Genomic DNA, 72089 nt, shown 5'->3' with positions numbered 1-72089 from the left:
CCTTGAAAACGATTTTTTTTGTTCATTTGGCTTCATTTGACTGTAAAGGAGGTTTTTCATTAACGGAACTTCGATATGAAAAGTGACTTGTCTCAAGGTAACTTAAAAAAATAAAAAAAATAGAAAAAATTTAAAAAAAGAGCTCTCAAATAGATTTCGAATATTTTTGATATTGAAGCTCCCTATGAGACCAGAACTAGTCTTTTTTATCGCCTTTAGTCTATTATGAGCACAAAATCGGTTCATTTTTGGCAAGAAATTTAAGTTTGAAATACTATTTTCATTGAAAATATCTTAATTTGAAGAAAAATAACAATAAAAGTGAACAAATATTCCGTGTTCACACAAAACTTCAATCCTCGATAACTCCTCGAAAAAAAATAAAAATCAAAAAATCTTTTTAATTTTTAATTCTGCGCTGGACCAGCTTTTTAATGATACCACTCACATTTCTCTGCGATGAATATATCGATCGGCCGTAATTGACTGAACAAAAAAACCCATTTGAGTATATAGTTCCTCCCCCCCCCCCCCCACACACACAAGTGGAGTCGGAACAATTAATATATATGGAACAATTTTGGCTTAATTTGTTATTTTTGTTAGCATTTTTAAGCTAGCAACAAATTAAACGCAAAAATATTCAACCGCTTTTTTTCTCTGCAAATTTACTTATGTATTTACATTACCGATATATATGTTGCGTGTATCTGGTTAAGTCACTGAGAGGGTCTAGCCCTCCTCAAATTCAGCGCAGTGGTTTAAAATGTATCATAGAATTTCGATGAGACTTCAAGAGAGTTATGTAACCGTGCTAGAAACACACACTTTGAAAGCTTCAAAATCTGTCAATTTTCAATAATATTATTTGATTTTGGAATGTGACACTGGAGAGATCTGACATTTCAAAACTTGTATGGAATTTTTAAGGGGTATATCCACTCGAAGATTATTACGATCCGTCTAGAAATTAAATAATTGGCTGCAAACAAAATTGCAAGTAGGGCATCTAGAAAAGGGAGTAAAACTTTTAAAAATGAAAAATCAAAATAGGGTATGTGAAATCTTAGAAAGATGCCAAACAGACAGCGCTATTTCTTACCGAGTTTTCTTCATTGCGATTAAAAAAAGTTGGATGAATATACCTTTTTTATATTTTTATAGTATGTTTTTAATCTTAGATATTGGACTTTTGATCGCATTTATGGCATTCTGCTCTATGCACGTGTGGCTTTAACCACGTCTTCTTTTTTATGCTTCATTAATAAATTCAAACACGCGTTTTTTGGGGACGGTAATTAGGATGATGTCTTTTAACGGGGGGTACCCGATACTATTAAACTGTTCGTGGGCCTAATCTGCTTGTCAGCGAAACGATGAAGCTTTGTTACCGAGTTATTCTGATCAGGATCAAAAGGAGCCATTGATTTGAGGACAGCCATCTCTAGAGCGTCTCTGGGAAACGCGAGATGAGAGTTGTTCAGTGCCTCACAAGCATCTGCAGCCTCTGCGTAAGTCATTTTTACTCTGGACACGTGAATACACATATTGTGTGCTGAAAGCATAAATTTAAAAACGTTAAAAACTGGTTTTCAACATATGCCTCAAGCATAAAAATAAATTTTAATTGAAATATTAAAAAATGGCATAAAAATTCCCCAGAATTTGAATGTTCGAAGGGTGTACATGGAGACGTTTTATCTACCAACTAAAATTCAGCTTACATAACCTTGCTTTGCCAAACGTAGATCTTACATAAATGCATTGTTTCTAATCGTTGATCTTTTATAAATTCAGCGCATTCATGCGTAGATCTTGCAAATTTTCATCGTTTCTTTGCGCTGACCTATAATTAATTTTAGAGTTTCCAAGAGCATATCTTACTTAAGTGTAGCGTTTCAAAGCCTTATACTTATTTATTTTGTGCGTTGCCAAGCGTACCTTACAAAAACTAGCTATTCCAAAGGTAGATCTTACATAAACTACATAAACTAAGCAATTCAAATCATGAAAATTACATAATTTATCGTCTTTATGCGTAGATATATAAACGTAGCACTTCTGAGTCTGAGCGTTGATTTTACAAATTTTGAGGGATCCAAGCTTATATATTACAGTTTTAGCGTAGATTCTATTTAAAAATCTCCTTATCTTAAAAACAGGTTTTCCAAAAGCGGACCTAGCAAAAATTTAGCGTTTCTATGCGTTCCCTGTACAATAATTAGAGTCTTCTAAGACAAGATCTTACAAAGTTTTAGCGTGTGGATGCGTAGATCTAATCTTTGATGCTTACTAATTTTAGTCTTTAGGCCTCAATCTCATAAAATTGTTTCCAAGCACTGATCTTACATATTTTAAATGTTTACAAGAGTGGATCTTTTATATAGATAGAGATTCTAAGCAAAGTTTTTTGAAATAATTTTAGAAGTTCTAAACAATGATGTTACATCTTTCCATCATTTCCATGCATCGTTTGACGTTTTTTGCTGCAATCTCATGTTATAGCTTTAAACTTTTTCTAAATCTTACATAAGTTTTCCAATTCCATTTGTCAAAAATTAATCATTTCAGCGCTTAACTTCAGTGCTGATTTTGCCAAAAACAGAATTGTATTTAAGTTAGCGTTGATCTTACGTAACTTCATTTATTATTTTCTGAAGTTGCATGAAGCGAATTGTTGGTTTCCAGAACTTGCTTTGATGTCAATTCCTGTCGCTCATAATCCTATCAGAGCCTTAAAAAAGTATTTTTTCGTTTCTAATTTTGAAGTATTATTTCTATGGTTCTGAGTGTGAACGGAATCGGCCTATCTGATCCTTATGTAACATAAATGTTCAAAATTGTACCTAAAAAAGTTTCCAGTAATTTAAAAGTTAAAAAGATGTGAGTCCTTTTCAGCATTGAGATCCAAGTCTCATAAAAAATTGTCGGTGAAGTCAACAGTCGGCCCTGGAAGAAGAAAAAAATTTGAGACAAATGTTGAGTTTAAGTTGTGTGAAAAGCAGGTTGTTTACAGTTTTCAGTCTGCAACTTATTTCCTCTTTGATCTTCTTTTATTTAATTTTTATAAAAGTTCTGCGTGCCTGACTTCATTTGCGCTAATTTGAAAAAGTTAAGGCTTTTTCAGCGTTCATCTGGCAAAACTTACCGCTAAAATTTTGCAGTAATCTTAGTTTTAGTATCATTCTACATAATTTATAATTAGAATGTTCACATAAGTACGCTCTCTTAACCAGAAAAACATAACTGGATCTTGACAGCGTCCAAGTGGCTAAGAAGGCAGCTGGGACGATTTGAAATTTTTGTCCTCTCCTCTACAGCAACCAACTAATTTTTTAAATGAAAATTGCGGCAATTCAACGGAATCAACGGATTGACCACCATTTAGGTACTTGATGCCCGAGTCCAATCTATAAAGACTACAGTTCTATGGGAACTTAACCAACAGCTGCAAAGTAATAGAAGAGGCGACAAGCAAGCAGGAAGTCTAAGAGTTACAACTCTGTAAATGAAAGCTTGAAAACGTTGAACTCATGTATGATCCACGTCTAGAGATGCTAACTTTATGCCAATTGTATGGTCGGAAACGCTAAAACTTTGTAATATCTCAAGTTAGAAACGCTATACTCATGTAAGGTCCACGTTTATAATTGCTAAATTTATGTAAGTTATACGCTTCGAACAAATTTTTGTATGATCTAAGGTTAGAAACGCTAATTTCATATCTTATCTGTCTTCTTACACGCTATGTTTATATAAGATATACTACTGGATCTACGCACAATTTACATCAAATCGAAACATAAAAAAACTTGAAATTATTGACTGCATTTATTGACTGAATTTTAAGATAAACGGTAACTAGCGTTGAGAACATTTGAGATAATTTTGTTCACTTTCTAACTTTTCAACGCTAATTACCGCTTTTCTTACATAATTGGGCCAAGTAACCAGACATTTTTACATCTAGAATTAATCGGTGTTAGAAACACGAAAACTCAGTTTCAAATTCTAATTTTTGCGTGTAGTATTTTAGTATCTTCTGGAAAGATCAATGAAAATCTTTTTAAAAGACGAAAACAGAAAGTATAGCTATAATGGTAAAGTATAGAGGTAAATTACAGGTAGAATGTAACCATTGTATGATAAATTATAGCTTTCTATGTACGAATGTAAATTGCTCCTTGATCCACTTTTCGTGTTCCAAGACTACTAAATTTTTGCATTTGTGAGATCAACGTCATCTACTGCCCTCAACAAATGACCCGTTTTGGTCCAGAATTTAAATTGTCGTGAACGTCGTATAAATAACTTTTTTATAAACTGCTCACCCTAGTCGAGACCGTATGGTTATCTTGCAGGAATCTGTCAGATTCTGACAGATAGATGGTTAGCTTCTGGCAGAAAAATGATCGTCTTGCAAGGTTCTGTCAAAAAAGGTTCATCTGGAAGAATCTGCCAGAAAATGATTCTCTGGCAGAATCTGCCAGAAGAATGGCCATCTTGTAAGCTTCTGACAGAAAAATGATTATCTTGCAAGATTCTGATAAAAAAGGAAAGAGTTGTTCCGGTTGAGCTGCATTTCAATTGGTTAATAACCCGCAATGACAACCTACTCAAAATATTTAATTATGATAGATTTTGTTAACTTTTGCATGATTTTCTAAACTTTTAATTCAACATTTCTCTGCTAGCTTCAATTGTTCGCCATTTCTCTCTGTATTTCTGAGTAATCGAAAAACAACTTTTTTAAGAGATTTTATTTAACAACGAAAATCACAGAATTCGAATTATAGCCAATCAGATTGCTCCGTTACAAATTTAGCTCTGTGTGCTCTGTGGCACATTTAAATCTGACGAATTTCCTTCTCTGACAAGTTTTACGGTTTTATCTACTCAACGCAACAAAGGTAATCTTTTATATATTTAACTATTGTGTTATTTGTGTCCACATTGAAAATTCGAGATTTGTTTTTGCCATTTCAGGGTCCAGACGTTCACAAGAAAACTCAACATTCTCTCATTCCAATCACCAACTACCACAACATCGTTCCAAAAAGTAATTAAATGTAATTAATTAAAACAAAAATAAAGCTAATTTAAAAAAGCACAGGTTTGTTTCAGAGCATACGATTCCTCTCAAAAACAACAACAACAACTGGATTACAGAAAACAAAGGTTATCAAAAAAAATAGAGCTGTACAATTATTAAACAAACTTAATTATTTAAATAAGTATAACTACATCATCCCCCCACTCCGAGTTTTTGATGCCCACAACTACAAATTATGTGTTACTATTTAGCAAATTGCTAACTATAAAAATAGCATGTGCGCTTGGAGGCCGTAATCGATATATGTCTACAAATCTGGGGGTGGAAACAAAAATTATCCAATTTTCTCAAAAGTTTTTTTGTTTATCATTTGGAGTGAGAGTTGAGTTGCGTGTTCATTTGAGTTTTGCGTTGAGTATTGAGTTGTGTGTTGAGTTGAGTTTTGAGTTGAGTATTGAGTTGAGTGTTGAGTTGAGTGTTGAGTTGAGTGTTGAGTTGAGTCTTGAGTTGAGAGTTGAGTTGAGTGTTGAGTTGAACATTGAGTTGAGTGTTGAGTTGAGTATTGAGTTGAGTACTGAGTTGAGGGTTGAGTTAAGTTTTGGGTCGTGTGATGAGTTGAGAGTTGAGTTGAGTTCCTTTTGAAAAAATTGCAAGGAAAAATGGTCTATGGAAAAATGATCTGGGACTTTTCCGTTTTCAGCTTAGACTTTGGAATGGTGATCACGAATTTTCCAAACAGAAATGCGGAAAAAGAGAAAGAAAGGAAAGAGCGGAAACAAAACGTTGGATACGTGAGAGGTAGCTAGTTTTGAAGCAATAGCGCGTAAAACTTTTATATGTTATTTTAATTAATTTTATTGAATTATAATTGACTGGCACTACGACTAATCTGCTCAAATAATTGTCTAAGAAAATTATTTCCAGTATAGTTGCCTTATTGATCTGATAAAAGAGCACGAAAATTGTTTTAAGAAACATTTAAAAATGCTTGATATAAAATTGCTTGGTATGATAGTTTACTGAGTTGCTTTTTCAAAATTTTTATTTGTTTACTTTATACGTAGAGTACATGACATACTTATTCTGCCTAAATGATATGCTAATAATTACAACAAACGCATTTTCTTATTTTATCGCTTTTTCAAATATTTTAATTCCTGCCAGATTCCTACAAGATAAACAAACATCCATTCTCGACTAGGACGATTAAACACTGAACTGCAGGTTCCACCGGATCTTTAACTTAAAATTTCAGTCACCAGCGCGTTTCATACCTCTAAAAACGGTCTAAAACATAGACATTTCTTATTCATAAAAATGGAGAAAAACTTTTATGCTTGTCAAAATACGTAAAATTTTTTTTCTATAATTAGCGATGAAAATCGAAAATTAAGACTTGCGAAAACTAAGATACGGCTGAGCTATGATTTGTATAGTTATGAAAGTATATGTAATGTTATAAAGTGTGTACCTGAGTTGATCATAGTGTCTCCGCAGTCTGCATGTGGTCTCTCCAGTCTGCGCAGTCTTCTGTCCAGTTTCTGCAGGAAATGCACCTCCCCATTCACAACATCCGCCACTAAACATCACACATTAACTGTGTTAACCCATCAATCAGTAGATTTTAAGGATCTATTCTGTTCCCGCACCCCCCCCCCCCAGCTTAGTGAGCATGCATTTTTATGACCCCCCGGCGCACGTGCTATTTTCTTACATAGTAACGTGCTATATTACAACATATAATTTGTAACTGAAGGTCATAAAAAACACTGGGGGGGGGGGGGGCGAAACAGAACAGATCCGATTTTAATGTGTAGAAAATAATTAATTATGCCCCCCCATCACCACCCCATTTTGGTATGTTTACCATGATTAGGGGATTTTTTGTTATATGACCACGAAGCTGGGGGGGGGGGGGGAAGGGGGAGTAATGGGAATGAAAAAAACCGGCAGTAGCGTTTTATTTTCTAATTAGTCTCATTTATCATTTATATAGTGATAACGTATTTTAATTGTTAAAAAATTAAATTTTAAAATTTTACTTTGTAAACTGCCCATTTCTGAAAATTATTTTTACCAACATTTCACAAAAAATTTTGGCATTATTTTCGGGAAAATCCAGTTAGCTTCGTCAGTTTTCCAAAAGCAAAGGTGAAACCTGTACAATTTACCGAAAAAACTCCAGAATTTACAAGGCACATATTTCTAATGATCAAGACTTGATGAATCTAAACAAATTTCACATTTGACTCAATCTATATACTCGTGCCTACGAGAAACGACAAAACTTCTAATTGGATTTCTTCATTAAACACTATCTATTCCAATTACGACGGTTATCTTGCATGAGCAAGCAAGGTTCGTGCCAATACCGCGGTTATCGTTCAAGATCTTGCTAAAATTGGTTATCGGGTGAGAACCTGCAGAAACGTGGTTCTCTTGTACGATAGCTACTTCTGCATAATAACAATCCTGTTGAGATGATAATTAACTTGGAAGGAATTCGACAAAATTTTATATATTTTTATCATTTTTCTTCATCAAACCCATCTGAGGGCCTTTACGTTGGCGGTCCTGTAAACGGTGTGTACTATGCTTATACTGAGCAAGCATCCACTTAAAAATTTCACTATACTGGAAAAAAAGCGGCTCATTTGTTGGTTAAAAAACTAACGGGAGCAGTAATTTTCGACATTTTTGATAATTCTTGCTTAATTTTTGATGCTATATCTTTTTTATTGATTTTTTTTACTTCATGTCCCTTGTCCTGTCAAGTTTAATCTCCTTGAAAATCTCGCGAAGATATTGTTTTTAACAAGCATGAAAAGAACTTGCAAATTCATACAGATCTTGATAAGATCTTCCCAAAATTATCTATGATTAAGTAACTTTCTGAACAAGGCTGTAACGTTTCATTTCATTTGGAACTTTCAAAAACAGAAAATTTACAATTAATTTTGCAATTTGTCTGAAGTGTATATAGGGTCTCATGAAGTTGAAGTTCAGGCAGTTAATCCCAAATTACCGCTGGCAGAGTCAAAATTCAAGTTTATAAAATAGCTCTGAAAGAAAACGATCTGATAAAGCCAGTCATATATGGTGGACAATCAATTAACAGCAATGATGCGCAGGTAATGCTCGGTGAGAGAAAACATGAAAAGATTTGAAAAAACGTTCGATACTGTTGATCATAAAATTTTGAATCAGAAATTAAAAGAGTACGGCTTCCGAGGTGTTTTCCTAAATTTTTAGAAAGAAAATAATTGACTGAGAGCCAGCAATACACAGAGACAAAATTCGATTGATCAAATTTAAAAGAAAATAAATGTGGCGCATCGCAGGATTCAGTTTTGGGCCCGCTACTATTCATGATATACTTCATGATTATATAAATTACCGCTGATTAAAAGAAATTGTTTTATTTTCCTGATGATATAACATTGTTTACGAGCTCAACGAACAAAAAGTAAATTTTTGGTGACAGTATTAAATCCTCTGAATAGTTGAGTTCCAACAGTGACTGTATATTACGACAAACGTAACCTGGTTTACTTTGGAAAGAACTGTCGCCCTGCACCTTTCTTTGATAACGGATTGATAAGGAAATCAACCAAGGTAAGTATACAGTTCTCATTCTAGATCAAAAATTGACAATTAAGCAGCACGACAATAAAGTTTGCGCTGAACTTTTACAGTTTTGTGGTGCTGTGTACCGATTTAGAATTTTTTTCGTCGAATCATCTCATTTTGTTCTATAATGCACCTGAAAATTCTGTAATTGTGTATGGTTTTTTAGTATATCTTAAAACACTTTAAATGAGATTTTGATGTGTCAAAGAAGAATAATAAGAGCTATTTTCTGCCTGTGACAGACCGATTCGGTGTCACTTCTCATGCGGGATCACGGAATATTAACCATTTTGAGCTTTTCATGAAGGAAATATTTATCAAAACTTTTGAACAAGTGTCAAATAAATCCGTTAACAAGCTACTTCATTCACATTGTCTAGAAAACAGGCGGCTAACTCGCAGCTCTAAACTCAAGTTTCTTCCGAGTATTCCATTTACGTCAAATTGGATCAGAAAATCACATAAACGGCAATCTAGTGATTCATATATTTTTCTTTGGTCAATCAGGCTTTTGCAGTTAAAACTAAAAGAGTTGGGAGCTTAAGATTTCTACAGTTTGGTTAAGCATTGTACGTCATCGTTAATTGCGAAATTTAAAGACCTTTTCGAACTTAGCATCACATTTCTCATTTACTCCAGCTTTTTTCTTTATGAGGTCTTGCTGGGTTTCCACTTGATGAGATGTATAACTCTTTGGTAATCCGTCCACGCACTTTTTTGCATAATTTCAGTTCAAATAAGAACGTGTTCTTCTGTGTCAACTCTAGTTGTGGGTTTAAAAAACTAATTAAGTAACGATTTCCTCAATAAAGTGAGGTGCCGAAGTAGATCATGCTGCACAAGCTCAACTCTTCTTGCGATTTATACAAAAAGCGGCTCGATTCATTTGTCACCTCATTAATACCATTGTATGCATATAGCAGATATTTTGAGCCATATAGCCCATATAGCCATTTGATGGGTTACAGACAAAAAAGTTATCAATTAGGGGGATTTTCCCCCTTTTAAAAACAATATCATTCGTCACTAGAAAATGACGACCAGAGAACCACAAATAAACAAAACAGCCGCCGTAAAAGCGTTCCCTCCTCTTACCCTCATCCTCCAAATCATTGTTTTGCCTCAAGGCGGCCACGGCAATTGAGAATATGATGAGCATGGCCAGTGCATTGATTATGATCCAAAGCAGGACCAGGTACCAGAAGTATTTAGCCACAACGGGAGGCAGTCTGTTCAGCAATGAGTCACCACCGCCTGGATCACGTCACAAGAAGGCATTTGAGAAAATCATTTTTTTTCCGAATTTTACTAATTAATTGGAAACGAGCTGGGAAAGGTAATAGAATTGAGGATTTTTTAAAGATTCACTTAATCTATGAGAAATACATAAATACCGCATTATTTTTATCAGCAAAAATTTCAGCATTTTTTCTGAATAAAACATCATCGTTTTCCAACTAAACATGAATATTTCTTCTGAAAACTTGGCAACCGCAACAGACCCCTTCCGAGTTGCTACTATCCAGTTGCAATGAAGTTTGAGGAACTTTTAAAGTTTTTTGTCAATTTTTTTCGCCTATTGATAGAATTGCTCTGGCCCGAAGCAGCGCCTTGAGGATTAAAGTTTGTCCGGCTCCTTTAAAACAAATATTTGTTCAGGCTAGTCGCACCAGTCACCCATTCTGTTCATTATAACCAATGGGTATGCCATTATGCCCACTGCCATTTTACACAACCTGCCATTTTACCCAATGCCTTTTTACCCAATGCCAACTTACCCATATTACGTTATTGTTAATATTATCAGAACAATTATTTAGCTGACTATATACTTAAATGGACCGTGGGACTTGATATGAAACTATTACAACCGAACGTGGGATTATATTTTCTACATAAACATTTTTAGACATCCTTGTAATAGCGACCGCTAAATTGGGTAAAATGGCATTGGGTATAATGGCATGGGCTAAAATGGAATTGGGTAAATCGTCATGTATCCGTTCAAGACCAAAGTCATTCTGGCCTACACATATCTAGGTTCGCAGACCTCATTTTGGGAGGAAGTACATCTGTGCACTGTTCTGTGTTTTTATGATTATTGTAAAAATCCCTAAATGACTAGGGCTAGAAATGAAAATTTAGAAACGCTTCAGCTCAAGCTACCTGAATATAACATAGCTCAACAACAGTCGTTTTTAAAAGAAATTTTCAAATTTTAAAATTTAAGCCATGAATCGTTAGTTTTTTTTAACCAATTTAATTCATCTAGAAATTTTTTATTCGTGTTTCGTTTTTATTCGTGTTTTGTTGAAAAAGGTATTTTTTCTATGTATTTTTGCAAAAAAAAAACATTTTTGAGGATTCGTATAAAAATAAGCAAAATTTTGCAAACAGGCAATACAAATTATTTGTACTTATATTATATTAAGTACAGTTGCTGTCATCAGAAAATTGTTTTTTTTCTCAAATTCCTTCCCCAAATTTCCGTATAATCCGTTATTGGCGGACACTCCGCCATCTCCACTTTCGCCCACCTGACGGCTCTGCCTAGTGGGCATGTCAAAGGTCACTTCTGCTTCTGACGTCATAATTGGTCACGGACGTCGTGGAAAGTTTTCCTTTACTTGTTTATCCGTTAGAAAGATTTTATAACGCTTTCTCTGATTATGAGTTTAATTTCGTCAGGCAATCAGAAAACGTAAATTAATTGTAACAACGGATTAACAAATAAGAAAAAAAACAATCGAGCAAAAATGACGACCAAAAGCTTAAAATAATTAATTTAGTGTGAATTCACACGAATTTGTCGCAATTTTTCCTCAAAGTAACCCGGAATTATAAAAGGAAAATTGGTAGATTAATTTTTATTAAAACCAACAGGCGGTTAGCAAAATGAGCTGCTGGGAAATTTCCAAGTAATTACAATGTAAACTGCCTGATAAAACTGTGTGAAATTGTTCTGTGCTTTATCTGAGCTAACTCTGATTAATTTTGAACCAAACCAATCTACCGCACCAACAAAAATGCTGCTGTAAGCTGTACCATAATATCTACCACAATTTAATTTGTCTTAAAGGTGGTATTGAAAACGTAAAAGACAAAAACGTGCTTTAGCAATGCTACGTGTGTTTTATACACGCGTTTTTGTTAAATTTTGAAGCATTTTCATTATTGTACATTAGAGCATCTATGCACGCTATTGAAAAAGTAAACGTGTTTGCAAAAGTAGCTCAAAAAATAATCAAAGCTGTTTTTTTATGTTTAACTTGGTCTTGTTTACTGTATAACAATGTTAGATTGTAAACTAAGATTTATACCATTATGAGTTAACAATGCAATCACGATAATTGAACTGTAAAAAATTAAATGACATGTTGAAAGGCTCATAACTTTAATATGGCTATTTTATCTTCCGAATTTAAAAAAAATGGTCAACCAAAAGCTTATCAAAAAACGTGAGTGAAGAAACGAATAACTTAACATCTAACGTTAAATTCACACAAAAAAAAAACAATTGACTTCTGTTAATAATATGCATTGTTCACATCATAACTTCATAATCTACGTTAAGATAATATGTGGCCAGCATATTTTTGCTAGCAAATACCGAGATTATAACATTAACATAAAGAAAAAGAATAAACAGATAGGCAATGAAGCAAATTGTTTGTTTATTTCAAAGAAGACGTCAAAGCTGAAAAAAAGTGATACAAGTTCAGCTACCAATTTCTTTGTGACACTTCGAAAATAGTCATAAAATAGGCCGCTACTTTTTTTCGGTTTATATCTCCACTGTGTGGATATTGTTTGCATAGACAAAACTCAAAGTGCAGCGTTCAAAGAAACTGCTTTTTCCTAACTGCTTTGTTTTCCTATTTTTTGTAACACTTGACAAAGAATCATATTCAAGGTGAAACGTTCCATCTGCCGCCCGACATACTAATAAAGTTTGTTATATGAAAGTTCGTTATATGATATTAATCTGGGTTGATTAAAAATTGCATTAATGAAGTGTTCCGATAATGACGAAAACATTTTGAATTATAAGTAATTTTTAGTCGCTTCATTTTTCTCATAAACAGTTCTCTTATTGAAATATTGAGATCATTTTGCAACGCTCAAACGAAATAAACTACTTCACATTTAAAAAAACTGTTATAAGTGATAAATCACTTCATCGAGTGTACAGAACTAATGAAAGCCAAATTGTTAAAGAATTTTATCAGCGCTTGAATAATAATAAAATATAATGTTTTCTGTGATAACCAAATCCACAGGTATGCAGCACTCACCTAAAAACATACGTCAAGGAGTACGGAGACACACACACACACACACACACACACACACACAAACACACACACACACACACAGAGAGAGAGAGAGAGAGAGAGAGAGAGAGAGAGAGAGAGCGATCAGCTTTGGGACATAGGCCCGTTGTCAGGTGCCTAAGAGAAAAAGATAAAAAGAACATTAATTCTTATGCGACAGTTATAATTCAATCAAGTGGGGGTAAAGAAAAACTGGTAAACACCTAATTAAATACTTATGATTTCTTCATTTCCATAAAACTTAATTGTCTAAAAAATTTGACGAAAAATGCGCTTGATGATAACTAAATTCTATTCTATTCTGCAAAACACTGAGATCAAACACAGTGAAAACTTTAAAACTAAGCTACACGTAAGCTAATAGAACATTTTTCAAATTTAATTTCAGTCGCTGCCATATTTTGCGGCAAACTTTCTGCAAAACTTTTTCCTCGACTTCACTTTATCTATAAAACTGGTGTAGAATTTTGTACTTTGCTTAGACTGACTAGCTGGGGACTGACTAGCGCCCAAAACTCAAACAAATTGAAAGGGGTGTTTTGATGGCTCTCGGACTTCTATTGGAGAGTTCTTTTGTCCTCAAGCTGCTCTTGTCGGCTGTAGGAATGTCTATTTGGAACAATGAGTTGATTCGAGTAATCAAATAACATCAAATGGATGAACAAGAAATGTAAAAGATCACAAAATTAAATCAATATTCACCCAGAGCTTTATTATGAAAGATGGTACACAAATTTAACTTTGTAAACAAATTCACAAACAAAGAGCTATTAATCTCTATCACAAGAGCGCACGAAGTTCTCCAAATAGATCTCAATTAGGCCGCTCGATCTAACTGCGGTTTTCCGGTGTTCTCTGGTGTTCTGAATTCCAATCGCGCAAACCGGTGTTCTGGTTTTATCAAGTCAATTCCACTCTCCCAACAACGTTTTTGTTATCACAACTTCTCTACAGGTCAATTCTTAAGATACAGCTCTGTTATGGTACTGTTCTGACAATATCGTGGTTTTACTCCTCAGTAACTAATCAAGCAACAACGTACTAGATTGATCAAATTAAAAGAATTTGTTAAATTATTATGGACCACATTAGTAGGGGTTTTTCCTATGTAAAGTTTGTTATGACTTCAAATGAACAATTGAATGAACTGAAAGCGTTCAATAAACACTGCTGACTTCTCAAACTATTCAAACTATAACAAAAGCAGTATCAGAGTTATGACGCTACCAATTAATCAATCGGTCAACCACTCAACTCAAGAAATTAGCACTATTTGGAAGTTTGTTCTCCCCCATGGTATCTATAAAAGAGACTCCCAAAAATGACAACAAAGAAACCTGCCCCACGGTATCAACTGACTTACTACCAAGTTTGAACACACTGAGTTAAATACCGGATGATAACTAACTTTTATAAATTCGGCCCTTCCTAGAAAATCAATATTGCCTCTGCTCAATTTCTACGTCCACCCGTTTTCGTTCCATAAATGTCTGGTTTGCCAAATGACCTTGAATTGCAAGCCAACAATCGTACTAACAATTTGTAGGAAAGCGACTTTCGAATTACAAATTCTATCACTTTCAATTGCGACTTTTTTGTGGTATAAGTAGGATTTCCCAAATTCAACAATTCGAATTGAAAAATGACAGACTTAATTATACATTTGTCTGAGAAGTTTTTTGATTTTTAATTTAGCCAGTCATCCTAAAAGTGACCTTTTGACCTGATTTATATTGTATTACTTCTCGATAGTCGCTAAGGCTAGCAAACTCAATTTTTAACAGAAGTATATTATTGATTTTGTTTATAACAAAATTGCCTTTCAATCCTTTGATACATTGATCACAACAGAATTTTGTACAATATGTAGACCATGTATTTTGTATGCTCTAATGACGTGATTGAATTTAGAAGTTTTTGTAACTTGTAAAACCTAGAGGACAAATTTTTCAACTAGTTTCACTAGCTCACTTTATTATCTACTATCAAACCCAAGTTTTTCTCTTGTATAATCTTTTTTAAGTCTCATTTTTGAACTTGTAGAAGACCATACAAAGATTATTTTTGATATGTTGTGCATTCTTTTTACGCTAAGTCGACTTGACGTGGTATCTAAATTGCTTAGATTGTTAGTGTCTGTGATCTGTTTTTGCTCAAGTTCCGACGGCTTTTTAACTTGCATAGGAACATAAAAAGCCTTTCTAACCCTCGTCTTCGACTATCTTTTTCCAAACACCCTTTCTTGTCAAATGTATATTGCATAAGTCGGTCTGAATAGGATGTTAGATCTTAACATGGATGACATTTGTACCCTGATTTCGCAGCTTTTTCCTCGCATTCAGACTTAATAAACTAAATTTGATGGTCTAACTTGTGAAAAGTTTCTTCGAGATCAAGGTGGTTGCATTTGATGACAAAATCGTGCTTTGAGACATCAATATTAAACTCATCAGTCAGCTTTGTAACAGCCAATTGTACCTCTTTTCTGCTGGAAACCAAATCGTTGATTTGACAGAACATTAAATTGTTCAAGGAAGCATGTTAATCTGATAAGAAATGTTAACTTGTAATTCGGAAATAATAAATAAAATTGACAACAAAGATTTTGGCCTGCTATCTGATGAATCGCTTCGCTTTTGTCCCGTTCTTTGTAAACTGGTAATCTTTTAGCAGTTTTGAGAAAATCGTTAGTTCATTGGCTGAAACGTGAAATGAGATCTGCTGTTTTTACGGAGCTCACTATTTTGATTTTTTTAAAAAAAAAATAAAGTTCAAATAGTAGAAGTGGTCACCAAAACTGTTTTTGGTCAGGTCATATTTTCTTCCACATAAATTTAGTTGTGACATCTGATTTTTTTTTAAATTGCGCTTGTTTTTTAGTAGTGTTTACTTACCACTCAGTTTCTAGTTTTTTAGATAATCTTCAATGTGTGGAAACAATTTCTGAAATCATCTGCATCAATATTTTTTTCCATTCTTCTCTCGAAAACTTTTTTTCCATGAGTTCATCGCAGAGCTCAAACTGTTTTTATTTTATGGGATTCTATTTCAAGCAATTTTGGAATGAGTTTTTGAATTTTTGAGCAATTGTTTAATTTTTCAACAATTTCTTTATTTGCTTCGAATGTTACATTCTTTTGGTTCCTTTGTTTTCATTTTAGTCGACATTTGCTTTCAGTTTTGTTTTCTAACTGTCGCAATTTTGAACATCGCTTTCAAACGAGCTCTTCTGAATTTTCCTTAAGTGTCTCTCTCTCACTCAGGTAAAGTTCAATGTTTGATCAAGTAACTTATGTAATTTCAGAAGCCAATCATTGTTATCCGGCGCATATTTTTCAGGTAATTTTGAAAATTTTTTTAGTAATTTTTTTGATAAGCCGAGACAATGCGCATGTAACTCTAGTCAATTGCTTGAGAATGTTACCTACAAAACAATTTACCCTGTAACTACAAGTAATGTATGTTTTTGAACGCTTGTTATGAGCATCAATCAATTTTCCAACAAAAACAGTAAAATGAAATTTTGTTGTATTCTAGTTTTGTCAGATAAAGGGCCAGCCTGCTAACACATAATACAATCATCCGTTGTTTTGATTTTAAACTTTTTGTATCAGATTTACGTTGAAATCACGGTAGAGTATGAGTTTGTCCTTCGGCCCCAAAATTAGAGTGTTTTTTAAAAAAAATGCGCTTGTTGTTTATAACTCTAGTTATTCGAAAGCTTTTCCCAGAGTGCAAGAATCCTGATATATGGAAAAACTCGATATGCAATTTATTTGTTGAAAAATCTTTAACTGTTATAATGTCGATTGAATTTGGTTTCTTACTCCTTTATTTTTCGTGTTTATAATCTTCTGTATTAAAAGTTATAACACCCCCTCTCTGGACCATATGGTTGATAAAATGTTTTTGCAGCCTAAACGTTCAAACACAATTTGTTTTTGATTTCATCTGAACAGGATGCAATCAAACAATAGGCTAGCACCTTGGCTGATAAATTTGAATTGAGAACTGGGAGATCATTTGCAAATATTCGCTTAGATATTTTTTCCCTTTCTTCCCTCAATATTTTTTCAAAATGTACTGAGGTTTTTTAAGCAATAGGTTATCTACTCCTCGTGTAGTGACAAAAAATCTGCAACACCATAACAAACTAAAAATCAATAATTGAGTTCGCATGTTGAAACACTTTGATCCGTTTGATTGTTAACCTTTTTTTGTACTGCCGATCAGCAATCGTGGACATTGTTTACTTTTTGCGTCTCTCCTTTTCACACTTCAATATAATTTATCCAGTTCGATTAGGTTGTTTACTTTGACTAGTTTGGTTTTATTGTCTCCTGTTTCAATGGAACCCGATATCATGCAATTGTGTTTCGATGCCTGCCATTTCGCGATTGATTGCTTAGTTGTTTATTTTTGTCTATTTTTCTGGTTGTCTGTTTTATTTTTGTCTAGCTCATTTATGTACAAAGATCGCCTATTTTTATGACTTCGGGTTTTTTAAATTTCCCGTCGTAGCCTAAAAATTGTGGCTTCTGCAAATTTGTAGATTTTTCAAAAAAAACTTATCAATGTTTTCTTGTATTTGGAACACTAAGCACATACAATAAATGTTCCAAAGATTTCTACGGTTCTAGCGTCACATGATTGCAATTGTTAGTGCCAAAAGTTGGATTGACAATTAGAATGCAATCTTTCCTCGTGTATGGTTCTTGTGCATCCATATATTCCCTAAATTTTACTGGAGTTGATTTAATGCCTTTTCAAAGTTTTGTTTAAGCGCTTTGCATTTTATAAAAGCTGCTACTTTCTTCAAATTACTTGCTATATATTTCACTATTTCATTTATTCCCAACCATGATGGATGGTAGATTCTTCATAAAATTTCCTTTCTTTCAGGAAGCACAGCAGTCAATAAATCCCAAAATTCAGTTTTTCATCAGAGCAGATTTTGTCCTAATCTGTAGTCTATTATGCGGCTTTGATGGAAAAATTGTACTTGAGAGAACATTTTTCGGTCTAGGATACTAAAACTTATCTTCGACTGTTTTGTTTTTTAAATAATTTTGCACAGAAAAGATACTTTGACTTTTTACATCTTCTGAAATGACACTGAGACGCGCAATTTTTTAAGTATCTGAAGTTAGAAAGGTGCAGTTAAAAAAAGACGATAAGGGTAGACTTCAATTTCTTGCTGACACCTATGTTAGCAGCTGATGACAAACAAATTTTTCCAATATTTTTGTAATTCAGTCTATTCGAAGTTTTTTCAAACTGTCTCAGTTAACAAAGTAAACTGCGCGAACGACGTTTAGTTTGATTAACCTAAAATGGTTAGATTATACACGAAAAATAAAACAAAAAAATACAACTGCTCCGGACAAATGATGGGCGAGTATGAAGCAGAGTCTTGAATTGCATCGGTCAGATAAGCTTCGAGTATACACATGGACAGAAAATAGGCAGAAAGATTGCAATTTACAACTCATAGGACCCTTTACAAAAAATCATTCTTTGTGAAATCTTATTATCTGCTTTGAAGCCGAATTGTGCTGTTTGACCTGGGGCAATCAAGACGGTTGGAGCGCAACGAACACAATTTTTCACCAGATAGATCATCTTTTATGCTCCCCGTCGATCATTTTAGCTTAGCGCCCACTTTTTGTTTTGTCATCCAAGAAGTACAAAACTTGGTCCAATAGAATTGTTGATCAGAGCTACCTAAAAAATGCAGGATACTAATGCATACATAAATAAGGCAATCTCATGAAGATTCTGACACTTGTGACACAAAAATGCAAAGTTTGAGTATCGATGCGCACTTTTCTACAAACCAGTGACAATATTGTTTTTCCCTGACACAGCTAACCAAAAAAAATGGAGGCAGGTGCTTGAAAAATTTGAGCAAAGCACCAAAATTAATGGATTTATTGAATTGAGATCAGAACACGATGCTTGAATAAACTCAAAGTCCATTTCCAGGTTCAAGCAAGCCGTGAGTGCTCGAAAGAAATTTTCTAATAACATTAAACAAACTAGACGAGAGATTTAAAAAATCGAGCTGCCTAGACTATCCACAATGTGCATTGGGTATTCTTTAATCTGAATCGTAAGTCCCCAATCTTACACAACACACTTGGTACTTTGATTACGGAATTATTGCCGGGTCAGAACAACAGCTTAACCCAAATCTTTAAATCTTTTTGGTGATGGGCCTGAAAGAGGTCTCTTTCTAAGGAAAGACAAAAATTTTTTTTCAGCCAAAATGGACGAGCTCCCAGTTAATTCTTCGCAGAAGTTTTACTGTAATCAATTGGTAGAGAACTGAGTTGGGGATGATTGTTCTGCCCAAACTAGTTACAGTGCTGAGCAAAAATGTCCCAATACGTCGTGTTGTTCCTAAAAAGATCCAATACAGATGCTTTCAATTGTTCAGCAAAACATTAAACAACTGCCTTCAGATCACAGATGTTCACTTGAACTTTCAAACTGGAAAAGACTGCAAACGAGAAAACACAGGAGAAGTCAAATAAGAATTGAAGAGCAAAAATCTTGAGCTTTTAGCTTAACTAAATTCTACAAATCTTCCTTAACGATACGCCTGAAAGGGCTCTCATTCTAAAGAAAGACCAAAGAAAAACAACAGCAACCATTCGACAATTTAACTGCCTAGACAATCCACAATTTGCCCTGGGTAGTTTTTGATTTTGTTTAGGAGAATAAAAAATTGATTATTCTCGTCGCATTCATACGTCAACAATTGAATTAGGTGAGATAATGAAACTTTTTGACAACTGCCAAAGAAAGACTTTATCAAATACATGGAATTGTTATTTAAGATCAAGCTTGGCAGAAGGCATGCCTCCCATTTAGTCTCACAATTTTTTCTGGGTTTTTATTCTTCACACAAAAAATCCCAGGAGACCTTTGATCTCTAAAAACCTTGTGACCTGAAGGAAGATTATACTACAGAGCAGGAAAAAGTAGACTTGAGTATCAGTCTCTTCCGCAATCAGGCGCATGGCTAGAGGCAGCACCCATACTTGCTCTAGGTCTGCATTTACACCCTAATCAATTTCAGTTGAGTGAAGAAAACAGACTTGATTTCAAAATTAACGACTTTGAAAGAAAAAGCCTCTCTTTCGCTGCGGGCACTCTGGATGTATTTGGCGAGTATGCCGTTGTAAATTACGGAAGTGGAGAGGCCATTACAAGACACGACAGAAGTCGAGACAGCCCAGCAAGAATTTGTTCAAGAGCTAGCTTATCTCCAATGTTAGAAAACGAAATATTATCACTGATTGCAATACCCGACCTTGAGATTTTTCTCTGCAATCATGGACTTTAGGCAGTTCTGCTGCTCTTAATGTTTTAGTGACTTTTACCTTGGCCAAACATTATCCAAAATGAGGCTGAGAAATCAGGTTACGCAATTGAAGCAGCTGAGAGTCGAACGTTTATTGTGAATGAGGTGAAATGATCTCAGCAAGGTATTACGTTTGCGATATGAGCAGTAGAACTATTAGGTGGTATGTCTCCCTTATTCAGGAAGACATTAAACTGAACAGCATTAGTTTCAGTCAGCAGGAGCGATCATTCGGATCTTCCACTGTTTTTGACATGCTCGCTCGTTCACTCACATAAGTTGTAATTCACGGGTCTTCGGTAATGTTGCTTGCCAGCGTTTCATGAGACTCTCGGATGTCTATGGAGAACTTTAGACTCACCTTAGTAAAGTGAAATTTTTCTTCGAACGCATCTAATTAGGGGATGTAACTATCACCTTCAATCACGAGTTTTTTCTCTTACCTGACCGAATTGGGGAGACTAGAAACATATTTTATGTTTGGAAAAATGAAATATACGGATGAAAATTGAGTCATTAAACTGTTGATCGGCTGTTTTAATAAACATAATCGTTGTAACCAAGTTAAATATTAATTCACTGACCTAGGTAGATACCTCAAAAGAAAAGGCATGCATGATTTTGACTACTGAAGCAATCAACGAATAATAGCATTGTCTGAGATGTTGATTTGCTGCGCCGCACCATGAAGCAGACAAGACAAAATAACAAATCAAAATAAAAAATCAGGAAAGGTTTTGACAAGTCCTAAATGTAAAAGTAATTTTTGTCGTTGTACGCTGGCAATGACTATGCCTTAGTGGTCCAGGTGTTTCGATATGAAGCCGTCAGAACAAGCGGATGATGAAATAATCCTTTTAGTAAAAATGAACTGTTATATTGTAATGTGATTATCGCAAAAATATCGAAGGGATTAAAAAGAATTTTCCTCATTGATATCTTGGTATTGCTCAATTTGTCACTTAAACACTTTTAAAAGTTCAGGCTCAAAAAAGATGTAACGTTGGACTCTGCCTAGCGCTATTTAGCTGACCTTGGACTTTGGTCAATTTTAATTGCATCTTTTCTGTTGCACCCCCCCCCCCCTTTTATGCCCCTAATTGCAACTTATTTTTTGTTATATAACGCGTTACTATGTACACTAAGCCTTTTTATTTTATGCCGAATTATTTGAAATCAAGATTTTTATCCATTTTGCATTTATGATGCATTTTCCGATGCAGTTCAAAAGACAAAAAGGGGCGTAACAGAACAACCAGTATACGATTGAGGTTTTTGGATCTTTTCTGTTTGTCCCATATCCCCCCCCCCCTCAGTACTTTATGCAACCCCAATTACAGAGCACGTGTCATTACATAGTAAATCATTAAGTTAAAATATGACACGTGCGTCTGGGGGCGCAAATAATGCGCACCCACTAAGCTGGGGGGGGGCACAAACGGAAAAGATCCGAGGTTTCCTTCAACCACCGTGCAAAGGATGTGTCAGTTTCGAAACACGAGGTCAATAGTAAACAAACAAGCACAAACAAAGACACAGTTCAAAAAGTAGACTGCTTGCCCAACTAGTGGGAGCTTCTTGACCAAAACATGTCACTCAACGATAAAGCTTGTCTGACAATCGCTCGGTCTTGCAAACTGAGCGGAGAGTTACGAGAATGGATCTAATAATTGCGAAACTGAAAAACTTAGGAAATTGAAAGGAAATAATCATGAACAAGAGACTATAACCTGAGATTTGAGGATTTCGCTGTGGGGGGAGTATGTTAGCTGCCCTTCGCTGTGGGGGGGAGTATGTTAGCAAACCTTGCAAAAAAGTATAAAGTTGTCTCCTTTCGTATGCAGATTTTACTTTCGCGTTCTATCAAATATACTCACAATTTGATTTCAGATACTTGCATGACTTGGATTTAGAAATCAGCTGTTCTGAAAAAAAAGCCGGCATATTGCCGGATAATAGCCGCGATAGACGCTGGTGGCCTACCATGGAATTGAAACAATTAAAGAAATAAGATAGCAGATTGACCAATTCTTTAATGGACATCCAGACTTTTGGGTTAGATTCGGATTGTCACTTTTATGAGATTCATATGCTCTATTGTGGTACGGTTGTACCCTAACTTAAAAAGTGTACTAAATTGTAAGTTGTCTTTGTGATAGTTTTGTTAAAAGATTATTCATATATGTATTCACACAGGAAAAACCTTACCTCCGACTGCAAAGTCAAGTTTTCAGTATGTTCACGCTTTCCCATTTTCATTACCTTTATTAAATTCCATCTCATAGCTTTATTTCTAAATTTCAGTCGTTCTCAATCTCTCTTGTTTTGATATTAGAATAGTCCACTAAGGATTCGAGATAGAATTCCACCTCAGTAGAATAGTGCTGCAATCGTAACACTATTGCTTGAAATAACGGCCAACATTGGAACCCCCGCTGAGAGGGGAACGTTGGAGAATAATCTTGAAGCTGGCCCTACTTACTAATGAGGGTATTTCGATCGATATCCCACGAGAACTACCATCCGATAAGGTTACCTTTTCTCCCGAACCTATCTACGAAGAAGATGTGGACAATAGCACTGCCCAGAGCGAAAGAGACCGCATAATTCGGAACGAACAACTCAACAAAACATGACTCAACAAGTGTCAGAAGATTGAAGCGGCGGGAATACTATGCGGTGATAGACCTTGGAAGTTCTGCGACTCGAAGCTGTCTCGCTCACCTATCTTAGTCTTAGCATGGAAGGTCGTCGGATGTTTAGCTCCCGACAACCGACTATTCAGATTCATCAAATTTCTTCAAAGGACCTTTGGGAGAGTTTGGATAACGTTTTCAATGAGCAGAGAAATAAAACTTTTGATCGTTGTACTTTTCTAACTCGAAAACAACTCAAAGGAGAACCCGTCGAAAAATTCTTTGTATGCCTCCAAGAGCTTTTCCTGAACTGTAGCCACGAAGAATCTATAATTCGAGATGTCTTCATTGCGAATATGCAGGACGATGAAATACAGAGAGAGCTACTGAAAAAAAGGAGATCGGCTAAAAAAGCGCTAGAAGTGGCGATGAAAATTGAGATGGGTATTTAAAATCAGTTGAAAATATCAAGAACAGTTCCTCATTCAACCTCAAAGCAGGCAGCGCATATGTCAATCAATAGCCTCCCAAATTCTTGGAACAGAGCCAGACCTTCGACGAATACTTTTGTCAAGCCGACAATTTGCCCTAACAGTGGTTATGGATGGTTAGCTAGTCATCGCCAAAACTGCGCTGCTCGTGGTAAAAACTGCAAAAACTGTGCAATGGCGAATCATTTTGCAAAAGTTTGCAGAAAAATAAAATTACAGACGAAACCAAAAACGAGAGTCAACAACATAGACGATACTACTTCTGAAGCATTAGCGATTGGTACTTCTGCCACGGCAGGAGAACAAGTAAATCAAATTGAGACGATAATTTAGAATTACAGTATTTACGAGGCTAATTACGATTCTGATTTTGATGAATTTGATAATAAATGTAGCTGTAATTTCTGATAGTGACAATATCAGAGAGGTGGAACCAGTCAATGTGAACATTCGCATCGGAAATACAGAGATGGAAGCATTAGTGGATTCGGGGAGCGTTTGCACCATCATTAACAGAATTCTTGCAAACGCAGTAGTATTGATATCTCAAGAAAGCTTTTGGGTACAGTCTCCGGAAAACCACGATCTAAAGTCTTTCTCCGATGAATTAATCGAGACTATAGTTGTAATTAATACATCAATGAAATGTAACGATTGTGCAGCTGTAAATTTCAATGTTACAGTCGTTGAAGACGGTCATAGACCAATAATTGGTCGAGATCTCGTCTTGCAGCTTCGCTCAAATATTGATCAAAATCAATGTTTAATCAAGAAAAAAATAGCTTTTATCTTCCCTGGTTTAATCTCTTGAATCGGTAAATCATTAAAACAGACAGTAAATTCTACATTTCACAAATATTTTACACCAACCCATCAAAAAGGACGCCGAGTTCCTATTAACCTTCAACCCTTAGTTAGCACAGAACTTAAAAAATTATTAGGTGAAGAACACATCATAAAATTAAATAGTTGTTTCGATAAAAGTTTTATATCCCCAATTGTCATAACTGTGAAAAGAGATTTAGACTCGAAGATTTTAAATAAATCTATGCACAAAAATAAATACCAAATGCCTAATATTGATCATCTAATTGCCACGACACAACACAATTTAAACACAAACGCATCTCATGAAGCAGCTTATTTCTCAATGCTGTATTTGAAATACGCGAACAGTCAACTAAAGTTAAACCCGGAAACCTCCAGGCATTGCAATTTTAAAATTTTCAACGGTGAGGGTACAGGTACATATCGGTTTATTACCGGATTTTATGGGTTAACTGATATGCCAGCCACGTTTCAAAACATAATAGATTACACATTAATTGGTCTAGACAATACCCACTGTTTTCTTGATGACATTATAGAAGTTAGTCGGGGGATTAAAAGATGGTCAATTAAAGTTAGTCTATAAATGTCTTGAAAAATTAGCCGAGGACAATTTGAGAATAACCTTACCTAAATGCCAATTCGCTAACAATGACATAGAATGGTTGGGTTAAAATTTTACACAATCTGGAATCACACCACTTGAGACTAAAACATCAGCAATCCTAAATTTGATAGACCTGAAAATTGAGAACAATTTTGATCACTTTTAGGATCTGCACATTACCTTGGTAAGTTCATCCCTAACCTTTCTCAATGGTGTCATCCAAATAGACCTTTACTTAAAAGAACACTAAATTCTTTTGGAATAATGAACTTAAAACACAGTTCCAAAATATTAAAATCAAAGTAGCAAACGCAACAGCAAATACAAACTACAATCCACACTTGGAAACCCGCATCAAACGCAACGCATCTAGAGCTGGATTAGGCGCTGCATTAGAACAACGATCACCAACAGCTTGGCATACAGTCGAATTCGCGTCTCGTTTCCTTAACTCAATTGACGAACGTTATAGCGTCAATGAGATGGAATTATCAGGAGTGGTATGGTCTTTTGAGTACTTCAAATATTTTTTGTTTGGGAAATCATTTGCAATCATTACAGATCAACGAGCCTTACTTTCAATCATGAAAGAACAAAGATCTAACAAATCTTAAAATAGTCGTTTAACCCGTTGGGTGGATCGATTGTTACCTTTTGAATTTAATATTGAAAACATACCAGGCGCGAAAATTGGGCTGGTAGATTACTTTTCTCACCAACCAATTCAAAAAGCAACAATTACAAACAAGTATGAGGAGGAAATTGCGGTTGCAATAATTACCCGCATTCGCGACGCAATTGCAGCAATTTATACAAATACCACATCACAAAACTGTCAATCACAGCACTTTAACAGCGCAAATCACCCACAATTCACACGTGCCTCATTAGCCCACCAAACAAACCATTCCAAATTGCTTTCTGCCTTAATTCTCCGCACAAATCAGTTGCTGCTTTCTCACTCAGCAAACGCAGCACAAATCCAGCATCTCTATAATTTAGATATGAGTACCTCAAATGCATCATCAAAAACTCCACCAACACCTGCAACCAGCAGAGTAACCTTTCAATCCTCTACACCCAATTCGACTGTCATTTCCACCCGATCTTCTAACGAGGGCCCAGCATCACCAAACTTGGAACTCTCAAAGGAGTAGGTCTTTGAGAACAATTTGACCCAGTTGTTCACGAAGGGATTTCTCGCAGTTCTCACAAGCAAGGATGCAGTATCGAAAGAAGTCAGGGATTGCATTCTCAGAGGTGAAGAGCAGAAATTTAAGGAGGTAAATCCCTATATCCACTCATACTGGAGAGACTTGCACGTTCGCTCGGGTTGTGTCTGTGTGAACGAACGCGTGGCCGTTCCACACTCTCTACAAGATGCGGTTCTCGAGTCGTTGCATCTTACTCATCCTTGCAGTTGTGGTATGATTACCCTGGGTCAAAATGCATTCTGGACCTATATGCATAGGGAAATTATCAATAGTGTCGCACAATGCAAAACCTGCACTGAGATTGGTAAGAATCTAAAACCAGTCATTCCAGCATCGAAATGGCACCCTTTACCAAATTGTTCAGAGACTAACGTTGAAACCCAGCTAGACTTTGGCGGACCAATTACCAGTGAAAAAAGTCAAGATATACAATTCCTTGCATGTATTAACCGTTTTTCTAAATATCCCAAGTAGAAGTTTTTTTATAAAACTAACGTACCTATTGTAATCAAGATTCTTGATGAATATTTACAAATACATGGAGTTCCCCGAAATTTTAGATTAGATGAAGCACGTCGTTTATTTGGACATAAAGCTCAAAATTTTTGTGAACAAAATAATATTAACATTAATAGCGCACCTGCTAACAATCACAGGGCCATTGGATTAGGAGAGCGTTTGATACAAACAATTAAAAGGCGACTAAACTGCATAAATTTAGCTAATAAAATTATAACATTCACACTTAGAGAATCAATAAAATCAATAGTGTATCAATTACGTATATTCAAAGACTACAAATGTAACACCTTTGCATGCACATTTTGGGAGGAAACCAAACACACCACTCAGTAAAATAAGTACAATACAAAAGTCATCTAATATGTCATATGAAAATATTCTCAATCACTATTTAGACGCTGCACAGTCCCAGTGGAAGATTACCTGGACGACAACGGTTAGGTAACTGGAGAGCGAAAAATTCAGGTGGACGCGGGTAGACGATATACTGGGGACAAAAAGAAGTTATTTTCAAGATTCACTCTACACCCCAAATTGAAAAACCCGATACCTCGAACGGAAAGATCACTAGAACTAAAGTTTGCCAGAAAAGTTTTAAATGTTTGAAGCGGTTTTCGAGGGTTCTTTGGGAGACATTAGCGCCCGGCAGTACGGTCGTCCGAACATCTACAACAACGGAAATCAAAGAGCGAGGCGTACTAGAGGTGAAAGTGCGCAATAGTGACATTGCCAAATTTAGAACACGGGCAGAGCGCAATAAGGAGCTGTGGCAATATGCCCAAAAAAGAGCACTTCCGTTTGACAAAACGACAGAGGAGAAAAGTGCACAGCACTCCAAAGAACTTAAGAAAAAGCACAGAGCGGATAAAAAAGATCAGGCATCGACAACCTCAAGCTAATAATGCCTCCAGTATTTCTTCAATGAATAGCAAAATTTCATAGGCTATGTCGTCTCAAAAACAAAAGAAACCTCAAAATGGAACGAGTCGGTCACGTAAGTCATCAGCTACCCCGAATACTTCAGCCGCCTCTTCGATAGCAGACTCTGCAGCAGCCTCTTCGATTGCCACCCCGACGACCTAAAAATCAAATAAGAACAGATTAGCTCCGGATTTCTTTGGATTTGGGAGCTCGGTTTGCTCTGTTAGTGATACCAAAACAATTCAGGCACCTAAACGTCAAAGACCGAATAAGCCGGTAATCAAGATGGTAATCCAGGAGGAGGCCATGCAACCACCAGCAGTTGAAACATCAATTGAATTACCGTTGTAACTCCACCAGATTCTTAACCACTCGGAACTTGGTCTCCAGAAGAATATGATTATGCTGACTATGAACGTAAAGTCAATATGAGCGTTTTCGCGATAAACAGTCATTTCACTTTGTCGCGATAAACAGTAATTTCAAATCTTTTCCAATTAAATTTTCAATTTCATTCTTAGTCTTAAACTTAATTTATCTGCTGATTGAATTCATTCTCGTTGTAAAAATATGTCGTGAATGAAATTAGTTTATGTTCATTCAAAATAATTGTTGGTTATTTTAAATGGCGTTACATTTGTGCCGCATTTGCCTCCTAAGTTGCATCATTTTTTAAAGTTCGTCGTAAACGTTAATGGTTTACATGATCTTTTCATTTCACTTGGAAAGCTTTTCCAATTATCTTGTTATTGTTACAACTCTAATTGCTAGTGTGCGTGTTAAAGTAATACTTATACTAACCAGCACATACGTTAATTATGTTATTAAACTTTAGTACCTGAGTTTTAAAATTTTTCAAAGCAACGGATATAAAGTACGGTTGTACCTCACTTTAAAAAGTGTACAAAAATGTTAGTTGTCCAGTTGTCCGTGTGATAGTTAAGTTAAAAGTTTTTCATATATGTATTCACACAGGAAAAACTTTACCTCCTACTGTAATGTCAAGTTTTCAGTATGTTCACGCTTTCCCATTTTCATTATCTAAATTAAATTCATTCTCATAGCTTTATTTCTAAAATTCAGTTGTTCTCAATCTCTCTTGTTTTGATATTAGAATAGTCCACTAAGGATTCGAGATATATTTCCACGTCAGTAGAATACTGCTGCTAGAGTAACACTATTGCCTGAAATAATTGAGAACTGTAAATTTTTTGAAGCTACAGTGTTACGGTTGCAGCACTATTCTACTGACCAAGGAATTATGTCTCGAATCCTTAGAGGACTATTCTAAAATCAAAACAAGAGAGACTGAGAACAACTGTATTTCAGAAATAAAGTTATGAGAATGAAGTTAATGTAAGTAATGAAACTGGGAAAACGTGAATATACCGAAAACTTGACTCTACAGTCAGAGGTAAAGTTTTACCTGTGTGAATACATATACGAAAAACTTTAACTTAACTATCACGCGGTCAACTAACAATTTTGTCCTTTTTTAAGTTAGGATAAAACCGTACCACACTTCACCAAATACAGTGGATTTGCACCTCGATTTCAAATTCTCTATATCATCGCGCATGCGTGGCTCAAATGCATATCTCTGTAGCAATAGATATCAAATCTATAATTAAAAAATCTAAAAGAGCTTTTTCGAAATTTATGAAAAATTAAAAACTCAAGACTAATACTCAAGTATAAGGGCTTATACGTTTGGCACTATTTAGATGCTCACTATTGATCCTTACTTAGTAAATTTTCATAAAAATTAGAGTTCTTTAAGTGAGTTCAGGTGTCATTTTTTACTGAGTTACGTCACGCAATTGACCTATAAGCTGTACAAATGAAATCATGTACAAATTTTAACTGCAAAGCGTTATAATTCACTGAAATTGAAAAAATCAATCGTCGCAAAAATCGTCGATGGAGATGACGAATTAAAACATAGCTGGGCAAGTCCTGAAGTACAATTCAAAGAATTTTCAGACGTTTTCCGTTTGTGCCCCCCAGCTTAGTGGGCGCATTTTATTAGCACCCCCCGACGCATGCGCTTTATATTTACATAATGATTTACAATGTAATGGCACGTGCTCTGTAACTGGGGGTGCATATCGTACCGGGGGCACTAACGGAAATGGTCCGAATTTTCATTGCCAAAAAAGACTAGACCTAGAACGGACTATGATTCAGTTGGGGAACCCTTTTCCAGAAAATGAGATGAAAAAGAGAAAATCGAAATTAAAACGCTGCATGTTAACCAAAAACCACTAGCGAGAAAGGAAAATTAGTTTCTAACAAAAAACATGGACTAGAAAAAACTAACATAACCTACTTATGTCGGGCAAACTGCTCTCAAAAGTCCGGTGAGCGGTTGACTTTGTCGGCAGCAAGCCACGGTTTAAAGAAGCTAACTATAGAATAATTGATTGTGCTTATGGTGATCGCATCGGGGCTGCGCCTCAGCGGGGTTTCGAAAGCGGTTAGGGGAGACTGATGTGGGGTTGGTGAGTGAGTGGGGTGTGCGATCAGTTTCTATGAACCGCCCTTCACATCATAAGTATAAGTCCCCGGAACAGTTCTTATTAATCGCATACTTGAAGGCTAGTGAGATGACAAGACTCAAAGAGAACTTAGTGCAAACTGGGTGCTACTTCTTTATCCTGTTTCTGAAAATGAAAGTCAATGGGTCAGACAATAAATCGGCCAAGCGAAAAATTGCATAAAAGAGACAAACGGGATTAAAATGTTTGCCGAAAAATGCTTTTGAGAGCAGTTAACAATGATTTCCTAAAGTTTGCCTGTTGAGTTATTTATGATAATAACAATATTACTATAACTCATTGTTAATGAGGATCAGAAATGATGACACATAACAGCAGCTGAGATGCGGCAACAACAAAGAAAGAGAGAGAGATATATAGAGTGAGAGGGGGAGACAGCTAGAACGTAAGGTGAGAAAGAGAAGGAAAGAAACCCTAACCCACAAAGAGAGAAAGAGAGGTAGGATAATTTTCCATTATGGGATTCGACTTTCCAACTTATTAATAAAAAACCAAACAGAAAAAACTGAAAAAGGCAAATATAATAAAAAGTTTTCAACTTTGCAGTAAAAAAAGTTCAGATTCATAATTTGTCTCGAAACTTCTGCCAAGTAATTCATTATAAGAGTCAGAGTCATTAAACTCAGAAATGGACAAAGTATATTGCAAAAATTTGGAAAAAGTGGCAAATTTTAACAAAACCTTGCTAAAATTCAAGATAATTATATCTTAAGAACAATTGTCTCAAAAGACTATCCAGTATCTCTGTTTCAAGCCCAAAATAATTTCACTGGCTCATAAAGATCCTTAAATTTGGCACATAAACGATTTCCAAAAATTTGAAACATTGATCAACATCCCATTAATTCCAGAAACTATGCAGCAGCTTATTATCAAGCCTTGGAGTAGGTGCCAGGGCCCTTTGGTGACGGAAAAACTCAAAAACAAGACAAAAATGCAAACATTTCAAAAAACTGCTTAAGTTCGTAATATTAAAATCTTGAAAAACATTCCATGACATCTATAAACTAAGCAGTAACATTTTATCAAACACTAGAGGATGTTCCGTGGCTCTTGAGGCTACAGAAACCTAGAGTTTTTTTAAAAAAAAAAACTGCTATAACTTTTGATAATAAAAAAATGAAAACTATTCTATGACCAACAGAAGTTTTCCAGTATCTTATTATCAAACCCTAATGGAGGTTTTCTGGTCCTTGAGGATCAAAAACCTGAATGATGACAATAAATGTCAAAAATTTGAAAAAAAATTTCAAAAATTGTTAAAATTACTAAAATTCCTGATGTTAAAATATTAAAACACATTCCATTAGATCTAGGAATTATACAGTAGCCTGTTTTCAAACTCTAGATGAGGTTCCTTGGCTTTTGAGGCAGAAAAAGAACCTATAAAACGACAAAAATATACAAAAACTTGAAAAAGATTTATCAAAGAATTGCAAAATTTTGTGACATTAAGAAGTTTAAAAAACTATTCCATGAGCAATAAAGAACTATCGGCAACTTTTTATCAAATCGCTTAGGATGTTTTCTGGCCCCTCTGTCTGGAAGGACTTGAATAAAGAAAAATAAATATCAAAAAATTTGAAAAGAAATTGCAAGTTTTGTCAAAAAAAGCTAAAATTCGTGATTTTGAAATCTTGAAACCATTCCATTACCATCAGAAACTATGCAGTAACCTATTATAAAAACCTAGAGGAGGTTCTTTGACATCTAGGGCTGATAAAAATCAAAAATGTCAAAAGTTTTCACAAGGTTGAAAAAAATGCAAAAATAGTATAAATTTGCGCATTTTTAGACAGCGGTTGCTCCTCAGTAGCTAGAAAACGGGGGTTTCACCGAGTGCTGATGGGCGCAACTTTAGGGTGGGGGTAAGAGCGCTGGGGGTTGGGGACAATAGTGGGGGTCACCAATGGAGGGGTCTTCAGCATCATAGAACCGCCCTTCACGCCATATAAGTCTCCAAAACAGTTTGAGCTGAAACAGAGCTGAAAGGCTCTATGAGCACTTAATGACCATTGGGCGCTACCAGTTTATCAGGTTTTTGAAGACGAAAAGTCACAAGCGTCAGAAAAGAAATCGTTCCAGCGGTAAATTGCATTTAAAAGACCGACAGTACTAATATAATTATTACAAACTTCGTCTGAGAGCAATAAATAAATGGGTTGGCAATAAACTATTAAGGAAAACAACTGATCCACAAAATACATAAAAACAGTAAAAATCAAAATGAAATTGTGCCGCATGTGAACATACAATCACTTGCGAGATAACGAAATTTTGTTCAAACTTCGTTTTCTCACTCTAATTTAAAATTAAAGTGCCAAAATTCCACTAAACCACTTGATTTTTCGCTCCACGTCTTGTTTCGTGGTGACCAAAATCACTGCTCCAATTTGACTTCAAAAATCATGGAAATGTATGAAGATCTTTAAAAAAGACAGCGCCCCAATGCAGTTCAAGTTCTTAGAATTGCAAAAAACCGCGACGTGTCCAATAAAAGCCGCTATGACTTTGCGGCTATTGAACAATTAACCACAACAACTAAAAAATGATTTGAAGTTCCTTTCACAAAAACATGAATCAATTTTTCACAGATCCCTTTTCCCCAATCATTCACATTCTTGCTTCTGTCTGCTCATGTAATATTGAGTTGAATTCGAATTTCTCCTGTTGATATATAACTCAAGCATAAGTTTTGGACACAGCAGAATCTTCTATTAACTATATATAAATCCAAAGTTTCATCTGGAGCGGACGCTTGAAAATACTAACGTATTTTAATTAAGCGCCCTGATTTTATTTAAAGACAAGTTCTTTCAGCGTATCGTTTTGAATGATCAAGCTATTTCGGAGTGCAATGACTAGTTTTTTTTTAACTTTTACTCAGGACATGGTTTCCTGTTGAAGCTGAGGTAGTAATTTTTATTTCAGTAGAAAATTTATCAAAATTCTACCGCGATAACCCAGAGATGTCCGAGTTGAGTTTCTTTTTGAGGTTTTTGTTTGTAATATGCGAGTGGTTTTTGAGTGAGTATTAAAGGAAAAATTTTGGTTTGCGGTCAGAATCTCATTCATCATTTTGTTTGAATGTAACCCAAAGTAAGATTTAAAGCTGAATGAAAGCAGATGTTTCATGTATAGTTCACACATTGTTAAAATTTTGAACTCGAAAAATGTTTCAAAGATGGAGTCACTTGGTTTCTTTCTACAGACAATTCTCAAAATTTTATTGTGTAACCGTTCGATTTTTTGAAGCTTATTTATCATAAAAATCATGAAGCTTGTTCCATCATAAAAAAGAAGTCCATACTCAAAAATTGGTACCACCGTAGTTTTATATAACATCAAAATGGTGTTGTGACTGTAAGTTTCCCTTAGCCTCGCAATTATTCCGATCCACTTCTTTAATTTTAAACAAATGGATTCCGCATGTGGTTCGAAAGTTAAATTCGAGTCCAGAATTACTCCTAGATATTTGTAGGTATTGCACTTCTGAACTGCGCAATTTTGAATGTTTGTGTTTGCCTTAGTTTCAAAAAAATTCAGCGCAAAAGTTTTTGGCTCGTTTAAATCCAAATTATTTTGATGTAGCCAATGTGAAACTGAATGAATTTCAGTATTTAGTTCTTCGGAAGTTGGTCTTCTTTTGAAAACTCTTCGATTTACCCTAACCAAAAATATGGTTTCTTCACTAATAAAAACACGATTTGAGGTCTTTTGGGCAAGTACAACAGTTTTTGATCTTCACGAGGCAAGAATTGCAAAGTTTTCAGCCATTTGAATCCCAATGTCGAAAATATCATTTTTAAACAAGCTTGTGCATGAAAGATTCCATTTATTCACTCAGGACCAGGACATTTAGCAATGTCATTCTTAATTTAGTGTTATGATAGATCCTATTGCCTGTTTTTTTATCACGTTAGTGTTATCAAATATCAGATCATTCAGTAAATATTAAAAATGAAGACTTTATTAATTGTAAATTGGTCACTTTATACAAAACACAAATGATAAAACAAACTTAGTACCATGGCTTCAAATTAGCATCCGTTCATTTGATGATTATGATAACTTAAACCGTGTTTGTCTTTAACTTTAAACCTTTTTTTAGCTGTTTCCACTTTTGAGGCTATTGATCTAATTTTCTCAAATATGCTCAAAAATATTAGAAAAATCTCTTAAAATAGATTTAGGTTAGTTTTAAAGGGTTTAGCATTGAAAGACAAACTAAACGTGCAAAATGGAATTGATTCATCACTTTTTAGTCAGCACAAAATATAGTTCACGAGAGAGTGTTACGTAACTTGCGCGTGTCCGGATGACGTAATCTGATCTTCTCGTATTTAAATGTGTAATCATTTTCTCTCGGTTTTCCAGTTTGAGTCGTGCCCTTTTCCCTGTCTCTAAATCGTGAAAAGTGTCTTGAGAAAAGAGTGGACACGAACTGGTAGAATTCTGACTCCATTGTGTAGACTGTAGAATTTTTTAGATGGTTGATTGTGTTCTGTTGTAATTGCTCTTTATGTTTGGTTCTCCGCAGTTTTTTCTGACCTGCAAAAAAGGTAAGGAGAATCTAAAATTTTTATTACTTTTTAAAGCAATTATAAGGGGGGATATATCCCTAAATTCTGCGCTTAAAGTTTTAAAAATGCTTCTCAAGAAACCAACCAATGTTTAAGTTGGATGCACACGTCTCGGTTTTTTCTGCAAAAATTACGAGCCTATTAGTTAAACGTCTAACTTTTAAGATCGAAAAACTTTTCTAGTTAATTGTACTCAATCCAAACCATAGTCTTAGAACGATTAAGAACGGTAACAAATAAATTTTTTATTCGAAAGGCATTGCAAGATTTGAGGGATCCAGAATTTATCAAGAAAACCAAGATAAAGAAGGTCCAGTTTTGACAAGACGACAGACGATGTCAAGTTTCGCTTCATAGGCTGATAAAAAGTCTATTATCGCTATCATGCCTATTAATCGTTCTAATGTTCCAAATGTACATCTTAATAACTTGTAGCCGATAGAAAATCTCCTGGTTTCGGAAAAATCCCACGGAAAGATCCCCTGAAGCAATGACAAACCAGAGTTTCTGTAGCAGTTGCTGACCCCGCTCAATTGTTTGGGTACGAGGGCCTCCAGGAGCTGAACAAACTGTTCCAGTCGTTCTGTCACCCCAACCAGCAGGTAGTCCTCAACAATTCGCCTCTTTGCTTCTCTCAGAGCCTCCATACTGCCTCTTTCACTGTAAAGCAGAACAAACAATTAAGCAAAGGAGTTAGAATTTTTTAGAAGTATTCTGTTAATTAATTGAATCTGTATTAAGCATATCTTTTCTGGTCTGATATAGAAACACATGGAATGATTCGCAGCTCACTTTGACGTTTTTACTAGCTGATCCTCAACCAAAGTTCCAGATTGATAAAACTTCCGTTTCTTTCGTTCTTGTATAACTGTCTGCCCGCAGTTTTGATCTCTCACTGTTACGCAATTTTAATAGATTGGGCTTACTGGACTCATTACAACAGATTGGGTCAAGAAAATTGGCTCAGCATTTCACACTTTCTTGGCCCCTGTTCATTGGATCATTAAAAGAAGGTGATCAACAACGCCCAACATCAAATACAATTTATGCTGTTCAACCAGATAAGTCTTGACTAGCAAGGATCTTACAATGCTAAGCGTGTATAAATACAACCCTCTTTTAAGATTAGTCCCGTTTAAAGCTTCTCACCGGATCTTAGATCAGCAAACAAATTTGACAAGACGAGATCTCTCAATTAGTTCTCGGAACAAAAGGGCTCAAGTTGAACCTCTCCGGTTTCAGAAACAGTTTAAATGTAGCTTCAGTGTTACAAGTTTTTTGGATTAGCTGATTGCCTTTCAGACAGGAGAATTAGACACCCAAGCTTCAAATACCGTCAAAAATTAAGCTACAGATTTAATTTTTATAAACTTGTGTATCACTGCGTTATTAAAATATTGGTTAAAAAAGACAAGTTCCAATAAATGGAAGGATTATGTTTCATTAACCACCAATGTCACCGCAACCTACCTTACCACAACTGTAAGGATAGATAGTAACGTGCTATGGTTTCAAAATGATGGTCGCATAGAAACAAAAAAGCTTTGCAGCCAACCAAATTCGGCTATTAATATCTTCCGAGTAACTGAAAAGTTGAAAAGGGACTGTTATTGGTTCAGTGTTCTTCCGCTATGGACAAGCAGAAACAAAAAAGAGGCCGCCGTTGTTACCAAAAGGTGTATATCTGTTTATATATAAAAAAAACAAATTGGGGGGGGGGGGGGGGTGTTGTTAATGTAATTGAATGTTGTCGCCTAGTATAACCAAAACATACCAACCACATAACGGACCATAATGGAGCATGAAAGTCCATAAGAAATTCCGTTCTGTGAAATTAATGATTTGTAAGTTTCCATAATGGTACGTTTAGTGGTAAGTAAGTTTCCATAAATCTATATGGCGTTTTTTACTTGGTAAGCCTCTTTTATAGTGGTCAACTCGGGCGATCTGCTACGAATTCAAGAGCATATCTCAAACATGATCTAGTTGATTCCCTTTTGCAGATGATTCTAATTATCTGGACTAATCATCTACCTTGTTTAAGCTAAATTGGTTGAAAATTACGATAATTTTTTACATTCTGTTTATGCGTCTACGTTTAAACATAATGCAAGAACGCTTTCGGATGAATCGATTCTCAAGGTCGTCGGCGCATTTCGAACAAAATGTGGCTGTAAATGGTCAAATAACGACTGCAATAGATTCAAATATATTTCCTATAATGGTGCGGACACAAATTTTAACATTAAGTATTGTTTTCAATTTGTGCTCTGCTTTTAACCCGGACAGATTTAAACATGGATCCTGGTCCGAGTGGGGTCCCTGGTCAGGAGAATGCTCCCAACTTTGTCATCCGGACGAGAGAATCAAAGAAACTAGAACCAGATCGTGTAGCCGGAAGCTCATGTTCTGTAAAGGAGAGAGGAAACAGACACGATCATGTACCACCATATCCAGCTATGGCTGTTACCCGGATTTGAGGTTCTCACCCGATGTCTGTGGAACCCGAATGCCGCTCCCAGGGGCAGATCCTTGTAATGAGAGAACTTTACACTTACTGTAGCAAAAAATACCTCAATGTTGCCGACAGTAAGTACTTGGACAGCAAGAAATAGAATTTATTCAAAATCAGCTAAATTAAAGCCCTCCAAGAAATAACTGCTATTGTGATTCACGGAAAAATTCTGCCCTAAGATCAGACATCAAACATATTTTTATGAAATGTATAATGTAAATTCAATTTGTGGGGATCTATCAAGTTCTGTTTCGTTTTTTTAGTACTTAAATTTTTTTTCACCTACTCAAAATCGACATATAAATTGCAACCTGAATGACACTGATAAACGGCACTGTGAGTGAAATGTCTAATTGTTTGTTTATTCACGTTTGTTCATTTGAGAAGAGGTTCATACTTGACTACCCTAACCTACTTATAACCATTTTTGAAATAGTTTCAATATCCCGGTTTTTGAGTTCGGAGAAACGAAATTAAAGCGGAAAAGATGAAGAAATTAGTTGCAAGCTATGCCTCATTGCAAAATCTCTTGGAAATGTTCATAAGGTTTGAGTTCTCTCATTACCAGTAAAGGAAGACATCAAAATGATGGAATTATTGGATGAGAAAGTGCTATCATTGGTTGACGACTTCTACGAACCCTTCGTGACCAAACGAATCATCCGAGGTCATGCACCCGAAAGCGAACAAGAGTTTCCCTGGCTTGTTCAGTTTACCTCCAATGATCGGGTAATTTGCACAGGTGCGATGATTGCTTCAAATTTAGTTCTAACTGCAGCCCATTGTTTTGACGATGCTCACAAATACGTGTTGTTTGTCGGGAAATATCACACAGAGCGGCATTTCACAGAGCAGAAATCGCAAAAACTCAGGATTAAAAATTACACTTTACATCCTGACTATGATATAAAAACAGCCGATAATGATTTCGCAATCGTACAATTGGAGCAGAAAGCAGAAATAAACGGTTTCGTCAATACGATCTGTCTGCCTGACGCACACGTGAAGATATCGGAAGACATGATGTGTTTCGTGGCAGGTTGGGGCACTACAGCATTCGGAACGCTCAATTATCCAAAAGTTCTCCAAGAAGTTTACATACCAATTTTGAAACCTTCGGTTTGTGAGAAAGCATTCAACACGCATAAAACTATGTTCACGAAAAACATGATCTGCGCGGGTTATTTAAACGCCGAGGCAGATTCGTGTCAGGGTGATTCGGGCGCACCTTTGATGTGTAAAAAACCGTCTGGCCAATTTTTCATCGGAGGTCTGGTATCATGGGGTAATGGTTGCGCCAAAAAAGGATTTCCAGGAGTTTATTCCAGAGTGCCTGTAGCTGCAAACTGGATTGAGAGTTTTATGACAAAATTTGTTTGATTCTCTTATGATGTAGATATTAAATATGCAACATTATTTTGTCATGAATTAGATAATTATTGCGAATTTACTACATCCAATTGCAAAAAAGTTGAATCCTATCATTAAATTAATAAAAAATGCTGCCGAATGTTTTACCGTCTAATTACGAATGTATTTCAATATTAATTTACTCAAATAGAAAGTCACATAGCAACAGTTTTCTCCAGAGATCAAGCAACTCAACCTCTTTCATTAGAGACTTTGAAATTTAATACGATAAAACACAACTGGAAAACAACTGCACATCCACAAGAAAGCAGAATATAGCTCCATCAGATAAAAAGAAAAACGGTATCGCGACAACCCACCGACTGTAGCAGAATCAATTATGCTAAATTAACCAAAGTATCCTAACTATTTCCAATAAAAATTCTAAGCTCACACAAAAAATACATTTACTAAAGTTCAGACAAAAAATAATAAAGTAAACATAAACCGACTAACGTCGGAAAAAATGCTCTCGAATGATAGGGCGTAAAATTTTCTTTATCGGTGCAAAAACATAAGACGAAGGTCAAGTTTGAACCCCAACCTCCTGAGTCCTAACAAGTGGTTTTTTCTGAACAATAAACTTTACTTCGGAGTGAGAGCAATTGAAATCACTCAAAAATCAAGAAAGGCGTGAGAAAAGCCACTTGAGAAGACAAAGATTTTTCTAGAAAAAAAGCGCAAAAACGGTCAAGCGAAAATTTTGGATAAAAAACATAGCCGGTAGAATACCCGAAGCGACTCAAAGAGTCCTGCAATAAAACTCTTATCTAACCCTACCTATTTCAGAAATATGAAAAAATAAAAAGCAATATACAGTGTGGAAAAATCAATTTATAGCGAGAAAAATCTGGGTAGGTAGGTTGGGGGTGGGTGTGTGGGTTGGCTAGTTGGGGGAGAGGGGTAGGTGGGAGGGACATAAATGGGCTCAAAAATTCTCAAAATGACCTTTTGGCCTTGAATCTTACCATCAGTTCTAAATTACTGTACTAAGCTACTTTTAAAGTTCATTTTTGGAAAACAGAAGTCAACGTTCTAAAACATAAGTCAATATCCGAAAACAAAAGTCAATTTTCAAGTCATGACTTTAGCTTAAAAAACTGTAGAATAACAATACTCCTCTTCGAGTCGTAAAAAGACACTTGTGTACAATAATTCCTTCTCATTCGAGAGCTATTAATAATTTTTAATATCAGCAAATAGGAAACGAGCTAAGAACCGCTTTGAGACGTAACATTAAAACAATTTAGAATACCGTTGAAAATTTAATTGAAATGCTTACAAGCTTGATTGCCTGATGGCCACAGGACATCTGACTACTTTTTCATCAAGTAATAACAATACAAAAATTTTAAAAGTAAAACAAATAACTGGATGAGTACAGAACGTATCAAAGAAATTGTGAGCGTAATTAGCCTAAAATTGCAATCAAATCAGTGATTTCATTAAATTATGTATCAAAATTGGCCTTCTTTTGTAAATCGCTTTTCATAGCTTTTAAAATGGCCAACTACAAGACAGCAACTTTAATAAATAACATCTTCCTAGTAAATTGGAAAATCATAAAGTAAATCAAGGCAAGTAAACTGGAGTAAATCAAGGCAATAATAAATAAAATAAACAGAATCAGTATGATATAAACTTCCATAGGTAGAGTAAATCAAGGCAATGTTATTTAATATAAACAGAATCAGTATTATGACAAATTACAAATTTTTGATGCTGCCTTGCAGTTCATTCTATGATTCTGTTGAATAACAACTAATTGATTTTGTTATGCTTAAGTCTTATTGCCCTGTATCTTAGCTCATAGTCGAAGAAGAACGAGAGAACAGAGGAACCGGATCAAAGGGAGGGTTAGCTTGTGAGTTGATAATTGATTCCAGTATTTCTACAACAGTGTGTTCGAAATCAAATGTCAACTCAAAAATTTCTAGCAAGGAACCGGAAATTTTGACAATACTAGTATGGTTCTTTTTGGGCCCTGAAGAAAATCCTGAGAAGCATTTTCCTTAGTCGAGAAGTATCTCTTCATTTCCTTTGACGAAAAAGATTAAGTTAAATTAATTGGAACATTTTAGAATAGTGAACAATTTAAAGCAAAAACCAGTCGAAACATTGTTTCGTTTTGTTTGTTTTTCTGCTGATTATATTTTACATTAGTTGACAAATAATCTGTGCAAATTCCTTTCAAATTGTGTCAGAAGTTTTAGAAAAACAAATTAACCGAGAATTTTTTATTCTACTTGATTTGATAGGCGTAATTTCCTAATTGATTGTATGGTTCTTAAAAATCAAGAACAATAAGTTTCTGGTTGCGGCTTTGAAAACTTATATGCTCCAATAAGCAAATGCAACATTTGGATGTACATAAACATCGAACAAACTTTAAAAACTTTTAGTGAACTCCTGTGGACAGTGTCTATGTCACTTTCATATTAATCAATATTGGACAGTTAATTTGTTTTCAAAACAAATTTCAGATCAGTAAAACTATAGAACGCTATATTCTCAGACTTTTCAAACAAGAGAAACAATCAGTTCAATTTAGAAAAATCATAAATAATTTAAAAAACACTCTCTGCTATCTAGCAGTAAGCAATTACCACAACCGGGAAAATAAATTAGTCGTATAAAGAAGAGGGATATCGATCAATTTTATCCAAAAACCTTTTTCAAGACAAAACAAAAAAAGACCACTTCTGTAGAATGATAGATCCAACAATAATCTGTGTCATTTTAATTGAAAACAAACTAAAGAACAAAACATTAACGAGAAAAAAATTTTCTCGTGTTTAAGAACGTTTTCCAGTTCATTAGGATACAAAACAACCCATAAAAAAGTCCAAGTTCTCGAAAACTGAAAACCCGCCCCCGAAAAACAAACATAAAAAATAAAACAATATTTCTACAAGTAATTGCAACGCTTAAAAACTAAGAGTACAAAACTCTATACCACAAATGGACTGATATTACTTATAAAATTGAACTCTCAGTGCAAAAAATTAATAATTAAATTTCGGCTTTTTTCAAAAAAAAGATTTAGTGAAGCCTTTACAAATACAAGATTGAGGAGTCAAAATGTCAGATAAATGAGCAAGCGGAATGCTTAGAAGAAATGACGTGATTCCTTTTTCTTAAAGAACAAGTGGTCTCGTTTTGTTACATTAAACATACCACACAAAAAAAACAATCCATAATATTCAAATATAAGACCAAGTAATCGCATTCATAATTAGTGAGATATAAGTCTGACGCAAGCTTTGATTTGAAATAACTAACTGAGAAATTTCACTCGAGCAAATTTCAACCCTATTTTCCACTCTTAAATACTAAGTGCAGCCCAAACTAATTGATGACCTATTTCAATGCTTAACCAGGTAACGAATGTGATTTAATATGAATTTTTGAAAATGACTCTGTGAAAGTTCCTGTTGACAGTGTCTATGTCACTTTCATAATAATCAACATTGGAAAATTAATTTGTTTTCAAAACAAATTTCAGATCTGTAAAACTATAGAACGCTATATTCTCAGACTTTTCAAACAAGAGAAACAATCAGTTCAATTTAGAAAAATCATAAATAATTTAAAAAACACTCTCTGCTATCTAGCAGTAAGCAATTACCACAACCGGGAAAGTTATTAGTCGTATAAAGAAGAGGGATATCGATCAATTTATCCAAAAACCTTTTTCAAGACAAAACAAAAATAAAAGACCACTTCTGCAGAATGATAGATCCAACAAAAATCTGTGTCATTGCAATTGAAAACAAACTAAAGAACAAAACCTTAACAACAAGAAATTTTCTGGCGTTTAAGGAAGTTTCCAGTTCATTAGGATACAAAACAGCCCAAAAAAAAGTCCAAGTTCTCGAAAATTGAAAAACCCGCCCAAAAAACAAACATAAAAAACAATATTTCTACTAGTAATTACAAGGCTTAAAAACTAGGAGTAGAAAACTCTATACCACAAATGGACTGATAATTGTTATTAAATTGAATTTTCAGTGCAAAAAATTAATAATTAAATTTCGGCTTTTAGAAAAAAAAGAATTAGTGGAGCCTTTTTAAATGCAAGATTGAGGAGTCAAAATGTCAGATAAATGAGCAAGCGGAATGCTTAGAAGAAATGACGTGATTCCTTTTTCTTAAAGAACAAGTGGTCTCGTTTTGTTACATTAAACATACCACACAAAAAAACAATCCATAATATTCAAATATAAGACCAAGTAATCGCATTCATAATTAGTGAGATATAAGTATGACGCAAGCTGTGATTTGAAATAACTAACTGAGAAATTCCACTCGAGCAAATTTCAACCCTATTTTCCACTCTTAAATACTAAGTGCAGCCCAAAATAATTGATGACCTATTTCAATGCTTAACCAGGTAACGAATGTGATTTAATATGAATTTTTGAAAATGACTCTGTGAAAGTTCCTGTTGACAGTGTCTATGTCACATTCATAATAATCAACATTGGAAAATTAATTTGTTTTCAAAACAAATTTCAGATCTGTAAAACTATAGAACGCTATATTCTCAGACTTTTCAAACAAGAGAAACAATCAGTTCAATTTAGAAAAATCATAAATAATTCAAAAAACACTCGGCTATCTATCAGTAAGCAATTACCACAACCAGGAAAATTATTAGTCGTATAAAGAAGAGTGATATCGATCAAGTTATCCAAAAACCTTTTTCAAGACAAAACAAAAATAAAAGACAACTTCTGCAGAATGATAGATCCAACAAAAATCTGTGTCATTGCAATTGAAAACAAACTAAAGAACAAAACCTTAACAACAAGAAATTTTCTGGCGTTTAAGGAAGTTTCCAGTTCATTAGGATACAAAACAGCCCAAAAAAAAGTCCAAGTTCTCGAAAATTGAAAAACCCGCCCAAAAAACAAACATAAAAAACAATATTTCTACTAGTAATTACAAGGCTTAAAAACTAGGAGTAGAAAACTCTATACCACAAATGGACTGATAATTGTTATTAAATTGAATTTTCAGTGCAAAAAATTAATAATTAAATTTCGGCTTTTAGAAAAAAAAGAATTAGTGGAGCCTTTTTAAATGCAAGATTGAGGAGTCAAAATGTCAGATAAATGAGCAAGCGGAATGCTTAGAAGAAATGACGTGATTCCTTTTTCTTAAAGAACAAGTGGTCTCGTTTTGTTACATTAAACATACCACACAAAAAAACAATCCATAATATTCAAATATAAGACCAAGTAATCGCATTCATAATTAGTGAGATATAAGTCTGACGCAAGCTGTGATTTGAAATAACTAACTGAGAAATTCCACTCGAGCAAATTTCAACCCTATTTTCCACTCTTAAATACTAAGTGCAGCCCAAACTAATTGATGACCTATTTCAATGCTTAACCAGGTAACGAAAGTGATTTCATATGAATTTTTGAAAATGACTGTGTGAAAGTTCCTGTGGACAGTGTCTATGTCACTTTCATAATAATCAATATTGGAAAGTTAATTTGTTTTCAAAACAAATTTCAGATCTGCAAAACTATAGAACGCTATATTCTCAGACTTTTCAAACAAGAGAAATAATCAGTTCAATTTAGAAAAATCATAAATAATTCAAAAAACACTCTCGGCTATCTATCAGTAAGCAATTACCACAACCAGGAAAATTATTAGTCGTATAAAGAAGAGGGATATCGATCAATTTTATCCAAAAACCTTTTTCAAGACAAAACAAAATTAAAAGACCACTTCTGTAGAATGATAGATCCAACAAAAATCTGTGTCATTGCAATTGAAAACAAACTAAAGAACAAAACGTTAACGAAACAAAATTTCCTGGCGTTTAAGGAACTGTTCCAGTTCATTAGGATACACAACAACCCATAAAAAAGGTACAAGTTCTCGAAAAATGAAAAACCTTCCCCCGAACAAAAAAACATAAAAAAATTAAACAATATTTCTACTAGTAATTGCAAGGCTTAAAAACTAAGAGTACAAAAAACTATACCACAAATGGACTGATATTAGTTGTTAAATTGATCTATCAGTGCAGAGAAAATAAATTAAAGTTCGGCTTTTTTTCAAAAAAGGAACTAGTGGAGCCTTTACAAATGCAAGATTGAGGAGTCAAAATGTCAGATAAATGAGCGAGCGGAATGCTTAGAAGAAACGACGTGATTCCTTTTTCCTAAAAAACAAGTGGTCTCGTTTTGTTACATTAAACATACCACACAAAAAAACAATCCATATTCAAATATAAGACCAATAAATCGTATTCACAATTATAAGTCTGACGCAAGCTGTGATTTGAAATGACTTCCGTTATATTTAAATGAAGATTTACAAAAATTTTCTAGTTTTGCGAACTAAGTAAAACAGCAAAGCATCTACGACAGCATAGCAGTCGAATAGAAGAAAAATCTTTTTTCGCTTGCCTTTGTGCCCATGTTGGTGATATCTTTCGGCGAGCTTAAGTTAGCGTGAATTGGATTGAGACAATAATCAGCAATTAGACAACAGAAAAATAACTTCTCAATTATATTTCTACATGTAAATTCTTCGACTGTTAGTGATTAAGCTGAAAGTCTAAACTGGTACGGCTCCAATTTTGCACTGCTGTGAAAAGCCTGTGAAACTCATTTCGGAGAAGGTGGTTCAATATTCACTAAATTTATATTAACTAATATGCGATTTTTAAAACGGTTTTCAAGCAGAGTTATTATTAGTAAGAAAATGAAAGCTTCAAACCACCTATCACAAAAAAGCTTTGGTCAAAACTTGTTCAGTGGAACGAAAGTTTCATGTTAAAAAATCACTACTTATCACGTCTTGTTTCAAAACTTAGGACTTGTCAAGTCTTAGTCTAGTATTGAACAAGATTCGACAAGTCTTGAATCAAAACGTGTCCAATACGAAGAAAGTTTTTAGTCCTGTCTTGGCCAAGATTTTTAAAATCTTGCGAAATCCAGTGTCAATTTTGAAATCAAGGCCTGTTAATATCGTTATCAAAACCAAATCAAACATCTGTGTAAACCATTCTCAAAACTTTGCAAGTCTCCCGCAAGACTAATTAAAAACTTACAATTTCTAACAAGCATTATGACGGAAACTCGAATGAATTATTGATCAAAAAATTGCAATTTTGCAGAATCAGCATTGATTAGGACCAGACGTTCAGGCCGGAATATTCTATTCTTATAAGTTTCTTGCATAGTTTTTTTTACTACTTTCTCGAATAGATCATGTCCATAGATGTTAGGAGGGGACTGGCCCATTAAGAATATAATTAAGAATATAGTGACATACCAAAGAATTCAAATGTAAGATCAGTAAATCGTATTCACAGTAAGTGGAAGTCTGACGTGGTCGTGATTTGAAATTACCAAAGAACTTTCACTTGAAATGGATTTGGTAGCGAACTTTTTATTTTATCTCCTAAGCACCGCAAAATTGTTTCGGGCCCATTTGAATGCTTAACCACGTGAACAAACGTGACCAACCACGTGACAACGTGAAATAAAAAAATTGTTAAAGTGATTTCCGCGTAATCAAAATGGCGGTCTACAAAAAAAATCGCTTTTGTAAACTAAGTAACAGATATAACGAAACTCAAAAGGACAAGAGATCAAAAATGAGCACATCGGTCTTCGTACAAGCACACGTGCTAAAAATAAACATTGGGTGCAAATCTGAGTGGCCAAGGAATGGGCCATATTAGCCAACAGTGTGATTTGATTATCTCAACATAAAACACGAAATGAATTCTACAGACTATAATTTGCCACTCTCGGCTCAAATTTACTACTACAAAAAACAAAAATGTCTACCAAAGCATAGCAGTGTGTAGCAAATACAAAATATTCATTTGCATTTCTGCTTACCTTATAAATAACTCGGCGCACTCAAGTTAGCTCGAATCAGAATGATTAATATCAAAACTCAGTTTTTGGTACGGCTGAAAATTTGCCAATTCTCAGAAACCTCTCATCTCATTGCAGATACGTAAGTCAAAAATTCGTTGGAAACTCATGTAACAATTTCTTATTCAAGAAGCCTCGAATTCATATTCCTATTTGTAATTTTTTTAAGCTACCGAGAGATATGATTAAGACCAGCAGCTATTTATAGCAGCAACTCTATTTATATTTTTGAGCCTCATCTAAACTATTGCTATATTCAGCAAATTATAATTGCAAAAAGAGCGACTGCGTCAATAGAGCATTGGTTGACACAGAATATGTCACCGAAACATGTTGAGATCTTAGAAAAACAGAATTTTTGTAAAATGAGATTCTATAAAAAACAAGATTATAGAAGTACAGACGGTTATCACAACATACAAAGGATCGCCTTATATATCTTAGTTTAAAAAAAGTTTTAAAAAATCCTTAAAAAGTTTCACGTCGACGATCACCAAACTACCTTTAATCGAAACTTGCTCAGTGGAACCCGAGCCTTAGTTTAACAAAAACAGCGCATATTACATATCGTTTCAAAACTTAGGACTTGCAAAGTCTTAGTCGAGTCATTTGCAATACTTTACAACTCTTGAGTCAAGTCTAATCTAACACATGAAAAGTCTTCAGTCATATCTTGGCACAATTTTTAGAAAGCTTGAGAAATTTGGCGTAAATTTTGAAATGGCGGCCTATCAATATCGTTATCAAAACGAAATCGAAAATCTATGAAAACCAAGCTCAAAAATTGTGAAGTCTTGGATAAGACTAATTCACAGTCTGTCATTTCTCAAACTCAAAATGAAAGCAATTCCGAGGATGTATTGACCAAACACATGCAGTTTTGAAGAATCCGCACTGATTTTGACCAGACGTTCAGGAACTGCATAACATTTTCTTACACGTTTTTTTTAATCGTTTTACAATCTTATGGATCTTAAGGGTTTGTAGATGTTTTGTCCATAATGGTGTACACTTTGAGACCTTGTTTCCAAATACTTTGTAAAAAAACAGTTGAATATTTCGTGTGTAATATTATAGTCGCATACCACAAAAACGATAAACATTTAAATATAAGAATCAAAAAATCGTATTTAAAATTACTGAGGTGGAATTCTGAAGTGGTTTATGAACCAAAGAAGAAATTAACAAAGAAGAACTTTCACTCGCAATGGGTTTCGAAGCATACTACCAATTTTATCTCCTAAGTGCAACTCAAACTTGTTCATGGCCCATTTGAATGCTTCACCACAACAAACGTGAATCTTAAAGTTATTTTAATAATTTCCGCGTAATCCAAATGATTATTTACAACAGCTTTCCGTTTTGTGATCTAAATAACTCAAATAAGGAAGTTCAGAATGAGAAAGGTCACACAAAGCACTTTGGTCTTGGTACAACAAGCAGACGTGCTAAAGTATATATTTTTGGTAGAAATCGGAAAGGTCAAGGGCTGGACCATATTAGCCCACAGTGTGACTTAATTACCTCAATTAGCCAACAAGAAATAAAATGAACTTTACAGAAAAAATATGCTATTCAGTCTTTTCTCTTGAGCCACAGTTATTACTAAAAAAGTATTTACAAACGAATAGCATAAAGTTAGCAAAAAAAAAATTTTCACATGCATTTATGCGCGCTTTGGTGTTATCTCTTAAAGAAAATACTCTAGCGTCATTTTGCTGGAATCAATTATAAGCAATTGTACAATAGCAAAATAACAGTGGCTTCAATTCTGAATGATTAATCTGAAAAGTCAATTTTTGGCACAGCTCCAATTTCACCAATATTCAAAAACTTCTTAACTCATTTCGGAAACTGTAGTTGAAAATTCACTTAAAACTCATTCTAGATTCAATTTCCTATTTGCAAGGCTTTTCCTGCAGTCCTGAGATTAAAAAAAAAGAATTTCACGAGCTATAAAATCTATATAACAAAAAATTGTGCCTCATTTTACACTGTTGTTTCATCCAAAAATTTTTTTTTCATAAAAAATTATTTGCAACAGTAGAGAAATGTTAGATACAAAATATGTCTCCACAACATGTTGACATCTGGCAAAAATAAATTTGGAAGAGATTTATTTTTGAAATTATTGAAGAGTTTCATGACGAACAAAGAAACGAGTTTCAACCAAAGTTAAAATTCTTTACAAAAATCAAGAGAAAGTTTCAAACCGACGATCACGGAAAAAGCCTCGGTATGTTCTTGTTCAGTGAAACCCACGTCTTAGAGTAACACATCAACGATTATCAGGTATTGTTGCAAATCTTACGAATTGCCACTACTTGGCAAGTCTTGAGTCAAGCAGTGTTTTAAATGGAAAGTCTTGACTCAAGTCATGTCCAAGATTTGAGAGGTCCTGAGTAATCTTGTGTCAAATTTTAAATCGCTGTCTGTCAATTTATTTTTCAAAACAAAATCAATTATCTATGAAAACAATGCCGAAAAGTTGTCAAGTCTTGGATAATATTAATTCACATCTTGTCAATTCTAAAAAAAAAGACGTGATCAAAACTTAACTTTGGTGCAGTATTGATCCATGACTTGCAATTTCATAGAATTTGCTCTGATTAAGACTAGACGTTCAGTCCGGGATATCATGAACTTTATTTTTTCATCGTTTTTGTTCTATTTTCTGAAGAAGGGTTGTCCATAGATCTTAAAAGGGAACATCAGAACAGAAACACCAGATCTATTTGTAACCGAGTACGAGAAGTGAAGTAAAATTTAAAAAATGCGCTCCTGGGTGGGCTCGAACCACCAACCTTTCTGTTAACAGCCGAACGCGCTAGCCGATTGCGCCACAAGAGCTGTTAGTCAAGAGCACCAACCCAATCGATGCAGATTTTGGATCATACAGCAACTCTAACTGGAGGACGAGAGGAAACATTTTCTGGAGATCGTAAAACCATGGACGAGAACTCAACAAGGGCCTAAGCAGTACCAGGATATCAAAGCAGCAAATATACCATACAATATCTATATTCGAAAATTTTTTGATTGGGCCGCTTTCTATGTAATGTGAAGATTCGAAAGCAGCAGTGATAGGATAAAAATTTCTGCCGATCTCTGTTGATGACAGAGTGGAACTATAAATTTCAAATTTAACCCCATTTCGGGGAAAATTTTACCTATTTGATCAAAGTGTAATTTTCCATTATTCTGCATTGGTCATTCTCAGTCAAAGGAAACATGAAAAGGATCTTTTCCGTTTGTGCCCCCCCCCCCAGTACGTTATGCTCCCCCAGTTACAGAGCACGTGTCATTACATAGTAAATCATTATGTAAAAATATTGCACGTGCATCTGGGGGTTGCAAATAATATGCACCCACTAAGCTGGGGGGGGGGGGGCACAAACGGAAAAGATCCCATGAAAAATATTGATAATTTTTTGGTGAGAAAACATCTTGATAGGTAATAACTTGCAAAATCTTTGCACGTGTTTCAAGAAATTAAGTACTTTAGTAAGATGATATCGACACATGTCAAGATTTATTGTGAAAGCAAAAAAAATTCGTTTCGATGGCATCTTGCCAGACTTGAACAGAAAATAAAGATGTTGCATGTCTTGGCGACTGGACAAATTTTGTCTCAATGAGGAAAATTACCTGCAAAATGGAGAACTGCCACAAAAGTATGGGATCTGGAACCAAAGGGCGTCACTGCTACACTCACTCAAGTTCTGAGACACACACTCGTCAAATGTCTACAAAAACACACAGAATTATGTAGCATCTCTCCCATTTACGCACAACTAACAGATAAATTAGAGCATTAAGGTAATATAGCGGCGCATCCCTCGAATTAGGTAAAAATTGTTTACAAATTAGACAATAATTTATTGCCAATTCTCAAAAATTTTCGGAGTTGCCAATTACTTGAGTAGTGCATCAGTAATTGGCGCTCTGTACTTGGCACGCTCCTTTTCCTTATATACATCAATGACATGCCAAATGAAATGAAAAATTCAGAAATTGCCATTTTTTCAGATGATACAACTTTTATATCAGCATGAATAATTCATGAAATTAAAATGCATGAGGATATTGAAGCGATGCAAGGCTGGTTCCAAAGAAATAAGGTGTCAAAAAATATAAGAAAATGCAAACAAAGATGTTGGGCATCTATTGTATTTTCCCGAAAAACAATCATGTAAAAATTTAGGTATTCACATTTTGAAAAAAAAATGAAATTCAAGATCCATGTCAATTATTTTGTCGCTTCTCTGGAATAATTTACAAAATCAGAAATCTGTATACAGCAGTTTTTAATCCTTTTTTGCTACTGTGTTGGAAAATCTTACATTGAATATTGTTTGCTTATTTATGGGGGGAAAAGAAAAGCAACACTTAAGCCAATTTTCAAAATGCAAAAATAATTGATGTGTGTAATTTTCTGTTTTGAAAAGTTCATTTCATTCAGGCATTCAGGGACATTATCAAACAGTACTAATGTAATGTTTGTGAACTTTATCTATCCCAATTACTAAGACAATCCTCACTCACAATAAAAAGGACTCAACTCAACAGTTCTTCTATCAAAAACATCATCTACGAAGTGTTTCGAAAAAAACTTCCACCAGCTCAAAATTAGAACCAACTTTTAAGAGAAACCTATTGAAAATCGCGTGACAAAATTGATCAACTTTTTTGCAGTAATGAAAAACATTGAACTACTTGAGAAATCGGGTCCAAAATTTTGCATGTTAACTTGAAAAGCATTATATTTTAAATGGGAAAGAATTTTTCGGTTGTTTGTCCTCAATCACCTCCTTTAGTCCAAAAACAACAAGCAGTTAGAGCTTTCTTAGAACAGGCGCTTAAAATGGACGAGTTTTATAGCACTTTTGACGTCCATGCTGTTTAGTATTTTGCAGTTTTGTTTTATACTTACAGCGAAATTAATTTAATATTTGACAATTAACAATAAAATAACTCGTACCTCTGGTATGAAAAGGACATTGCAGAAAACTCTTAATGCAATTTTTTTTGGTTTTTCCTGTTTCTCAAATCGTAAGACCAAACTCAATTCGAAGATTCGAAGTAGTGAGTGGCTACTTCTGGAAATGTCAAGAAACAATTTTTTTTTCATTTATCTTTTATCATTGTCTAATAAACGCATAGAAAAATTCAAATCCGGAAAAAAAAGTCAGAGAAAGGAAAAACGGTACACTAGTAACGAGAGTTAATCTTTATCTCGTAATAACTTCTTATTCTACGAAATATTATTTTAAGTCTTCTAAGAATTCAAGAATTTGCAAGACAAGCGTTTAACATTTAGGAATTTGAAAGTCGGAGGATTAATTTGTCAATTTCTTTTCGTTAATTGAGTACCCTTCGTTAATTGAGTGCCCAGCAAAAATTTGATGAGCGATTGAGATGGTCATCTTTGTGGTTGCTATGATTATAAATATAACAGTTTTGTTCATTTTTTGGATCTTTTGCGTTTTGTGCAACTGACGGAAAAGATCCAAAAAGTGAAAAAAATGTTATAATTATAATGATAGCAACTATAACGATGACCATGTCAATCGCTCAGCTCATTTTTCGTGGTAGCAGTTGCTTTCAACTTCGTTTGGAGTTTTGTACATTTTTTGGATCTCTTAGAAAAATGTGCTAAGCGATTGACATGGTCATCGTTATATTTGAAATCATTATAACTATAACAGTTTTCTTCATTTTTCGGAACTTTTTGTTTGTGCCCCACCCCCTCCCCCCAGCTTAGGGTGCATATTATTTTCACCCCCTACACGCACGAGCCCTATTTTTACATTATGTTTTACCCACCATTTTATTCGGTGCTATAGCTAAGAAGTTTTCTTTTTTGTCCCAAAAGAGCATAGATCCATTGATTTTCTGCCATATTCATGGTTTCATAAACGATACGAATTGAAACAGCTAGACCGGAGATATTCTGTAAATTTGGGGTTATATTCTATTTCTTCGGACTCAACACCCTAGAACTTTTAAACCACCCAAGCACATGTGAGAATGGTTACAAAAATACTACCTATAGTAGAACAATTGGCAACTAGGGGTCATTAAAAACATTACAGATTATCAACTTGGAAGTCCATTTGAAATAGATGTACATTTTTTTTGCTCCGGGGTGAGCTTGCACCACCAAACTTTCAGTTAACAGCACAACGCGCAACCCAATTGCACCACACGAACACGGTCAAAAAGAGTTTGCGTTTGCACTATTCAAAAATTGCCACAAAAAGGAAGTGTCTTTTAAAAAACGGTTGAAAAGAGTTTAAGTTTTCCGGATTTTAAAAACCCAAAAACATGGGCCAGCACGAAAAAATAAGTTTCAGTTGCCTGTCATTAACGTGATCAAAAACCAACCAACCTCGGATGAATTGCTCTCGAACGGCAGGGGAATTGGGGCAATTTAATTCATAGGGGAGTAGCATAGAAGTTTTTTATGGTTGTAAAAATCTTAACCACAGAGGGGTTCAAACACAAAACCTCTTGAAAAACACCCTGACATCTTAAACACTAAGCCACAAAGGCTTAACTTCACAGGCGCTCACAATCGCTTTTCGATTAACAACAAACTTTATTTCAGTATGAGAGCAACTTAGACCACTCAGGAATAAAGAACTCGAGCGAGAAAAGCTCACTCGAGAAGTCAAAGAATATTCTAAAACAAAAGCGCAAAAACGGTCACGCAAAAATTTTGCGAAAAAGAAAGACGCGTTGACAAACTTAGCCGGAAAACGCTGGAACCGACTCAAAGTATGCAATCACTAAGGCCCCAGCCAACCCCTCACTGAAGCAAGCGAACTTATAATTTTGAAACATTAACAGAGTAAAAACAAAAATTGATACCAGGAATTAAATCCGAGAAAATTTTATCATGAGATTCAACTCGCAATAACTCGCAAGAGCCATCAGACAATGAAAATTAACCATGTAATGAAAGACATCAGAAACAGTACATGCAGAAAAAACTGAGGAAAAAAGAAGGAAAAATTAAGAAAAATTGTTACAAAATTTTTCAAAAAAAGTTAAATTGCTACCTCCTGACCATTATTGTGGGAAACCTTTAAAACTCTCTACTGCTCGATCATTGAAAAAACCAATTCCAGTCAACAATCAGAAAGGTAAACAACAAAAAATCGGATCTAAATTGATAAAAATTTATGGAATCAATTCCAGAAAAAATGGCCACGCATCACCTTGAAGTGGCCATGCCTATATAATAGCTGAAGACTAAATAGTTGAAAAGAAAAGCTATTGCGTGAATCAAATAGTGAAAAGAAATTCAAAAATAGCTCAAAATTGTATCTAAAAGTCTAATAACTGGCTTCAAAAGTTCAAAAATGTTCCTAAACGTAGTATTACTAGCTCAGATAAATGAGGCAAAGACTTTTGGCTAAAACGTTTAAGTTAACTTAGAGAAAACTAAAGAAATCGCTTTGAAAAAACCTCACGTAAAAAGAGCAAAATTTTTTCACACCTACTGTTCTCGCTCTCTCTCAGAATGATGCTTGAACAAAAACCACTCAAATTTTCTTTAGCTGCTTCTGTTCAGCACAATGATCTAAGTACTTCTTTTCAGGTGCGGCATTTCACTTCTACTAAAACATCATCTAAAACAGGAAGTCGCCGATTTAAAAAAATCACCATTACTCCTCGTCGAATCGTTATTATTGTCTCCAACATCGTTCGGGAGCAATTAATCACAAGAGAAAGAAATACCGTCAGAAAAATCATGTGAACCCGAAAAATCATGTGAATCATGTGACGATCACCCGAAAAATAAATCATCGTGTGATGCCAACAAGATGTTGGAGTGTGTCTTTTTCATTTCAAAAATGGGCATCATGTTTCGGAGCCTTACTGCATCTAAACCAATAAACAAAGAGGGTTGAAATAGGTTGAAATTCAGCTCAGCCAAATTTATACAATCTTTCAGAGTCCTCTTCATTATAAATACAAAGATCGCGCTCGATATAGCGAGATATAGTGTATGAATTGGAGAAATCGTGTAATATATTTGGGATCGATTATGTTTCAGCATTGCCCGCGTCACTTTTAACGCCCAAATGCAAATTATGAGTAATTATATCGTAAAAAAATCATTTGCGTGCTGATGAAGGGGGTGTCAAGGCTCTATGTCTACCAAGGGGGGAGGAGGGGAGAACAGATAAGATAATTACTTGGCTACTCAAAATTTTCAACTCTAGTTTTTCCTTCACAGAGAGGACTATGATTAGGACTGACCGTAGTGTCTCGGTACTTGCTGTGTCTCTTGTCCCCATGGAAAGTGTCTCCGTATCTTTTGAAGTAGTACGAAGACACCAGTCTATCCAGGGGCTCTCGCACCATGCTCACATGAACAACCGACGAGTCACCCGCACCAAATCTAAACAAACCAAACAGCATATTCAGAGTTTTAGCTCGTATCGTTCAAGCTAAAAAACTTAAGCTAAATTTTGAAAATTTGAGAATGATTAGAGCTCTCCTTTTTGTAGAATTGCTTCTCCGGGCGCTAAACGTCTTTCTACTTTGTCTGAAGTTTCTGATTCTTACCTGTGGAAGTTGAGATATGGAAAGTGTCCGTGAACAATGACGGGGTGTATGGACGTCCACGTGGATATGTTGTGTACAAACTTCATCTGAACAAGAAGACACAAATAAACAACTATAAACATGAAGACAAGGAATGCAAGAGTCTGCGTTTAGTATAAAACAATACAGCATTATTAAGAAAACACTTGGATTTCAGTGAGAGGTACAAGTTAGCATGTCAAAGGGAACGTAAAGTAATGACAACTAAATTGTAGTATTTTTATTTGAATTATGAAGTTTCCAAAAGCTTCCCAAATTTTCTAAGTAAACTTGAAGTCTCTCCATGATGAGATTATATTACATAGATTGCTATAAGTTTGACACTTATTATAAAATAACTCTATTTTTCATGACAGTTCGGAAAATTTATGAAATTTTCCCGGATTATGCAAAGAAATAACTGTTTTAGGTTAAGGGACTTGCACATGAGGTCAAAATGAACAAACTTTGCGCACACTTTGTACTCTGCAGTAGATATTATTTTTGAAATACAGGCGCACTGCTCTATATTTTTACATCTCGAAGAGAAGTATTGCTGGTGCGTCTTTTTTTGATCAGTAGTTTTGTTGGAGTGTATTTGAAACAGGAAATGAAATGCCTAAAAACAAAGTGTGACAACAAAGTTGCTGAAAAATAGAGAGAAGAGACAGTGATTTTTCATTCATGTTGGACTTTTGAGAGAGGGCGAGAAAGGTAGGTGTGAAAACTTTTGATCATGTGTGGCGTTTTCAAAGACGTTTTTTGTTTAAACTCCAATTTCTTCAGTTAAAGGTGTTTGTACTGTTTACCTAAAATAGTAATAGTGCGTTTGAAAGAATTTTTCGATCATCTGAAATTTAAAATAAAATTTTTGACTCACTTGAGAGCTATTTTTAGCATTTTTAACCGTTTTCGTATTCTTCTTTAATTTTTATATCATTTGGGGAGCCCTAGACAGGAAACTTTTCGATGAAATAAATCCAACAATTTTTTTTCTGTTTTTTTTCACTATTTGCATTTTTATTGTTTGGTTTGTTTTTGTCAGGTGTCGGGTAGGTAAAAGCCTGACCAGAAGCAATAATTTGTCCCACAATAATTGATGGGAAGTAACAGTTTAGCATTTTGTGCTTAATTTTGTTCAAGAGTCATGCAGAGAAAACTATATTTGACGCTGCCCTTTACCTCTTTTCCTTTTCCTTGTTTTTCTGTCAATTGGTAGTTGTTTATTGATCAAAAAGTAATCCTGTCGCAAAATTCTTTGTCAGTAAATGTTTTCAAGATGCAATTTATAATTAAATTTTTATGAAACGATTTATCAGTTTTTTTTGCATGATACTTTTCCATTGTTAACTACCCTGTATTTGTTTCAAAATAATTAGTATAGTTACTTAAGAGGTTCATAATGTCCATTATGATCTCTTTACACGTTTTCATGATTTTTTAAAAGTCAAAGTGAAGCGATGATTTTGATAATGCCCAAAAAAACTAGTGGAGCGATAAAGCGAGCGGTTGTGCTAACTGAAATTTTTTCACTCCAATTTTAAAGCAGAGTAAGAAAACGGTGTTTGAACAAAAATTTGCTTTGTATTATGTAAAAAATAATATGAATTATCCCAATTTTTCATGGTAATTTATTGTGGCAAGATTTTCCTTTGTTGTTTGACTTAAGATTGTCTTTTTCTCTGCATTAAAACGTTCTTCAAGATACTAGCTATTCGAAAAGCAAACCAGTATTCCGGAGAATACGACTTCGAGTCGTTTTCGGATTTCTTCCGGCTATGTTTTTTCATTGTTTTGTTTCAAATTTTTATGACTAGCAACGCAATATAAAAGTACTTAGGGGATTTCTCTTTCAAAGGGGGCTATTCCCTATCATTTCATCGCTTGAAAAGTGTGCACTAACTTCTCTTTCCGTGCTGACCCGGTACAGTTAGGCATCAGAGTTCAAGTTAGGCATCATATTGAAAAAAGTTAACCAAACTCCTTGGAATTATCAACAAAAAGTCGGCTCTATGAAAAAATATGAGGTACAAAAATACCCAGCTAAAGACCAATAAACCATAACTGGAGCACAGAAATTGTGTGCAATGAAATCTAGACGTATTTTAAAGCAAAAATTTTAAAGGTCGATAGAAGCTAATTAAAAAAAAAGATGATGACGTTACATTACCAGAGCTAGCAACTAAATGGGCTAAAAACTTGAAAGTTTGATAGTTATCAAACAATAAACAGTTCTGAAACTCTCTAGACGAAACAGCTAACAACATTTGTAGTTATTGTTTTGTTCGTCGGAATTGTATAGGATCAGTTTTTGAGCGTCGAAAATATCAGATGCTATAGTATTCTGCAGAGAGAACAAGAAGCTGCTCATTTTTTTAATTGAACTATTTTAATCTTTGTAAATGCACTAACTATCAAACAAACGGTTAAATTTTTTGTAGTACCTTTTCAACAAGAAACAGAAAATTGGTCCTGCGGCCTTGAAGTGGTGAGATATTTAAATTAACAGATTTGTGATTGATTTCGCGAGAATTAACGAATCGGTAAAATTTTGGTAACTTAACAGCCGTCATTTTGTTTCAGAAAAAAATGACGGCACCAAAACGCTTTTTAGCATCATGGCTTTTGAATCAGATTTTGGAACTTTTCAAATAACATATTTCTTTGTTTTTTCTTCAAATCAATAACAAAGGACCACAAATTTTTTCCCCAAAAACGTGTTTTTTAAAATTTTTACATTGAGAAAAATGCCTCTCCGAACGTTGGTTTTTGTTTGGAGATACTATAAAAACCAAATTTGTAAAAAATATATTGCCTAGGATAATAGAACCAAATTTTTGCACTTAAAGTGTATTTAGAATTATATTGTAAACAAGAGAAAATTTTTGGTCCCGAGGCCGATGAGTTCGCAATAATCGATGAAAAATGATTTATAATCGATTTGGCGGGATGATGCAATAATGCGGACAAAATTAATTAATTTTTACTTCTAGTTTTACGGCCCATCTAGTTTTACTGCCTTCGTTTTACGGCCCATAAAAACAGATGGTGAAAGTATAGGCGGAAAAATTCGAAACGTTTCTTATCCAAATCTAGCACTGTTATATTTGACTCGTTTACTGTGGAACATTTTTGTGTACAATTGGGAGTTTCATGAAAAAAATATCGAGAGAAGCACAATTGTCAAAGTACGAGCGTAGCACAAAAAAAGGTCAAAAACGAATATTTCAATTGAAAATTCTTCTCTAGGAAGAAATTTACAAAAAATGCAAAATTAACAAGTGAAATTAAAAAAATATTAACATCAGCAAACTCAAAAGACAAATGCATTCCTGGTGAGCAAACAAACAGATAGATAAGATTCTTGAATTCGCAATTACTGTGCTTCATCAAACTAATCAGCAATTTATGTTTTGGGTTTTAAAAAGCTAAAAATTTGCAGAAGATTTGACAAACTGTTGAAAATCTCAGAATTTAGATTGCCACGGACTACAACGAAAAATTGTTTGTAAGTTTTGGTCTTCTTTCTTAAACGTTCTTGTAGTAAAATTTGTTCGTGAAAAATTCAGAACTTCGGAGAAAATCAATTCTTCAGTTTCTCAAAAAAACAGGGAAAAAAGCAAAGTTTCACATTTTCCAAAAGTTTTAGTCGGCCGCTTTGCAAAATGTTGGAATATGGAATTTGATACACTAAGCATGCATCACAACACGGTCACAATTTTTGCATTTCACAGTTTTAGGAGGATTGAAAGCGGTTAATCTACGAGTTCTTATTGACCATGCACTAAGCATTAGAACTATAAGCAAACACAGAAAAATTAAAAAAAATAGCTGGCAGATTGCCAGAAAATAGCCGCAATAGCTTTGTAGATCTGTAGTCGCAAAAAAAAACACTAAAAAAGGGAGACCAAAAAAATTCGTGTTTTCATTGAAAGCTGATATGTTATATTTTGATTTAAAATCCGTATAAGTTTTTGCTGAACCTATTAGCTGCTCTCAAATAAACTTCATTTAGAGTTATACACACCCATTTGACCTTATCTCTTTGAATTTAAGTAAATAAAAGTCAATTTCAAAGTGAGAAAGTCATTTTTGAGAGTGAGGTAAGTCAAGTGTGACCAAAAACTTAATCACGCCAATTAACAAAAAAAACTCGCTCCACTAAGAGCGCAAAATAACATCACGCTCACACTCTAGATGAAATTGCATGAACGAATGAAAAAAAAGCAAATTTGAAGTGGTTGTGACGTAATATGGTTGTAACAAAAATCGCGACGACGAAACAAAAAACACAGCCGGAAGAATTCCGGAAGCGACTCGAAGCATCAAAACTTCACAAAAAAGCCGTAATTGCAGCTGAAGCCATTACCTTTTGTATTAAACCTTTTGCATGAACTCATTACCTCCTCAGATCTCATCTAAAAATTGTTGAAATTTAAACCACTGTCACCAAGAGAAACAAAATGCAGCAAAACTTGGTATCACTGAAAACGTTTTGTAACGTTAAAAAAGTCAGAAATAATAAAGATGGTGAAAATACTGATCGGCTGAAAAAACTGACAGTGCTATCAATTGCCCTCAAATAGTTCATGATTCTGATCTCAAAAACATCGCGAAAGCAAACGGCAGATAAAAATCTTAGAAAATAAGTTAAACTTTTCAAAAAAGAAGGCTCAGATTTAAGACTCAAAAAACCGCCAAAATTAGATTTCCAATCTCTGCATATAAAACAAAAACAACACACTTCTTCCGTGACGTATATACTCTCGACAACATGATTTCAAACTAATTCATTAATCATAGAAAAGACATAAGCAACAGAATAATAATCAAAGGCAAACAATCGTTTAAAAACAAAACCAAAGCCTGAAGAAAATGTCAATAAATAGTAAAACGTGGAATTTTTGGAAAATGTTTTATAGCAAACTCTCAGTACTGCCTTATGTTGAATGAAATCAATTGCAAACCAAAGAAATGACGAAAGTCTAAGAAAAATCTGAAATGATTCAAATTTTAAAAACTGAAAAAATCAATATAAAAAATATAAATGTAGGCGCCAGAACAAAGCTAGAATGATACAAACTAGAATGTCAAGAATTTGGACACAATGTAAGGAACACCGTAACAAAAAGACTAATTCTTGATTTTTGAAAGTCGCGAAACAAAATTTAAAATATCAAAGAGATACGAATACTTTTCATTGTTCAGCATTCGAGACATAGAAAAGATAAGGAGTCATCCGAGCCAAAGATACGTCCTCCTGAACAAAACAAAAAAAACAGAATTCAAAAACACGAAACATTGAAACGTTTTGCAAAAAAAATGTTCAATAAAGTTTTTTGAGACTGCGTTTATGAAAAAAAGTTAATGTTTTTCAAAAACTTAACAACAAAAAATGATGATTAAATTTTTATTTAAACGAAATTGAAGTCTCTCATGTTGCACAAAAAGACTACTTCTAGTAATTAAAACATACAAACAAAAAACTGAGAAAAATTGGGGAAAAAAAACTACCAGAATCTGATTAGCATACGTACAATTTTACAAAACAAAATTACATCGAGGTAGAAAGACGCGTTGAGTATATGAATTAACAAAGGGAAGTTACTATATCAACTGATTGTTGGAAGATCCAAAAATGAAGACGGCTGACAGATCCCAAAATGAAGAAATTACAAAAAAAGCTGTTCAAGAAACATGTGCAAATTTTGAATTTCAAACGCATTTTCAGGCTCCGCAAAACGCTGTGGTATCAATGTCCGAAGTTTACATTTCAATATAGCATCGAATAAAAATTATTTTTACAAAAAACCAAATTACAAGCAAAAAACTGGGGCACTGGGAAGAAAAAACAGCTAAAAACGGTTATCTGTATGTGCCATTCAGTCAAAAACTACTATTCAAAGTCAAAAAGTAATTCACTAAACGCAGCGCATGATCTAAAAACTTCCCTCGCTCAGAAAAAATTAGTTCACACGGCAATTTTACTCACTTTCGCTTTTAGGTTAAAACATCGTCTGAACGAATAGTACTTCAGGTAACAAAAACCCTTAAGAAAACCAATACTCCTCTTCGAGTCGTAAAAAAACCAAGAGAAGGCCAATAATAGCCCCAGCTATCGCTGTGCGGCTATTAATGATGCCACCATATATATAATCAATTTTTCAACACACATACCTGGTCTTGCAGGGAAACCATGCCAGCCACTTTGGAGAAGTTCGCAATTAACACACTCACTCCATTGGCGGGAGCAGACTCATAGAACAGATTGGCTATCGTAGTGCTACCTGTCTTGGGTACTCGATTGTAAACCAGCACTCTGATTGGCTCCTCTCTCGCGTGGTCACGTGACCAGCTAGACTGTGATTGGTAGGATAGAGATGATGATGGCGATGATTGGTCTTTGATAACTCTGTGTATCATTCCTGCGCTCTCCACGCCTCTGAAATTATTGTAGTTAAACCGTATTTATATAGGAACAACTTATTATTGAAATGTATAAATTAGATTTGAATTAAAGCTATAATAATTCATCAAGGTTCCTGTCTTAGATCATATTTACGATCTAACATTTCAATGAGGTGGAACTGTGTTCGACAGGTTTAACAATAAATCAAGACCACCAAAATTGATTAATTCGCTTTCGATGTTTTACTTTTTTTAATTTAACCGTTTCATGTTGACCAATTTTAAAATGAAATTTCTCATATAGAAATAATCATTAGCTTCGAATTATATTAGAAGTAGGGGGTGGGGGGGGTGCCTTAACTTCTAGACCCACTGATTTCTTAGTTGACGGTACCTTAGATTATATTCTGAGGGTAGAATTGATTGGTCATCAAATGAGCGCACGTTCAACTGCAGACTGAGGAGACCAGTGCTAAAATAAACAATAAACAACAAATCACTCAATGATTTTTCCACTAGTTTGTTTTTTTCCTAAGCACCCAAAGATCATATATGACGCCAACAAAATCATGAACAAGCCCGTCACAAAGCTCCATATGAGACCTAGATCAATTTTAAGTTGCCGGTGGTCAATTTAGGGTAGTCATAAATAATCCTAATTTGATTTATATGCAAAATAAATCAACCTTATTATTATTACAATACACTTCTATCGGTCCTTTCTACCTAAACCAAATATTCAAGGGAAGGAAATACATGCTCAAAAGATTTTTTCGATCAGCAGATTATGCGCTATCAAAAATTCAAAATAGAGAATCTTAAAAAATTTAGAGGAGCAGTTTTTCGAAAAACAGTTTTGCTCAGGAAACATATTATCAATACTTTCTAAAATAATCAAAATCTTCGTGGAGACCAATAAGAAAAGCTACAATAAGAAACATAGCTGTCAGATTGCCAGAAAATAGCCGCGATAGCTTCGTAGATCTGCAGTCTCAAAAAAAAACAGTAAAAAAGAGAGACCAAAAAAAGTTTTGCTGCCTCTATTAGCTGCTCTCAACCTTCATTTAGAGTGACACACACCCATTTGACCTTATCTCTTTGAATTAAAGTAAATAAAAGTCAATTTCAAAGTGAGAAAGTCATTTTTGAGAGTGAGGTAAGTCAAATGTGGCAAAAAATTTAATCAGGCGAATGAACAAAACTCGCTCCACTAAGAGCAAAAAAAATGACGTCACACATGCACTTCAGTTGAAATTGCATGAACAGATCAACAAAAAACAGATTTGAAGTGGTTGTGACGTCATATGGTAATAACAAAAATCGCGACGACTAAATAAAAAAAACATAGCAGGACAAGTTTCAAGGTACAATTCAAAGAACTTTCATTGACTAAACAAAAAAACTAGACATCGAATGGACTATTTTTGAATTGGGAAAACCATTTCTTAAAAAATCAGATCAAAAAAATTAAAAAAAAAAACAGAAAATCAATGTCAAAATGCCGCATGTGGACAGAAAACCACTAGAAAAAAAATGAAAATTTGGTTGAAACAAAGAACTAGGAATAGAATGAACTATGAATGGATTGGTAAAACCATTCAGAAAAAAAATCGACCAAAAAATCGTATAAACAGCAAACATCAAAGTGAAATTGCCGCATGTGAACAAAAAACCAGTAGCGAGAAAGCGAATTTTTGATCAAACACCGTTTTCTCACTCTACTTTAACATTAGAGCGATAAAAATTCACGCCGCAAAACCATTCGCTTTTTCGCTTCAATTCCTGTTTCGGCGTGACCAAAATCACTACTCCAATTTTACTTCAAAAATCATGAAAATGTGTGAACAGATCTTAAAAAAAACATAGCAGGACAAGTCCTGACGTATAATTCAAAAATTTTCATTGACTAAACAAAAAACTGGACCTGGAATGAACTATGAATGGATTGGGAAAAACATTTAGAAAAAAGTCCGGTCCAAAAAATCGAAAAAAATAGTAAAAACCAAAGTGAAATTGCCGCATGTGAACAAAAAACCACTAGCGAGAAAGCGAATTTTTGTTCAAACGCCGTTTTCTCACTCTACTTTAACATTAGAGCGATAAAAATTCACGCCACAAAACCATTCGCTTTTTCGCTTCAATTCCTGTTTCGGCGTAACCAAAATCACTACTCCAATTTTACTTCAAAAATCATGAAAATGTGTGAACAGATCTTTAAAAAAACATAGCAGGACAAGTCCTGACGTATAATTCAAAAATTTTCATTGACTAAACAAAAAACTGGACCTGGAATGAACTATGAATGGATTGGGAAAAACATTTAGAAAAAAGTCCGGTCCAAAAAATCGAAAAAAATAGTAAAAACCAAAGTGAAATTGCCGCATGTGAACAAAAAACCACTAGCGAGAAAGCGAATTTTTGTTCAAACGCCGTTTTCTCACTCTACTTTAACATTAGAGCGATAAAAATTCACGCCGCAAAACCATTCGCTTTTTCGCTTCAATTCCTGTTTCGGCGTAACCAAAATCACTACTCCAATTTTACTTCAAAAATCATGAAAATGTGTGAACAGATCTTAAAAAAAAACATAGCAGGACAAGTCCTGACGTATAATTCAAAAATTTTCATTGACTAAACAAAAAACTGGACCTGGAATGAACTATGAATGGATTGGGAAAAACATTTAGAAAAAAGTCCGGTCCAAAAAATCGAAAAAAATAGTAAAAACCAAAGTGAAATTGCCGCATGTGAACAAAAAACCACTAGCGAGAAAGCGAATTTTTGTTCAAACGCCGTTTTCTCACTCTACTTTAACATTAGAGCGATAAAAATTCACGCCGCAAAACCATTCGCTTTTTCGCTTCACTTCCTGTTTCAGCGTGACCAAAATCACTACTCCAATTTTACTTCAAAAATCATGAAAATGTGTGAACAGATCTTTAAAAAAAACAGCGCCTCAATACACTTCAAATTCTTTGAATTGTAAAAACCAAGTGAAGGCCAATAATAGCCACAGCTATCGCTGTGCGGCTATTAAATACATTTTATAGTTGGTCCCTAAAACATTTTTTTGCTTTGAAAAGTCCCTCAAACTGCCAATACTTACTGTATCTTAAGAGCACGCATTAGCAAAAAACATGACGATGTACAGAAAAGGAATCAGAAATTGCATTTTTACACTTTGTTACCTCCAAAAATGTAATAACCAATTTTAGACAGTGAGCATACAAATTTCAGTAGTTACGAAGTTTTGTTATGGTTTTCTTTAAAGACTTTGGAAAAGTAATGAATAAAAAAGAGTTATGAATAAAAAACAGTAATAATTTTAAAAAAAACATTAAATTGTTTTGGAAAGATGTGATAGCCTTGAGCAGCGATTTGGTACAACATATAAAAAAGAAATGTTCAAACGCTTTCTTTGCATTGCTTATTTCTTTATCAATACAGTGACTCCCATTTTTGATTTTTTTATTTCTAAGAGTTTAATTTAGAAATAGCTTTCTCAATGTAAGTGACGTTCCGTGGCACCATATTGTTACTAGTCCTCAGGTCTGTGTCAAAAAAATTAATAAATAGATTGTAGAAATTTTTATTCAACTCTTGGGGCACAAATTAACCTGAATATGCGGTTGCAGTGATTAAGTTTCTCCGTTTTCAAAAGATTTATTTAAATAACCTTTCTACGGTAAATTTCCAAAAACTGTTAGTTTTTTTTCTAATTTTTTTATGGACGGGTACATTAACCTCTAATTTTTTCCCTCCGAAGATAGGATATCAATTAAAAAATCTCAAGACAAATTTAAAAATAAAGAGCAGCGTTCAGATTTCATACTAGAAAGAAAGTTTACATAACTCTTGTTTTCTAGAAAACAAAACAACTTCAGGCAAAAGACAGATATAGCGGAGACAAATATTTAACTATGATCCTTAGAAACTGTGATCATTAGCATTGAGCTAAACCAAGACTGGAGCATTTGGCCATGCCTTGGAGTCCAGCGGATCTTTATATGAAACTAACACAGCCGATCAAAATATTACGACTGAAGTTTTTAGGCGTGCGTCTGAATGCTCTCGTTTCGTCTCATGTTCTTAATTCGATTCTAACTTCTTTTTTTCCGGTGGATTTCAAGAACTTCGAATACTAATCATTACCGTCATAATTTTCTAGATATGAAAGAGCCGGTTTGATATTCCAAAAAAAAAACAAACTTTTCCAAGACAGCGAAAATTTTATAATATTGCTTTTGCTTCAGTTTATTCGCTAAAATTACAACAAAAAATGAAAGCCAACCCTGTTGCAGTATCATCGATCATATATGATTTGTTAGTTGTTATACAAGGATCGCAAATGATTTAATGCAAGTTACAGAAATATTGCAGCAGCTTCAATTAACCAACTATGGGTTTTCGAATGCTTGCATTCTTCGGGCAGTAGTATCTATCATTTATGATTTCTTTGATTTCATAGAAGGATCATGTATGATTTCTTTGAAGTTATACAAGGATCGTACTAGGCAATACTTTATCATTTGTATGACATCTTATATGATGCTTGTGACTACAAAGAAATTTTAACAACCCGGGCATAAAAAAAACGGAAAACTATATTTTATTGTAGATTAAGACAACTATTCAGGCCACCTTACAAACACAATGAATACTAAATATTGTTAGAAATCAACTTTAAAATCCAATTTTGTCAGCTAAAAATGCGATTTGACATCACTTAATTTTTTTAAGCGTAGATAATTTTTTTCACAAAGATCATTTAAAATATTCAACCGCTTTTTTGTCTTTATCTCAACAATTGAAGCGATATTTTATTCAGCTGCTAAAAATTGACTTAAGCAAAGTCGTTGAAAAACGATTTCAACCAAACTTACAGCTTTGTGTAGAACATCATTGAGGTGCAGAAAATAATCAACATGACGAATCGGAGCACGTAACGAGTACCAATCATAACTGATTTACTAACTATTATTACTAATAATCTAGTCAGATCAATAACAAGAGAGCGCTAAATAACTCAACAACCCAATCAGGTCGGCGAGCCACAATTGGATCAGTTTTTCTTTGTTTTGGGGGAAATTAGGGTTTTGTTTTGACTTCTAGATTAAATGGTCAAATATGCGATCTGCCGTGTCTGCAATCTTGAATGTTAGGCGAACCATATACCATAACGACCATAACAAGATAAGCAAGCTACGAACACGTTAGGGACATAATATTAAAGACTGGACCCCCGGTGGGTTTTTGCACTGGGCGGGGTGTTGGGCAAATCTGGTTTGTTTATGGAAAAATAATTGATCTGGGGTCTTAATTTTGGAGGATTTGAGGAGCGCTGGATTGCGTTGGTCGTCTAGTTTGCTTTCTGGGTAAATGTTTGGCTCTGTTTACTATAAATATGTTCATAATATGAACATGCAGTTTTAAATGGAAGCGGGACTCTTTAGATCTGGGCGGAGGGGAGGGGCGGAAGGGAGGGAGGGTGGGAGTTATAAGTAATATTTGGGGTGAATTGAAATGATATCAATTATATGTTTGTTGTAATTTGGTATATCCGCCTAACTGTGTTTGAGACGCAAACATTCTGTATTAACTGGTTTATAAGTGCTGTTATAACTAGTAAATTTGTCTTCCGCTATCAGCTGTCGCCCTAATGAAAGCCACCTGGGGCAAAAACCAGATTGCAAGGCGGCAAAAGTTAAATAGAGAATAAAGGTTAGAGAGACACGAGTTCTAACTAGAGCAGACAAATTAGACAACTAAATCGAGTACCTTCAAGTACCTTTTGTGACTAACAGCTCATAAACTAGTAAATTATAAATACAATTATGCGCTAATTAAAAAGCAAATAATCGAAACTTAATGATCTGTGATTCGAAAGTGATTAATTAAACACCCAAATTGATAAAAACTTATACCAATGAATTTATGCTAAACCGTTGTTTAACGATAGTTACAGCAAAATCTGAAAATAATCTCCTAAAATCAAAGTAACATGCGAACCTCTTATTCGCTGAAGTAAAGTAATACATTTTGCTATGATGACTTAATCGTTGGATATTTGATTGTAAACGAACCTGACAAGCGATTAGAAATTGACTGATCTAAATATAATCGGCTAAATGAGAAGTATGTTTAAGGAGCTGCTAGGTATTTTGTCACTTTGATGATGAAAGCAGTAACTGCTCTGTGATTGGCTGGTTATTTGAACAATTTAGGCGCCGCAAATATTTAACAGGAACTAAGTCGAATTGGCGATAGTGTCTCCATTAACAGGATAAGGCTATTTGTTTGTACATCAACAAAGAATTCTCCCATAGTCGTTCACGCTAATTAGTTTTCCATTAGATCGACAAACATCTAACAGCAGCTAAGTTTACCGCGGCCCGTGTGATAGCTATAAAGGGTGCTTTATCTTGACTATAACAGCATTATAGCTCTGTACAATAATATAACAGGGTACAAAGAAAGCTTAAAAGAGCGTAAGTTATTGCACTTGTGTTGGCGAAACACTAAATTTGTAGTTAACAATCTAAGACTCTAAATCTTTCAATTATTATCTAAACATGCCCCAAGGCAGATTGCTTCGAGATATAGAGAGCAGTTTGTTTCCACTGCAAATAACCTTTTGCCTTACTTTGAGCATAAAACAAGCCCAAACTCATTTTACGATTGTATAGAACAACCAACTATAGACTCCTTCGTCTGCTTAAGCGCTGCGCTTAACCACTTTGAAATGCACACGGCCACAATTTCAGGGGGAGGGGTCGGTCAGAATTCGTTAGCAGCCATTTTGGAGACTTACTTAAATGGAAAAGCTTATTTATTCTGGTAAAATAGCTCAATAAAATTTAAACTATGGCACACATAGTAATTTGGTTTAATTGCTTTTCTTTTGGGGGAGATTTTGATCTCGTTCTTTTGAAGTTTAACCCACAGATGCTCTCATATCAAATATGTTAAGATTGCGAACCCATAAAAGTCGAAACTTTTCACGTTTTTAGAATCCTTTTCACGTTTCATTTCAAATTAACGGCGTGAATTATTGACACAATAAGGGACCAATCTGAAAGAATTAATCAAAGTTTCAACTTTGTAACAAAAGTGCGCCAAAATAGGAACAAAAAGGCTTAACTGGCTCTCAATTCCAGACAAAAGCAACAAAGTTTCAGCCGCCTGGCATCCAAACTTCCCCCTAAGGCGGTTTAAGCGTCTGTGAACAATAAATTTGCTGAAAACAAAGTGAAACTTAAAATAAATTACTCAGCTTTTGATGGCGAGCTATTAATTGTAGCAACCCCCGCCCCTCAGATTTCTAAACTTATACCACCCACGCAAAACAAAAATTAGAGTGATTAAAATCTTTATCTTTTAAGTGAAATTAGATACAACTACAAATGCGTGAATTAATACGTAAAGTCTAAAATTACAATTTATCATATCACCATATCTGAAACGATATAGCAGATAGGTTTACAAAAACAACAAATTTTGTGTCGTAGCAAGTTTCTGCGGAAAGGGCAACCAACCGTAAATATATTCGAGTTTTCAGAAGAACCAAATTGCCTGAGTCACTCTCTATCACAAAGGAAATTTTATTTGTGCCTATTTTTTTCCGGAAAAGTGTAACTGAGAAGGTGTTGTTGTAATACCAACATAAGCCAGTTTATATTCAGCTTTTTTTGCGTCAATGAAGGTTTCATTGTGGCTTCATCGGTTCATCCGGTCTTCGTTTATAAATTTTAATTAACTTAGAGAACTTGAAAAATTTTAGGCTCATATTGACGAAATCCCAGTTTACAGTTAACTGTTCTTTGCACAGGAATTAATTGCGGTTAAATAACTGCCAAATGGGCTTTAAAAAATTCAACGGTGTTCCATTTTTCCCTGTTTTATCACGATAATTGTTCCGACCCCACTTGTGGGGGGAGGAACTATATACTCAAATGGGTTTTTTTGTTCAGACAATTTTGGCCGATCGATATATTCATCGCAGAGAGTTGAGAATGATATCATTGAAAAGCTTGTCCAGCGTAGAGTTAGGAAGAAAGAAGATTTTTTTTTGAATTTCGTTTTTTTTCGAGGAGTTATCGAGGTTTAAACTTTTGTGTTAACACAGGACATTTGGCATGATTTTGTTCACTTTTAGCTTAATTTTCGTTCAAATAAAGATTTTTAAAATAAAAATACCAATCCAAGAATGCATTTAACACCACTAAATGAAACTTGTTTTCATTCGCAATAGACGAAAGGCGACAGAAATGCTGCTTTTGGTCTCATGGGTATGTTCACTATAAAAAGTAAAACTCGAATTCTCTTTGAGAGCTGTTTTTTTAGAAAACTTTTCGCATTTTTTTATGTTTAAAGTCACTTATAGACTAGTCACTTTCCATATTAAGGTTCTTACAGATCCTTACAGTCAAATGAAGCCCAATGAACAAATTTTCTTTTGGCTTCTACTCTGACTTTTCGTAATTTTTAATAAAATATTGATTTCCTTTTGATGTTTTACTAAAATTTTGAAGTCCTATTGCATAGACTTGCTGACTAAAAATGCAATAGGCTCCTTAATGAGCGTTAGATGAACCTATCTAGTGCTTTGAGTGGACAGACAATGGCTGTTAAGACATTAAGACAAAATTTTCGAATTTTTTTTTAAAACTAACCCATCTCAAACCTATTTTTTTTAACACTATATCATTTTCATTAATGACGGGACCTCTTTTCTTTTCTATTGCAGCCAAAATTAATATTGATAGCAATTTTGACTTCTAACCATTGGTTTTATGACCTCGAGTTATCATAATTTTTTTTAAAAATTTTTTTGATATTTTCTCATTATTTGGCCCCTTTTGGAATCTTATATTATTATCATAATACTGATGGTTCTCATTTGTATTTGCTTAGAAAAACCTTCAATGGATTATAGCGAAAGTTTTCAGAAAAAAGTTTATGGTTTAAAAGGCTTCAAAAATTTCCTATCGCATTTTTTTATTGAAATTTTGGTTTTAGCCTGTATTCGTTATTGTTTTCTTGACCATAAGACTTATTGCGATCTGTTATGGATTACCTATGAATGAGAAACGTCATAGTTATCTCATCGAGGCGTAACTTAAGGTGTTTATTGATTTCCTTTGAAAGCTATTGAATTTAATTTCGTTGATATTACTTGTTTTTCGTAAAAATTTCGTGGTTTTGATATACTTGTTCATATTTGTTGAATTTTTGAAGTCCTTTTTATAAACGAAGAAGCACCCTGTTGCTGTTAAAAGGTAATTGAAGATGGAAAATTGTTACTGAAAATCTCACTTTTTAATGGCGTTGACACTTTTCTCTCTTTTTTCTCTTTCCTCGCTGTTTTTGACTGTTTTTTAATCTTTTAGGAGACGTAAAACGCTTTGAGATCGCATAATCTTGTAATTGAAAATTGATTGAATAAGGTTACTCAAAGCAGTCAGTTTATATTGAAGCGCCTTAAAATTTAGGATATAAATCAATTTCAAAAGTTTTGAAATTTTTCATTTTTTGTTGTTCTTTTCGTCAACTTGTAAGTTATTCTCATCACTGAGAGGTTCCATTCAATTCCATGTAATTCTAAACCAACGTGTCTGCAGATATTTTTACTTAACTGATGTTTCGTTTGAAGAACGATATGCGTTTCCATAATAGTTTTGTGGGTGGTCAATGTTTGTGTTTCTTTTTCTGTTTTTTTTAAGCATATTCGCGTAATAACAGAAACCTATGATTTTCAAATGAGGACCGAGTGACCTTATTTTATTCTTCAACATACTTTAAGTTGAATTAGTATAAACAATGATAATTGAAATAAGAGAAACAATTTTCAGATAAAGGTAATGATTTTAATGGCTTAATTAATTTGTTTTTTCGCAATTTGTTATTTTTTTTAGTTTTTTACAATTTTAGTTCGTTTCCATGGCGTAGTCTAAACAAATACAGGTCCTATCAGTTATTTAATGACTTTTTTGTAACTCTATCAAGATTTTTTCCGTTAAAGGCTAAAGGTTTTTGAGACGTAATCTTTATGACACGTTTTTAAAAATGTTAATTGATTTTTGTTTTGCATCATTATTTCTTTTTGTCGACTTGTTACTTAGTCCCGTTCACGAAAAATCTCATCTGCTGTGTTTTTAGGAAAGAATAAATTTGGGTAAGGTTATATATGATTGCATTTTGACGTTGTTACAAGATGCTTTTAAATATTTAGATATTGAGTTTTTGCCGTGAAAATTTTGTTTTTGCTGATTTGTTTGTTTTTTTTTCTCGTAGTCTTTTTAATGGCAGATCTCATAAACGCTTTAGTCAGGCATGGCCTTATTTTCTCCAATTAGTAGTTTGGGTGTGCAAAGAATTTTTTTAACTCAAACATCTATTTTTGATTATCTTCATTTGGTTGACAATTAAGTCAAAATTTAGATGAGCTCGGATCGGAACATCATGTGCGAACGCACATTAACCAGCTTCCTTGT

At 34.4% G+C, this 72089-nt stretch overlaps 3 protein-coding genes and 1 non-coding gene across 6 annotated transcripts in view; 1 reads left to right on the top strand and 3 right to left on the bottom strand.

The window, feature by feature from the left end:
- Nucleotides 1-11816, bottom strand: part of LOC142336876 (uncharacterized) — a 16229-nt gene extending 4413 nt beyond the window's left edge. The window contains exons 1-4 of the mRNA XM_075385838.1: nucleotides 11164-11816; nucleotides 9779-9938; nucleotides 6525-6632; nucleotides 1392-1555 (exon numbers count right to left, since the gene is read on the bottom strand). Of these exons, the coding sequence (XP_075241953.1) occupies nucleotides 1392-1555; nucleotides 6525-6632; nucleotides 9779-9938; nucleotides 11164-11274 (543 nt within the window). The 5' untranslated portion in view covers nucleotides 11275-11816. The remainder of the gene's footprint in view (nucleotides 1-1391; nucleotides 1556-6524; nucleotides 6633-9778; nucleotides 9939-11163) is intronic.
- A 22313-nt stretch (nucleotides 11817-34129) lies between these two features.
- On the bottom strand, nucleotides 34130-68136 carry LOC142335967 (heparan sulfate 2-O-sulfotransferase hst-2-like). Of its 2 annotated transcripts, none has more exons than XM_075384389.1 (8): nucleotides 66480-68122; nucleotides 61991-62068; nucleotides 61366-61630; nucleotides 55171-55256; nucleotides 54862-55003; nucleotides 50239-50336; nucleotides 35246-35406; nucleotides 34130-34714 (listed from the first exon to the last, which is right to left on the bottom strand). In XM_075384389.1, the coding sequence occupies exons 1-8, from the start codon at nucleotides 66554-66556 to the stop codon at nucleotides 34446-34448; spliced, it is 1176 nt and encodes a 391-aa protein (XP_075240504.1). In that variant the 5' UTR covers nucleotides 66557-68122; the 3' UTR covers nucleotides 34130-34445. The 2 variants fall into 2 exon arrangements, with proteins under 2 accessions (XP_075240504.1, XP_075240505.1); XM_075384390.1 differs by lacking the exon at nucleotides 34130-34714 and adding an exon at nucleotides 49395-49562 and having other exon boundaries at nucleotides 35271-35406; nucleotides 66480-68136.
- LOC142335966 (anionic trypsin-like) lies at nucleotides 36856-38831 on the top strand. Of its 2 annotated transcripts, none has more exons than XM_075384387.1 (2): nucleotides 36856-37280; nucleotides 37839-38831. In XM_075384387.1, the coding sequence occupies exons 1-2, from the start codon at nucleotides 36872-36874 to the stop codon at nucleotides 38639-38641; spliced, it is 1212 nt and encodes a 403-aa protein (XP_075240502.1). In that variant the 5' UTR covers nucleotides 36856-36871; the 3' UTR covers nucleotides 38642-38831. The 2 variants fall into 2 exon arrangements, with proteins under 2 accessions (XP_075240502.1, XP_075240501.1); XM_075384386.1 differs by having other exon boundaries at nucleotides 36860-37280; nucleotides 37830-38831.
- Trnan-guu (transfer RNA asparagine (anticodon GUU)) lies at nucleotides 49367-49440 on the bottom strand. Its single transcript has one exon. It is a non-coding gene; the product is annotated as a tRNA-Asn (tRNA).
- Nucleotides 68137-72089: the final 3953 nt, after the last annotated feature.

This window comes from Convolutriloba macropyga, chromosome 3 (assembly GCF_964194025.1).
Source record: "Convolutriloba macropyga chromosome 3, txConMacr16.3, whole genome shotgun sequence".
NCBI lineage: Eukaryota > Metazoa > Xenacoelomorpha > Acoela > Convolutidae > Convolutriloba > Convolutriloba macropyga.
This window is presented reverse-complemented; position numbering and strand designations above follow the sequence as displayed.

What these genes read in the sequence shown, in the direction of transcription:
- LOC142335966 (XM_075384386.1), top strand. Translation starts at nt 36,872, where the DNA reads ATGAATCGATTCTCAAGGTCGTCGGCGCATTTCGAACAAAATGTGGCT. An exon ending in GCTCCCAGGGGCAGATCCTT is followed by an intron (nt 37,281 to 37,829) that starts GTAATGAGAGAA and finishes TCTCATTACCAG; the next exon opens with TAAAGGAAGACATCAAAATG.
- LOC142335967 (XM_075384389.1), bottom strand. Translation starts at nt 66,556, where the DNA reads ATGATTGGTACTCGTTACGTGCTCCGATTCGTCATGTTGATTATTTTC. An exon ending in ATGATGTTCTACACAAAGCT is followed by an intron (nt 62,069 to 66,479) that starts GTAAGTTTGGTT and finishes TGTTTATTTTAG; the next exon opens with CACTGGTCTCCTCAGTCTGC. An exon ending in GCAAGTACCGAGACACTACG is followed by an intron (nt 50,337 to 54,861) that starts GTCAGTCCTAAT and finishes GTGTTTTTGTAG; the next exon opens with ACATTTGACGAGTGTGTGTC.